General features: G+C 41.5%; 1 non-coding gene and 1 pseudogene across 1 annotated transcript; both read left to right on the top strand.

Annotated features, from left to right (window-relative positions):
• The first annotated feature begins 21,361 nt into the window (after positions 1-21,361).
• On the top strand, positions 21,362-21,561 carry LOC142871570 (U2 spliceosomal RNA). The gene has a single exon (XR_012919827.1). It is a non-coding gene; the product is annotated as a U2 spliceosomal RNA (small nuclear RNA).
• Positions 21,562-62,386: 40,825 nt separating this feature from the next.
• Positions 62,387-64,058, top strand: LOC142871468 (tubulin beta chain pseudogene; annotated as a pseudogene).
• The last annotated feature ends 8,031 nt before the right edge of the window (positions 64,059-72,089 follow it).

The raw sequence follows: 72,089 nt of genomic DNA, 5'->3' as shown, positions 1-72,089 counted from the left end.
CGTGAGCTGCGGCTTCACAAGCCGAGGGCAGCTTGGTTTCCTTGCATGAGGAGTGTAGAGTGTGCATGTGTGCGTATGTGTATGTGACCGTGTGTGTGTGTATGTATGTGAGAGAGAGAGAGAGAGAGAGAGAGAGAGAGAGAGAGAGAGAGAGATTGAGAAATATTGAGTGAAAATTGGCCTTCTCTAAGAGAAAGAACTAAAGGCATCTCTGTCTGTTCTGGGATAGCCCTTTCTTTGCTGTTATGAATAGCTCTAACTAATAGAAAGAATTAACAAGTACTCCATCTGTCATAAATCCCATTTAATATTCATGCCTGAAATAAACTGAGTTCTTGCCCTAAATCTGGCTTACTGAGTATTGCTTCTCAGCCCCAGGGAAAGGATCATTCCAATGGGATCTCTTCCAAATATTTAAAGAGGGGGGTGGAGGTAGAAAAATGAAAAGGCTGATTCTGCCTTCCAAGGAGTTTAATTAATACCACTGCCTTCTAGCCCCGAATGGTTTTGTGGCAAATGGCTCATCCGGGTTTTCTGAAGCATACCATCTCCTGGTAACAAAGGCCATTCAAGACCACCATGATTGGCTTCATTTCTGAAGTCTCTTCCTACCCTGCCTGGGCAAATCTCAACTTCTGTTCTGTTTCCTGATAAGGATGCCTTTTCTGCGTGGGATTCTGAAAGACTCTTCTATTTGATACTCAGTTTTATAGACTATTGCCAAGAAACAATTTACATTGTCCAGACACAGAACTGACGGTATTTTCTATTTTATATAGGGGCTCTTCCATAAAGGGTAGCAGAGAATTCACTTTTATGATTTGGCAAAAGCAAGCTGACATAGTAGATGCGTTACCAGTTCCCTTGGGCAGTGCAGGGCTTACAAAACTGTGTCCCAGGTGAGTCACCCTGTTCCCACCTCCAGGTTCACCTTAGTGCCAAGAATTCACTCTCTTAATTAGTAGAATTTTATAATAAATTTTGATTTATTATAGGGCAAATGCCTGCAGCTTGTTCTTCTTCTTTAAAATTGTTTCATATATTTCATATATTCCTTTCCTTTTTCATATTAATTTTAGAATCTGATTTTCAAATTCCAATCAAAATTATTTTAGGTTTGATTGCACTTTTACTGGATTTATAGATTAATTTGGAGAGTTGCTCTCCATAGAATATTGAGTCCTCACATTACATATTATATCTCTCTAGTTATTTGGTCTTCTTTCATATCTTTCCAGAAAGTTTAATAACTTTCTCCATTAATGTCTTGGCCATAACATTCCAGTCCATAATTCAGTGCCTGTTAGATAGTAGATACTCAATAAATTTCTATTGAATGATTATGTTTTGTTGCTAATGTGGATGGAATGAGTTCAACAAATTTTTGTATATTGATCTTTTATCTAGGAATCTTTCTGAAGCATCTTTTTCAATTCTAGTATATGATACATTTTCTTGGATTTTCTACGTATATAATAATATGGTCTGAAGAGCAGACATTTGTTTTTTCTTTCTAAACCTTATGCATTTAATTTTCTTTATTAATTTATTTTACTTTATATAATCTCCAGTACAATGTTGAATAGAAATGATAAGGATGTCATTTTTTTCTGAATTTAATGGAAATTTTAAATCTAATCATAATATGTCTGCTTTTAATAGATGCCTGTTATCAAATTAAGGAAGTTCCCTTCTATGCTTAGGTTTCTAAATGTTTTCTTATTCTTAAAATCATGAATAGGGGCTGGGTGCAGTGGCTCACGCCTATAATGCTAGCATTCTGGGAGGCTGAGGAGGGCGGATTGCTCAAGGTCAGGAGTTCGAAACCAGCCTGAGCAAGAGCGAGACCCCGTCTCTACTATAAATAGAAAGAAATTAATTGGCCAACTAATATATAGAGAAAAAATTAGCTGGCCATGGTGGCGCATGCCTGTAGTTCCAGCTACTCGGGAGGCTGAGGCAGCAGGATTGCTTGAGCCCAGGAGTTTGAGGTTGCTGTGAGCTAGGCTGATGCCACGACACTCACTCTAGCCTGGACAACAAAGCGAGACTCTGTCTCAAAAAAATAAAAAAATAAAAAAATAAATAAATAAAATAAAATAAAATCATGAATAGGGTTCAAATTTGATGAAATGCTTTTTAAAAAGTTTCCTTGATCAGATGTGCTAATATTTATTTAGTTTTTTTTTGGCATGTGTATTCATTTGGTGTTCTTTATTATTTGCGTATATGGTCACAGGTGCAAATATGGGAGAGAATATAGCATAATGGTAAAAAATGCAGGCTCTCAAGTGAGACTGTTCTAGGTTTGAATTCCACTTGTGACTACTAACTTGGGCAAGTTACTTACACTCTTTATGCCTCAGTTTCCTCATCTCCAAATGGAGTAAACAGTAACACCAACCACATAGTCTTTTATGGGGAAATTAAATGAAGTAATCTGAGCAAAATTCTTAGAACTATTCCCAGTGCTTTGTTTAATGCATATCAACTGCATTCATCTTCTTCCTAGTACTGTTATTTCTCAGACTCTCCTTGTTCAGTTTGGGGAACAGGGTACCTGAAGGGAGACTGAGAAATTTTTCTTTTCTTTTTCAATATAGCTTCTATAAAATTTATATTTTATATTCAGTGAAGTTCAGTCATACTGATTAATAAAAATAATCTGGCTCTGGGAATTTATATAGATTTTTTTGCTATTCTTTAAAAATTACAGATTTATTCATTTTTTTTATTATTGAGTCAATATTGGCAAGTTTATCTAAAAATTATAAATTTAGTTCTAAAACTTTAGGTTCATAGCATTCACTTAAGATTTTTTTTGATCTCCATTTCACCTGAAATGATGTTCTCTTTTCTATTCCTATCATTGTTTAATTTGTTCCATCACTCTTCCTTGACTGGTCTTATCAGAAAGTTGTCTATTTCATTTGCCATTTTAGATAAAAACTTATTTCTTAAAATTCCTTTCTATTGTTTCCTTGTTTCTTCCACTTGTATTTATTAAATATATCCATCTACTTTGAGTTCCATCTTTCCCTTTCTAACTTCTTGAATGTTCAGCTCACCTTGTTTTTAGTTCTCTCTCTCTGTCTCACTCTATTTTCTCTCTCTCTCTCTCTCTCTCTGCACACACACACACACACACACACACGCACGCAAATATAACTGAATATCGAAGGCTATACTTTTTTCTTTTAATACTGCTTTAGACATGGTCTATAAGTTTTGACATGTTTTACTAGTAATTTCTGTTATGAGTTCTTTATTAACTCACAAATTATTTGGAAATATGTTTTCTTTGTATAGTATCATGGAAATATATTTGGTATTTGTCCTTGTTTCCTGACAGAGCTCCTAAATCCCTTGTAATTGCCTGAGTGATAGGAGTGATAAAAGTATCTTTTGTTCTAATGAAGTGACTCTTGCTGGGCCCCTAGATAGCTTCAGGATGAGAGCTGGTCACCAGAAAGACCAACCCTTGATTAGGAACCTGAAACTTTCAGCCTTACTTACCATACTAAAATCTACCTCCATGATTTGTCCATTTTTTTCCTCATAATTTTGTAGCTTTTTGCTGTGTGTGTTTTGAGACCATATTGTTCAGCACAAAAGATTCTGTCTCTGAAAAAATTTCCCTTCTCCTTTAATATGTTTAATACTAATAATTCTATTTGCCTTAAATTTCATTTTGTATGACATTAATAAGTCTCTACTAGCTTTCTTGCAGTTACCATTTACCTACCATATCGTACTTTCATCTGTACATTATAAATATCATACAGTTGGAATTTCAAAATTTCTATTCTGAGACTGTTATTACCAGTGGTTTTAATTTTTTTATATTACTAATATGTTTGAACTTATTTCTTCCATCTAATTTTCTGTTTTTGTGCTACCCTGCTTTCTTTTTGATATTCTTTTTGTACTTTTTGTCCTTACTTTTACATTTTTTTATTTTCCCCCTTCCTACTTTTCTAGTTTTGGAGTTATCCTTTTTATTTCTACTAGTGATAATCTTTAAATTTTTGTCATGAATACTTGACTAAGTTTAAATTTAATGTTTTCCAGGCAATGAGAGGACTTCCACTTTGCCCCCTAGTATTGAGATAAATAGCTGACAAATATAAATCATGTATGTTTAATATATGCGATGTGATGATTTGATATATGTGTACATGGTGAAATGATTACTATAATCAAGTTAATTAACACATTCATCACCTCACATAGTTACTTTTTTGTGTATGTGGTAAGAACACTTAAGATTGGTTCTCTTAGCAATTTTTTTTTTTTTTTGGAGACACAGTGTCTCTCTGTTGCCCAGGCATGAGGGCAGTGACATAATAAGAGCAACCTCAAACTCCTGGGCTCAAGCAATCCTCCTGCCTCAAGTAGCTGGGGCTACAGGTGAGCACCACCATGCCTGGCTAATTTTTCTACTTTTTGCAGAGACGATATCTTGCTGTGTTGTTCGGGCTGGTCTTGAACTCCTGAGCTCAAGTGATCCTCTTGCCTCAGCCTCCCAAAGTGCTAGGATTATAGTCATAAGCCACTGAGTGCTGCCTCTCTTAGCAAATTTTAAGTATACCATACTATATTATTCACTATAGTTACCATGCTGTATATTAGATCCCCAGAATTTATTCATCATATAGCTGAAAGTTTGTACTTTTGATTTGACCATCTCATTTCCCCACCCCACCGTAGCCCTTGGCAACCACCATCTACCTTCTGCTAATATGAGTTAAACTTTTAAAAGATTCCATATATAAATGAGATCAGACAGTATTTGTCTTTCTGTATCTGGCTTAAAATGATGTCCTTCAAGTTCATCCATATTGTCACAAATGACAGAATTTCCTTCTTTTTTATGGCTGAATAATAATTCATTTATATATATATATGGATGGTGATTTTCCCCACACTATTTGACAGCTATGGAAAAGGGGAAAGAAAAGGAAGGGTTTCTGGGATTTGTTGATTGACAGTCCAACTGTAGGAGGTAGTTTGGGAGTGAGCAATTCTAAGATTCTGGCAAAAGTCCTATTTAAATCATTCCTAATGGAGTGTAGGCTAGGTAGGGGCAAAGGAAACCGTAAGGACACTGAATAAGGAGGAAACAAAAGAAGAATCTGGAAAATGGAGACTCAGTGAACGTGAGGACAGATGAGCAGGCATGAGAGAGCTGTAGGGTAAGAAATAGAGGAGGTTAGGTCAGGAAAAGGACTCTCCCAGCTTGCGGTCTTGGCGATAGAATAGTTCTCCATACTAAGCAATAATTAGTTGTGGCTCAGTTATTTTCTAGATACTTGCTGTGTGGAGGAAAAGTTAGTGGCCTTGAGCTGTAGCATGGTGGTGGTGGTGGTCTCTCAATTCTAATTTCCTCTTCTAAAAAGTGAGAATAACCAGCCTTGCAGAACTATTATCCTACATTTATTTTAAAGAGGTACATCTTAGGTGCTCAGCAATTTTAAAAAAACCTCTGTGGATTGTATCTAAAATCTTTATATTCTAAAGCTACAAGGGAACCCATCATGGCAAATATTTCTACATCACTTGAACCCTTTGAGCCCTGTTTCATCAAATGCTTGCCATAATCCCCGAACCTCTGCTTTCTGATTGAAGCCTTGTTTACAATGTGCAGCAGATAACACAGCCACTCCCCGGGAGCAGCCCAGCCTCCCCCAACCAGCCAGGACTTGCATTCTCTTCAGTGAGCTGGCTGCCGCCTCTGCAGCTGCCCTGGGAGTGGAGCACTCCTCCTCGGAGTGGTGACTGTCATTAGCAACGCTGCGGCTTGGCTGTTCTTGGTGCCAGCTGTGGTTGTATCTGCTCTCCGTTTCCACAAGACATGCTGGCTGGCTTGGTGCTTTACCAAATTGCAGTGGGCTTTGCGGGTCTCTGTCAGCATTTCTTTCCTTTTGCCTTCTCCGTCTCAGTTGTTTCTAGAAGGGAGCAGAACTTCGTTGCTGAGTCATCACTGGCTGTGATGTGGAGAGTCAGAGCAGTTCTTAACCTTTCCCTGTTAATTCGTGACCCCTCCTTTACCCTTTAGAATTCTGAGGGTGTCTTGAAGAAGATTCATAGGAAGGAGTTGGTTTAACAGGGATAATAAACTGGGATAATTTCTCCCAGTCCAGTCTTCCTGCCCACTTGGCGGTAGGAGGGGTCAGTTCCCTGTGCCATTTCCTTGGGACTTGCTTTGGCATTCACGTACCAAGATAAATACAGGAAATGCAATGATGGGATTGCATTAGCTCTCGAAAAAATGCTTATTTATGACTGACCTACTTAGAAAAATGAAGAGGAAAAAGAAGGTAAGTTTTAATGCAAAAAGAAAAACCAGGTAGTAGAAGGTAGAAACAGAGAATCATGGAGAAAGGCCAAGCAGATGGGCTGTATCAGATCTAATATGTCCCTGGACTGTGCTCTTCCTGTCTCTGCCCTGGATTTTCCATTTCTGCTGACATTTCCAAATCATATGTCAAGGGAACATATTCACAGAGCCTTATGCCTGAAATATGAGCATCCGAAAGACCCTCTGGGTGGAGTAGGACTGGCAGGTGCTGGAGGTGGGCAGGACGTGAGTTGAACAGCAGGGAGACATAGTGGGGAGGGTAGCCACTGCGTGTGGAGTCCAGAATTTCTCCTTTTGAAAAGAAACTTTGGGATTTTGGCCTGTAAAGGACAGCTCGATGAGTCATTTCTGCTGGGCTGGGGTGGAAAAATGCCATTTTTGCTCTTATAATTCGAAAAGTCTGTCGATGTGCAACCACAGGTCTTTTTTATTCCCTTTTACTTTACCTTTAAAAAAACTACAATTAACAAAATCTTCCCCACTCTGCCCCAGGTGGATCAAATCCTTTTTCTCTCATTTGACCCCACAATAATCTTGAGAACTGGCACTTTTCAGATGAGAAAGCTGTATCTTGCCCTAAATCCTGTCCCCATGACAAGTTTTTCCCAAATTTAGGACCAATCCCTGATAAACTGCTTTATATTTTCAGATCAGTCCTGGCTTCACTTATGTGCATGTTCTAACACTTAACATGGACACTTATCTTTAGAGCTTTCTTTCTGGAGCTCTTTAAAGACTATTCTTAGTTGCTTGGTGCCATCGTCTGTGGATTGTGACTATGAGGCAGGTATTGTTCTAATCTCCAGATGTCTATGATGTTGTTTAAATTTTACATCCCTGTGAAGTAGGTATTATTATTCTCATTTTATAGAGGAACAAAATGAGGTTCCCCTATAAGAGTTTTGTAAGGTGACCTGAAATCATGCAGTTGGTAAGAGGCTTAGCCAGAATTTGAACCCAGGCCTGTCCTACCCCAAAGGCTAAGTGCCTGATTCTCAAACTGGAGTGCATGCCTCTGTCACCCCTAAATTCTATGTGAACTTTTGTGTATGCGGGTTTTTCTGGGGAGAGGGATTGTGGTAGATACCAGGTTTTCAAAAGGCTGTTATCTCACAAAACAACACTGCACTAAACCATTATTGTTGGTGAATCAGTTAGGATGCTCTTGGTTGCAAACAAAACAAAACCTAACTCAAGAGTCCCGCTTTACCCTCCTCTGTGTGTCAGCTTTGTCCTCAGGCTTCCTTCATTGATAGCAAAATGCCTGCAACTTCCTGGTCCAGTGTCTGCTCATCACATGTCCAAAAGGAGAACATTACTTTTCTCTCCACTACCCAGCAAAACTTGTGGGCTTCACTCTGATTCGACCAACTAAGGTCATGTGTCCCTGTCCCGACCAGTCACAGGAGCTGACATATACCATGCACTGATTGGCTGCGGCTTGTGTTCCTTATACATTCCTAAACCAATCACAGTCTTAAAGAGGATAAGATCACACTGAGTGCCTGAGGCCAGTAAGGACCCACTACTGGGAGTGGGAGAAGGGTCATTTTTACCAAAATGACATGGCTGTTTGATAATGGTCAGTGGAGAGGTGAAGTGGATGATGGGAAAGCTTCCAGCAATACCCAATATAGTTAGTATTCTTCCCTTGGCATCTCAGAGATCTTAGAACAAACTCCCCTTCTTAATGGGACAAGATAAAAGCAAATTCAGCTTCTAGTAGGAAGCTTTTTTGACATTTCATTGTTCTCTTTGATTTGGAGAGTTTAATGTGCTGCCTTTTCCCCAGCCCCAATCAGAGTCTATTTAGTGAGGCAGGATGCCCCTACCTCTTACCAGCTAAGAGATATTTCCTTGAGATGCAGTTCTAATTAGAATTGCTGCTTTTGAGAAACACTTTCATGGCCTCAGTTTCAGACTCGTTTGGTATATTTTCCACTTCTTTAAGAATGTATAGGCTCAGACACCAAGTGTGGGTGGGAAGAGGAAGAGCATTTGAAAATGAGAATGTGAAGGAAGACAGAAGTCTTTTTATGAGAAACTCAGCAGAGTGATGACTGCATGTGTCTGAAAATATAATTATCTTCTTTTGTTTGCTTGATAGAGTTTTGATAGATAGAATCTTGACAGCTCTGTTATGAAATGTTAAAATGTAATTTAGGTTAAAAAATCTTAATTATCTTAAATTATAGTCTGAAGTCATGTTCTAGGCTTTGATCCTTTTATCGTGTGTGACACAGCAGGGGCTGCAGGTGCAGCCAATCCAGCTGCTGTGTTTGCATAAAAGAGTGAGAAAAATGGTTGATTGGCACACTGGACACCCGTGGGGGGATAGCTGTATGCACAGAGGGAAACCAGAGGGATTTGCCTTCTGCCCGGCAATCCCTGCATGATGTTCTTAACTTTAGAGCAGAGAAGCATTGTGGGTACTTATATTGATTAGAAAGTAAAGCCCAGACTCCTTCAGGCAACATCTAGACTCTTAAGGACACAATCTTAAACCACCTTCTCAGGCTCTGGGAGACACATGGTGCAGAGAAGAGAGTATGGGCTTCAGAGTAAGGTAATAGACTCTTACCTCCCCCACTGACTTGCTGAGCAATCCAGAATTTGCTCTTTAAAGATCTCTGAGCTTCAGTTTCTTCAGTTTACTATGAAAGTGAAGAAGACACACTGACCTTCCTTGTGGAGTCACATCACCCCATCATTCCTCTGTACTGTCCCAGATATCTGCTTCCTCTCCCTTCCTCCCTTCCTTTCTTATATTGTTATGTTTATTTCACATGGCCCCTCTCCTTCTCTCCCTCTCCGATCAAGGAGGCTGAATGTTCATTAGGGATGTGGCTGCGTGTCTTTCCCTCCTCTCCTTATCCCACAGTCCTGGTGGAGTGATTTGTCATCTGATTAGGTGCCAGATACAACTTGGCTAAAATGAGTGTTCACCAACACTTTTCATCATCCATTTGGCCTTTTTAGCAAATGTCAATAAAAAGAAACTAAACACTTAAGTGAGTCAGAAGGGGAGAGGGTTGGTTGAGGTGAGACATAGCATTGTAGGGCAGGACTGGAGTCAGAGCCTCTGGGATTAAGTCCTGGCTAAATGATGACCTTGAGCAAGTTACCATTCTGTGCCTCAGTTTCCTCTGTAAAATGGGGGTGATAATAGGACCCTCTTTAGAGGGTTATTGTGACAAAAATATGTGATAATATAAAATATACTCAGGAGAGTAAGTACTTAATTAACATTAACTATTAGTGTTTTCCAAGTAGATTAGTTCTGCCAGGTAAGAACTCTACTCATGAAATTTGATGCAAATCTTATTCTTTCATGAAATGAAAACTGAGCAAGAGCAGAGAAATCCTTTTCTGTCTTTCTTCTCACTTTGTCCAAGGTAGAGAACAAGATATGTAGAATTGTAGGATGTTTCCTGTAGACAGTCTGAGCATTACTTTTTTAGAGACAGGGTCTCTGCTCTGTTGCCCAGACTGGAGCGCAGTGGTGCAATCATAGCTCACTGCAACCTCAAACTCCCTAGGCTCAAGTGATTCTCCTCCCTCAGCTTCCAGAGATGCTGGAACTACAGGCAGCACCCCCACACCCAGCTAATTGTTTTTAATTTTTATTTTTTGTAGAGATGGGGTCTCATTATGTTCCCTAGGCTAGTCTCAAACTCCTGGCCTCCAGTGATCCTCCTTCCTCAGCCTCCCAAAGCACTAGGATTACAGGTGTGAGCCACCACGCTGGACAACCTGAGCATTACTGAAGGGCAGAGGGAGTGTGTGAACTTTGTGCCCCAGCTCGACCACATGGCATTTCACCATGTCAGGAGGCTGCCAGCCTCTGGGGCGTTGGCCCTTTTGATATCTTCAGAAACCACCACTTTGAGGACTACATTCTATATCCATTTTCTAGAAAATAGAGTTTAAAAATCAGCATTTATTAAGCACCTACTATGTACCTATTTTTACATAGATAGTATCATTTAATTTTTACAATGATCCCCCAAAATAGTTCCAACCTCACAGAGGAGGAAGCTGAAGCACAGAACAGTCAAGTGACTGTGGGGGCTCTGGTTAGAGTGGTGGAAACAGATTTGCAGCCACCACTGTCCCTGCCTCTCCACTCCTGATGTCTGCACCCCAGGGCTCCAGATGGACCCACGAGTCCTTGATGCCACATAGCTGCCCCTTCCCTCATGGGTATGCTCTCCTCTGACCCTCTAGTGAATGGTGACAACAGTTGATGAATTTTTGGACTTCGATGCATGTGGCTATTGTTTCAAGGGGGAATCATGATTTCAAAGACGCTTAGCAAAGTTGAATGAATTCATTTGTCAGAAAGATGACTCTCCTAAGATTTGGGGAGATTTCATGCCTGCAGGAATGCAGCATGAAGGCGAATGGAAGGCCTAGTGCAAAAATGGGCTGGGCATGCACTTCCTTCCTCCCATCAGATGGGGCGTCCTTCCTCCCAGTCTTTCCAGATGCTTCCCACTCTTCAACTCTGCTCCTGGCTCAGAAACCCTGCACACCTGCAGGAGAGCGAGAACCAGTTTTTCAGTAAACACATTGCACATGCTCATCGTGAACCCCAGGGTGGAATCAAGCTTCACAGGGGAGGAGGACACAGTGAATTTTATTATTCTTCAGAGCAGCAAGGACTCCATCTGCTCGTCTCAGAGAAAACACCAGTGGTGCTCTGGGCTATCTCTTGTGCCCAGGAAGCTCATGGGAGCATTCATTGCCTCAGTTCAGGGAAATCTCCAGAGTGTATTTCTCTCATTTCATTTGGGCCCTTCCTGAAGTAGAGATTCTAAATTATGCTCAGAGGATCATTTATACAAGGTTCTTTCTCTTTGGAGCCTGAATGTTTAATATCTGCTTTGGGGAAGGGTATATTTTTAAAACTTTACTCCTTATTAACAGTTGTTTACCATACAAGCTTCCCATATGCAAACAGGATGGGTGTTAATAGGACTTCAAAAGTTATTGTGGAAAACCATTTGGCCTCAGGCCTCTGTATACAACATGCTAAGACACACAGAAGAATTACTCAGCCTGGGTGCCAGCCAAGATGCCCTACCAGGCTCTGTCCTGCTTGCTTGGAAGGTTTCTCTGTTTCCTTACTTTCAATTTGTGGGGCTGTAAATTTGAGAGCTTACTGAGATGTCAGCCACGAGAAGGCAGATTCTGTGTGATGTCGCATATGTGGGCTTCCAGACTCAAAGCCTTTAAAATAATCAGACGTATAAGTACTTGAAAGGCTGAACAAGGAAAACCATGAGCTAGAGAAAGACCGAACAAGATGTGACAAGCCTCGTACAAATTATTCATAATTCTGTTCTGATTCATAGCAGGAGTTAAAATAGCCTGTAAGCCCAGCATCGCGGCTGGGTAAGTGGGAGCACAGGCATGTCTGTTCATTTCCTCCAGGGAGGGCAGGCTAAGTGGAGGCCTCTGGGAGGGAGATCCCTGCAGATAAAAATGACTCTTCAAGGCCAAATGGCCTTTTGGCTGAAGGTTTCAGAGATTGGGTAATCAGAGTTGGACTTTAACCAAGGAAGAGGCTGAGGAAAATCTGGATGGACTTTTCTGGGAGTGGTGGCCCCTTCTCTGCCTTTGCCACACCCTTTGTGCCTGTGTCTGGGAAATGAGGTTCCCATAGCCTAGTTTTTCCTCAGAGTGGGGTTGATGATCGATCTACTTCAAGATAACCTAGACCACTTATTAAAAATGCATATTTCAGGTTCCATCTCAGACACATGAAATCAGAAACTGTCAGTGCACCTGGGAAATCTGCTCTCCTAAAAAATGCCCCAGTTGACTCTTTGTATTAAACGCTTGAAAACTCCTGCTGAAGACTTACAGGCAGATACTTTCCTGGGCTCCAGCATAATCTAATCTTTTCTTTAATTCAGTGAGAGAAGGATCTGTTATGGTCCAGATTGGACATAGCTGGGCAGGAATTTGATGCATCTGGGTAGACTTGCTCAATGGCTCAAACAATGAATTAGCAAGTGTTCAAGTACTTCTGTCACAGAGGAGGAGCTCCATAATGTTTGCTGTGCTTTTTAATATTTGTTGTGATGTCACCAAGGAGAGACACTCAGACCACGTGACAGGTTCTTGCCCTTGGAGGACTTTCACTCTGTGAAATCCTGTGAATCCTGGGAAGTAACGTGTAATTAAGGGCTAAATGACCCTGTGGGAATGTTGAATGTTAGGTAAAAACTGAAGCCTGGCATAGTCAGGGGAAGTAAGCTGGAGTGTGGAAAATTGGTAGACTTGGGGCCTTAAAAAGGGGAAGAGGAAGTTCCTGGCAAGGGGAACGTGACATTCAGAGGCCTAAAGGTGGGAGTGGGCTTGGGGGCCAATGGTGCAGCTGCAAGAGCAGAGTGGCTAGAGTGGAAGGTGGGCGGGGTGGGCTGGATCGTCATGGGGCTTGGAAGCCAGGCAGAGGATAAGAATTCAGATAAGAAAAGGGAGCCAGAAGCTATGGAAGGCCATCGAGTGTCAGGGACATCACTGTTCCATGGTCCCCTTGGGCCAGGAGAGTGCCCAAAGCTAAGTGGGGTCAGTGGGGAGGAGTCAGAGACATCTGGGGAGACTGAGCTTAGAGCCTGCATCTGAGGTAGATGGCCGGGGGCAGGTGGGGCAACAGAGGGCAGGCAGTTCTGGGCTGCCAGGTCCTGGCTGGCAGGGAAAGGGGCAATAAATCAGTCCAAGGTGGCTGGAGCCAGACATGGAGTTGAGTCGAGGTCATGGACGAAGGAATCTACAGTGGAGAGGGCCAGAGCTTCACAAGCAGGGCTGGAGGCCAAAGCAGACATTGAAGCTAGCAAGGAAGGAAAGGCTTGGCACCACTGAGTCTGTGGAATTAGGCTGATTATCCATGGTGAAATGAGGCTCATGGGATATGTTCTTTGGAAATTCCAACAAAGAGTTACTGCCAGGTCTTAAAGGGCCATCCCCCATGCACGGACAAGGGCTGGAGCAATGCTCCACCAGCTGTATGATCAGGATGGGTTTCCCTGCACATGCGTGCTGAAAGGGCCATCCCCCAGTCTGCCCAGAGCTGCGGTGTGGACTGGCACTGGGCTGTAGGTGTTGCTGGTTTCCTAGAAGTCATGATGCCCCACTTCCCGGTGATGCATATCAATCAGCAAACCTGTATGTTGGGGAAATCCATGTCATAGAAGGAGAGGATGTTCAAATATTAAGGGGGATTTTTAGATTATAGCTCAGGGATGGCAAAGAGATTTTGTCTCCTGTGCCAACTCCGATTGTTTGGTGGTTGCCTGGAGTCCTGCGTCTGGTCTGGGTTCTGCAGGAAAGAATGTACAGATTGACTAGTCATGAGTGCCAGGGCTGTGCGTGGGGGGGGGGGTGAGTGATGGCACCAGCACTACCTGTTTGCTGTGCTTGATTTGGTCCCAACCTCCTGACCTCATATGTCAGGAAACTGAAATCCATAGATATTAAGTGTGTCACTGCAACCACAGAACTCAAGGGTAGACCTAGGATTGGGGCTGAGGTCTCCTGACTCCTGGTCTAGTATTTTTCTTTTGGATCATACAGCCTTCCTACCCTCCCACTTGCCATGGGGCTGTCACACTGACTTTATTTTCCCAGTCCCACCCTTGGCTTCTGTTGGATTTTGCATTAGGAACTTGGCCACAGCACTGCTTTGCACAATGGCTGAACTTGTTTCACATGTGATCAGGACTCTTGGGGAAGGATTCTAGGAAGAGGAATTGCAGATTGATCCAGAATTCCCAAGTGCTAGAAAATGCAATTAGGTAGGAGATAGCAAGAGTTGACTGAGAGGGAGGAGGAGGATTAATGAGGAAAAATATCACAAGGGAAACAGCAGTAGATTGTTACTACTTTTACAGAATTGAAGACACAAAAATTGAAGTTGGAGATTGTGAGCTGCTCAAAGTGGGGCATAGGCACATTGTAGGGAGGATAGCGCCTGATGTTTATTGAACAATGCTGGAAGAGGTAACATGGGGTCTTGGATAGCACTGGGCAGCAGAGTCACTCAAAGCCTGTATCTGCTGACACAAAGTATGCCTGCAACCATTGTTAGCCAAAAAAGCCAGCTGTGCTTTCAGCATTGCAGCCTTACAACCACCCAGGGAGTGGATATGATTAGCCCAATCTTTCCAGAAATAGGAAGTGAGTGGGGTCTCAGAACTGTTAACTAACTTATCCAGGTCTGCAAGTGGCTGATCATGTTACAGATTCCAAATCCCATTCTTTTTTCCCTGGTAGTGAGAATGTCTCCTTAGGGTAGCTACTATTTATAAGAAGGAAAGGGGTTTTCTCTTTCTGCTTATTACCTGTTCTTGAGTGAAAAACAGTCAGCTTCTAGTGTATGGGACATCAATCTAACTTCATCCCTAATTCCTAGAATAGAAGCCAGCTCTGTTTGTTGTTCTTCAGTTGTGTGCATGTTTTACTAAGGAATTAACTTCATAACAAAAGAGTATATTTGGAACTTTTATAACTGCATATCTCACTGGTGCTATAGAACCTTTTCTCCTCTCCCTCCCCTGTTTTTTGCTAAAAGAATCAGTGATACATTATTTGTTTGGAGAAATGTGTGACCTGCTGAGTCCCTCAATTGCTTTTGGGATTTTGAGACATAAAATGTTATTTGAATCTGTTTGAAGAAGCTGCTGGGCAGGGCCTCAGGGTGGGCAGAGCTCAGCTTGACTGCTGGCTCCGGCAGGGTAATCACACAGAACCGTGGCTCTATCTTACTACCAGCTTCAGATATTCAACCTACCCTTCTGGAGCCTGGCTGAAAACCACTGACTCTGCTGCCAAGCAGGAGCTCTGCCCTCAGGGACCATCTGCAGATGTAGTGTGGCCAATTATGGGCATTAAAAGCAAGCCAACTGGTTTAGGCATCTTTTACTGCTGGTGTTGGCTTCTGGAGGATGCTGGGGAAGAGTCACCTTCTCTTTAGTCTCACAGCTGCACTGCATCTAATTTAACGTAGCCCGATAGTCTGTCAACCACACTACGAGCTGTGGAGCATCCATCAATCTCACTTAACACATGAGAAAACCAGGACACCGACCTATTAAGTGACCTGTTCAAGTTTACATTGAATCCTTAATATTTTAAAATGGAAACCCAGCTTCTGCAGTTCTACAGGAATGATTACTTAAATGAATAGAAACAATCAGATCCTATTTTAATTACACTGCTTTCTGGGGAGAGATGATTACAACAAAAGTGAAAAAAAGAAAAAATATCTTAATATTTTCCTGTTTTCTTTTTTGGAGAGGAACAGAGCAAAATGATGCCAACCAAAAAAACTTAAAAACATGATGTTTTGACAGTTCTTCCTGTCTTGCTTTAAAGACTTTGCAAATGTTACATATTGTCAGTTTTAAAAGACTGAATCCAAAAGTCTTCACTATTATGACTTTTAAAAATTTATCTATATATTTATTGAAAAAATAATCTCATAGTGGAGAACATAGAAATTACTATGAAAGTAGAAAACAAATGCTATCCTAAAGTAAAAATTCAAAAATAACTATTTACATTCCTATACTTCTTCAGCTTTTTTTCTATGCCTACATATGTTTCTTTAAACAAAATTAGGATTTTGCTATATACAGTTTGAGACCAAATTTTTTCACTGAACATTACAGCATCCTATTTCTGAAATATTAGACTTTAAATGCATTATTTTTTAAATTGACAAATAAAATTATATATATATTATATATAGTATACAACATGATGTTTTGACATCGATATATCTTACAGAATAATTAAGAAAATTAGCATATCTATCATCTCATATATTCATCATTGTTTTTGTGATGAGAACATTTAAAATCTACTCTCTTAGCAATTTTCAACTATACAGTACATTATTATCGACTATAGTCACCATGCTATATCAAATACATTATTTTTAATGGCTGCATAATATTTCCTCATTCCCTTCTTGAAACATTTTCTTCACTTGGTTGCTGGGACATCTCTCTCTTAGCTTTCCTCCTTAGAATCTTCTCAGTCTCTTTTGTAGAACCCCTTCATCTCTCTAATCTCTGACAGTGGGGAAGTAGCCCAGAACTCATTCCTAAGGCCTCAGGCCTCTTCTTTTCCTTCTCCACCTGCATTCATCTGCCAGGAGAGCCTGTCAATTCCAAATTCTATCTCTAGCCTGCACTTTCCCCTGCATGCTGTCTATTTGACATCTCCATTTCAATGACTAATGGGCGTGCTAAACTTAACACATCTTAAGCTAAACTCCTAATGAACCTGCATCCCAGATTCCCTATCTCAGCAAACAGCAACTCCATCCTTGACCTGCTCAGGCCTCAAACCTCATTTGAGCTCTTCTCTGACTCTTTTCTCTTATATCAAACATCCAATCCTTCAGCAAATCCTACCAGTTCTGCCTTTCAAGTAGGTCCAGAATAGATAGAACTCCCCTCTCACCTCATCTTCACTGCAGCCACCCTGACCCAGGACATCTGTATCTCTTGGTTAGGTGATTTCAGGAGCCTTCTACTGAGTCTTCATCCTGATTCTGTCCTGGCCCCATGACAGCTTGTACTCAACAGAATAACCATGCAATGCTTTGGCTCTGCTCATACCCTCAGAAGAATTGCAGTCTCTCTGCTAGTGAGGGCCCCCATCTCCCACTGTTTCCTCTGCCCCCTCGCTGCCTCTGGTCCCTGTCCACTCTGCTCCAGCCACGCAGATGTCCAGCTTGCTCTCCTGCGGAGCTTTGCCTTGCTCTGTCCTAACCTGGTATATTCCCTCCCCAGATGGCTGCCCATCTTGTTCCCTCGTTGCTTCAGGTTTCTGTTCAGATAGAGTCTTGCCTGTGAGGCTTTTCCTACATAGTCTTTGTAAAGAGCAATGCCTCTACCCAATACTCCCTTGCCACACACTCATCTATTTTAATTTTTCTTCATATTACCTTTTCTATGTGGCATTTGTATTAGTCCTAGGGTTTCCATGACCAAATACCACAAACTAGGTGGCTGGAAACAACAGAATATTATTCTCTCCGTGTTCTGGAGGTTAGAAGTCCAGAATTGAAACATCAGCAGGTTTGGTTCCTTCTGAGCGCATGGAGGGGCAGTCTGTTCCATGCCTCTCTCCCAGCTTCTGCGATGGCTGGCCATCCTTGGCATTCCATGGCTTGTAGACCCACCACTCCCATCTCTGCCCCCATCTTCACGTGGCTGTTCGTCCTCTATGTCTCTGTCTTTTTCTTATAACAACACCAATCATATTGAATTAGCCCCCCCCCACCTCCATTATGACCTCAATTTAATGTAACTAAATCTGCATTGATCCTTTTTCAAGTAAGTTTACGTTCTGAGGTCCTGAGAGTTAGGCTTCAACTTATCTTTTATAGGGGACACAATTCAACCCCTAACAGCATACACAGCATTTACTTTTTTATTTGATTAGTCCTTGTCTTTACCCACCCAAACAGAAGCTATCTCTGTTCACTGATGTATCCTGCATGCCTAGAACAGTGGTTGGTACAGAGTAAGCACTCAATACATATTTTTTAAATAAATGAATAACTGTGGCAATCCATTTTCTAAACTTCTTGCTAATTTGAATACTGGTGTGATAAAAGTTTTTTTTGCATAATTATTTGTATCTTGGGTTGCTTCCATGGGATTTATTCTCAGAGAGGGATAAAACCCAATCTACTATCTCTTATCCTACTGCTGGTCTATACTGCATTGACAGGGAAATCCTATTCACTCAGATGCTTTGGGAATCTGTGATCAATTGAAGGGAAGAGTGACCTGGTTCACCTTTGCTAAATGTTTGCTAAGTAAATTAAGTCAAAGTTTTATTGAATAGTAACATCAAATCCTACGTTATATGATTGTATAACCTTTATTCCTATATAAGAATTAGTTTACCTTTTTTCCAAGTTTTTACATAGCTTCATAGTTATATTTAATGGCTATTGTTAGAAAATATTAACTTATTTCACTGGTTCTTTATTATTGGGCATTTAGGTTGTTTTTGATTTGGGGCCATTATAAACAATGCTATAATTTATACCTTCAAACATATATTTTTTTCTGTCATGCTGATGTTTTCTCTTTAGGGTAAATTCTCAATAATCAAAGCTCTCAAAATGTCCAAGAGATGAAATATTTTATTTTATTTTATTTTTGAAATATTTTATGATATTTGATATATACTTCCCTCATTTGAATCATATGGGTTGAAGGCGTATCCACACATATTTTAAAGACCTTTCATGTACAGATCCATCTTTTAAGAAAAATGAGCCCCCAACTTTTTGTCAGTGTTGTTGTAATCATTAAGTAGTTCATGTTCATGCTTTCTTAGGGAGTCCCAGGGCTTCCTATTAACCAGCTGTCACCTGCTGGACCTGGGCCAGGCTCAGAAGCTGAAGGCAACTCTGTGTGGGCTGGATATGAGGGAACCAATCAGCGTTGGGAGGTTAGGAGATTGTCCCCATTAAATCCTTCCATACCATGCAGTGATAAGTGACCCAGTCAAACCCTTCATTTAGAATATATAAATATGGCCGGGCATGGTGGCTCACACCTGTAATCCTAGCACTTGGGAGGCTGAGGCGGGAGGATTGCTCGAGGTTAGGAGTTCGAAACCAGCCTGAGCAAGAGCAAGACCCCATCTCTACTATAAATAGAAAGAAAATTAATTGGCCAACTAATATATATAGAAAAAATTAGCCGGTCATGGTGGCACATGCCTGTAGTCCCAGCTACTTGGGAGGCTGAGGCAGCAGGATTGCTTGAGCCCAGGAGTTTGAGGTTGCTGCGAGCTAGGCTGATGCCACAGCCCTCACTCTAGCCTGGGCAACAAAGCGAGACTCTGTCTCAAACACACACACAAAAATAGAATATATAAATATGAGGTGATCACTGAACTTGAGGCTGCTGTTTTGTCTTGAGCAATAGCAAACATCACTGGTTGCTTATGAGGCTGGCAGAGGGTCAGCTGAGGTCCCCGAATGTCTCTGCTGCTGATGGATAATGCCTCTTTTTGCTGAGAGGTTTCCCTTGGTTCTCTGAAATAAACTTTAATGTTAGTTAATAATTCGTGCACATAACCTCCTTGTAACCCTGAGGACTTTATTAGCACAGCCAGTACAATATTGCTTTACAGAAGAGATGTGCCCTTTGATGATCCCACCAGTGGTTATGACCACAAGCAATTAGGTCACAACTCCACCAGGCCTGGAGGTTGTCGCTAAAACCTCTTTTGGAGGCGTTAGGTTCAAAATGATATAGATTTATTTGATTACTAGTTAGAAAAATCCAGTACTTAAGTGGCCCTACCTTATTTTAAAACAAGTTCAGTAATAGAGAAACTGGCCTCTGGAAAATTCATCTTCAATGTTGAGTGATAAATAATAATCTTTGTTTAGTTGGAATTCATCTAAAATGGACCTCAAATTATTCAACAATGAAATCACAGACTTACTGTAGGCACAATAGTCCTCAGGCTCACAGAATTTGGGGACCCATATAGTCTACCTGAACCTATCATTTTGTTTCTATTGTTGCCAGATGTATAAGTATGGCTGACTTGAATGCCTTAGTGTTCTCATGTAGTATTGGTCCTGATGCAGAAGATAGTGGTCATCAGTTAAAGAAATAAACAGTTACAGAGCATTGGTTCCTATAGTAGGTACAATTTTAAGATAAACCCAGTGAGTCCTACCCTTTTATAATCCCCTCCCCTTGAGTGTTGGAGTCAGTGAGTTGTTTTTGACAAATAGAATATGGCAAAGATGATGGGATAGTCACCCCCATCATTATGTTATTGTTATGTAAGACTCTATTATAGCAGACTGGAGAAAGAGATTCTCCTTTGACCTTGAAGTAGTAAGATACCCCGTGGCAGGAACTGTGGGCAGCTTCTTGAGTCTGAGCATGACCCCTGACTTAGAGCCAGCAAGAAAATGGGGACCTCAGTCCTACAGCTGTAAGGAAGGGAATTCTTCGGAAACCACATACACACAGAAGAGTACCCCAATTTCCAGAAAGAACACAGCTGGGTCGACCCTAGATTACAGCCTTGTGAGACCTTGAGCAGAGGACCCAGTCAAGCCATGCTTCGATTCCGGACCTACAGAAACTGTGAGATAATAGATGAGTGTTATTTTAAGCCACTAAGTTGGTGGTAATATGTTTTGCAGCAATAGAAATGTAATACAGTTTCCTTATCGGGGTGGAATGTAAGAGGGTAGGTTTGAATCTCAGCTCTGCTACTTATTAGCTGTGCAATCATGGCATACTTACATTCTCTGAGCCCTTACCTTTGCTTTAAAATAGGAATAATAATAGTACCTATTTCAGGGTGAAGACTGAATAAAATAGTGCACGTAAGTCACTTAACATGGTACCTGTAAGTTCTCAATATATGTTTTTCATTAGCACCAGAGGTTGGACATTGTTAGCCCCATAATTCTAAACATTTTCATTATTTTTTTCCATGTACCCCATATTTTGAAGATTTTTGTTTATCCTATTGCCTGAATTGATTAAGTAATAATTCATTTTCCCATCTATTTTTAATTCATCAGCTAATTCATCATAGAGCTTCTGATCAGCTTGGGAGATACTTAATAGAATAATTATAATTACTGCAATTTGGCTAAAAGCAAAGACATTTGATGTCATAGTTAATACAATTGCCATTAGCTTTTGAAATATAAGAGATGAATTGTACTTTGTTAGACTACCAGATTTGGAAGCACAATATTAGTTGATTGATGGTAAATAGACATTGGGTGACTTTCTGTAATTAAGCAAGGTAATCATGATGTACCCTCCTGTGCCACCATATTTCCTCAGGTATTGCTGGATGGGTGAGAATGGCTGCAAAGAAAAATGTTGGTTCTAGGGAAAGAAAACAGTGCCAAGAAAGTAAAAGAAGGGCATTGGATACAATGCTAACATCATTTGAGTGCTTATAGGCTGGAAATTAACTTAAGAATTGCCCCCTTTGGCTAAGATCAAGTGTAGTATCTGTTCTTATCAGTTTAATATCTGATACGTCCTCTATCCAAGGACAATATATTAGATGGATTTTTGGAGCAGGGAGATGGAATAGGAGCTTGCTCCTTCCGTCCACTCCACGCATTGACCTGGTATTGCAGTACTTCCAGGAACGGTGCACCAAAAAAAAAAGAAAAAGAATTGCCAAAGTTTTAGGAATTGTTGTATAAAGTCAACATTTGAGTTATGTTAAAATAAATAAATATACTCCATTTCTGTTCTGAATTTATATTAAAATGTTCTATAATTTATTTTGTATATAGCACTAATATTTGAAGTATGACTGTTACTTTTTCATTAGTGCTTCATTTCCTCTTTGAATATTGTCTAAAAAACTGCATTTTGTTATATTATTTTTATCAAGGCCTAATGTATTCAGTTTCTAGCTGAACACTTTTTAAGTTGATTACAGACTGAATAGGGAATTGTATTTATGAAATAGAAGTTTCTTTTATGTAACCTTAGCTGAAATTCTGAGAAATAAGAAATAGTGACATTATAAGAAACTGTTTCATCTGGTCTAAAAGTATATTAATATTTTAAAATGCAAAAAAATATATATAGCTTAAGAAGTATATCTGAAAAGTTAGTTCAATAAATAAGATTTTCCAATTTGTACATTGTATGTACCTTGAAAAGTACCAGTTCCGCAATACAACACACACACAATATACACCCACACACAACAGATACAAACTCATGCAACACACACAATAGACACAACACCCACTGTGCACACACACAGATGGCACCCTATATAAACGTATTAATGGTTCTGAGAAGTCCTGTAATAGACATATTGAGCTTTGTTCAATTATGTGCTTCTTAAATTAATCTCAAAATCCTTCCCCCACAGCCCCCAGGTAACCCTGATTCCTGATGATTTAGTGTTTCCTGGAACATATTTTGGGAATGACTGTTCTATCAGATTTTCCCCAAAGAGTTAACTGTTACATAGGATAAGTATGAGGTCCCCTCAATATCTGTGGGTAAAAGATATATACCACCATTAAAATAATGCACAGTTGAAGCTCAGACTTGTTGGGGGGGCAAGGGCATTATACACAACTCTAAAATTTGTACCCCATAATATGCTGAAATAAAAAAAAATAATGCACACATCAGAAACAGCACCTCCAAATCATGTAAACAACATTGAGGAGGTACTGAGAATATTTGTTACTTCCCTCTAGAATTCAGGTTCTTTCTTTTGGTGTCACGTATTGATAAAGCCATGTGTAGGGGCAGGTGGTCACTGCACTGCCATTTTCCATTTATACAGGCAGAGAGATCCCCTTGGGCAGTAAAAGATGGCCATTTCCCTGCAAAATGAGTCAGTAACCTAAGCATGGAAACCGTGTCTCCCTCACTATTTTTACCGGCATCCTTTGACTTGACAGCACGATGTGGAGCATTATCTTACATTCATGACACAGAGGGCCAAAGGCCACTACTTATCAGCTTTTACCCCTTTCTCTGTTTATTTAATAAAGAATGAAAAAGGAATATATTTCAACCTTTTAAGAATGCACGGTAGGGCACTTGGAGGGTGCTTACTCTGAAGATTAAAAGAGTTTTATCTTTATAAGGAAACTTTGACATTTGCTGTCAGGATGCCAGACCACAATTCTGTGTAAGCTTTCCTTAAGGCTTAGCTGATGATTGCTCAGGCACAGGAAACTTCTGCTGCTGAAGTGAGAATGAATAGCCTGTACAGTTTAATGCATTAATATTTTATATTTTGAATAAAGCCATGATTTCCTACAGAGTGACTTCTACTCTACTAAAGTAATTGAGTATCTTGGCAACTATTGAGTAACAAACCAGGCTTCCTTACACATAGCTGAGTCTAGGGCCCTTGGCATTTTTCTCTCTAGCTAAAATTACATGTGGCACACTCCTAGCTTTATACAAGTTAAGAATCTATTCAGGATTTAAACAGTGAGCATATCTGAGTTCCAATACCATACAAGGTTAATCAATGAATAGTCTAAGACCCAAACAGCATTTTCCTGTACTTGCCCTGTTCAAGTCACATAGAGATGACCCTGTTCTATTACAGTGCCATTTTATACAATTTTGGTGCATTTCTGGACCCTATACTAGAGAGGACCTATAAAGCACTAATCCATGGACTCACCTGTGTAAACACAATAGTATATGTAAATGACCTAGCTCTGAATGTTGGTATTAATACTCATTATTATAATGCTCATGTTTACTGAGTGCTTACTATGTGCTAGGTACTGCTTTCTAGGTATTAAACCCTTTAATGCTCATACCAACCTTAAATGAGGTAGGTGCTATTACTATCCCCATTTTGTAGACAAGGACTCTGAACCGCACCCAATGGCACCATAAATAGCAAATGACCCTTGAGACTGTTCAGCTATACTTGTGGGGAGGCACTCCTGGTGCTCTGCTGCTGGCCTTGGGAATTGCCCCTTTTGCCTCCATCTGCAGATGCACATGGTATAACAGTCCCCTAAACCAGCAGTCCCCACCTTTTTGGCACCAGGAACCTGTTTCGTGGAAGACAGTTTTTCCACGGACAGTGCGGGGAGATAGGGAGGGCAGAGGCAGAGCTCAGGCCTGGATGTGAGTGCTGGGGAGCGACTGCAAATACAGACGAAGCTTCACTCACTCTCCCGCTGCTCACCTCCTGCTGTGTGGCCGGTTCCTAACAGGCTATGCACAGGTACCAGTCGGCGGCCCTAAACCTTCTTTTGAGGACATTACCCTGAGAAGCACAGCTGACAGCTCTTTGCTTCCTACTAGAGAGCGCAGCAGTTTGATCTTAAATTTTTCTGGTTGATTCTCTTTTCTGAGGTTGCTGTGACTTCTGTTCTAGTGTCTCATGTGTCATAATTCCCTTTTTACTTGCCCTTCCCCGACATGTGGCCCCTATTTTGCTAGCTTCTGTGCCCTGTCCCTTTTCCAGTGAGCCTCAGCAAATGTCCTGTTGGGCTCTGTGTGCTGGGGGCTGCCCCTCCACTGTCGGTAAGCTACTCTTGGTAAAGTCTCTCTCTCACTCTGTCGCCCAGGCTAGAACGCAGTGGCACCATTATAGCTCACTGCAACCCTGAACTCCAGAGCTTCAGCAATCCTCCTGCCTTGGCCTCCTAAAGTGCTGGGATTACAGGCGTGAGCCACTGTGCCCAGATACATACTCTGTTCTTTAACCAAGGTCCAAAAGGGCTCATTTCATTTAAGTATGACTTTGATGAATTTACTAACCTGTGAAGTTTTATGTTCTTAATGATTCTGTTTAAATTCTTTCTTAACTTTGAGAGGACAGTTGTCTCTTGCTGTAACACACTGAAGAAATCTTCCTACAGCTGAAGCAGCCCTTTCCACAGATCTTTGGAGCAGACTTTGACTTCCTCCTTAACATACTCCTTCCCTCTGAGTGGAGGCACAGTTCTCTCTGTGTCCTTATTGCCTTGTATGTGCCAGGATCCCATGGAGCCCATCTCACTAGGAACACATGGCATGATAGATAACTAGCTTAAAAAAGATAACCCTCCAAAAAAGGGTAGCTGCTACAACCCAGTGAATTAATTCCTGCTAGAATTGAAGGGTTACGTTCTGACGGACCTGGGCAGACTGGGCTACCACAGTCAGGAGGCAAGAGTAGTCAGGAAAGAGCTGACAGACCAGGAGATTTGATACCTGAGAATAGAGGCGTAGGGTCAGAATAGGGAAGTGGCTCCTTGTGGCCACTGGCACAGACACTGAGGAAGAAATGGCCAGATTGGAACCAGGAGAGGGACGGAGGCAGACGTGGAGAGCCAGGGAAAAGCTGGACATGGGTTCAAGCCCAGGCTGAGAAGACACAGAAGTATAAGGCTCGAGGACATCTGTGTTCAGAGAGCAATGGCTTTTTTGACACGACAGGTAGACCTCCATTCTCTGGGAATTAAAGTGTCCCATTGTCCTGGATCTGGGACATGGGAGCTCTTTATATCATGAGTGCTATTCCTGAAGGCACACTTATATTATTTTCTACAGACAGAATGTAGATGTTTCTGGAACACTGAATTCCTGGAACTACTTGGGCAAGGGTAGGGAGAGGGGGCAGGCAAGCAGTGAGCTGCAGTTGAGGTGAGGCAATCTCTCTCTAAAATGTGGATTTAAAAATTGAGGCAATTGTGTATCTGATGGTCTCCAATAATAACATTCCATTTAGGAAAGGGGGAGTATCTGTTTTATGAGTCAGATATTTTAGTTAAACCATCCCTCATTTGTTATTCCTCTCACAGCAGAGGAAAGCAAAGTGAATTGTATAAATGGAATAATTACATTTCCTATTCCTGGGTGACACATTTGCCAATTCTTTCTTAATATTAATAGCATTAGAACAGAGTCAGTGACAATCCCCTGTATAAGTGCAGAAGGTAGTAGCAGTCAGTGTAACGTAAAGCGTAGATCTCTGGGCACAGTGAAAATGAGGCCACGCCAGTCCACAGGTTAGCACCATACACACCTAGAGAAATGATTTTTTGGAGACTTCTTTAAAGATGTTATTCCAGCATAGTCTATAAACATAATTACAGCATTCCCCACTTATTTTGCAGGTATCTCATCATTCCGTCCCGTCCAGAGAAGACTCATCTCTTTGATAGTTTAACTCATTTGCTTCCAGTGTGGCTGGGATTCCCACCCAGAAACCTGCATAATTAGAGGCCCCCAGGAGATCCACATTCCTTGCCTTGGTTTGTCTCTCAAAAACTCTCGTTTGTTTTAGTCCCCCCGACACATCATGCATGTTCTTGCCTTTCCCTCATTCTGCTCAGGCCCCAGCATCCTGCTTCAGGACAGCACACTTTCTAAAACTTTCTTTGAGATGTAGCAGCTCTATGTAACACCCTGTGGCCTGAGTTCTGGCAAACAATGAAGGGCAGGTGTGGACTTGTGGGCACAAGAAGATTTTACCTTTGTGCTTTTACTCAGTGGGAAGCCCAGGAGGCTGGCTGTGTTTCAACCTCCAGATCTTTCTTTTTATGAAGATAATGATGATCACAGAGTCGTATTATCGGCCTCCCTGCAGGCACTCAGAGGCAGCCAGCCCCATGCTCTCATGTTCCTTCGCCTTCCATTTGAAAATGACATGTGGGGGCACATATCCTTGGTCAAGATCATGTTAAAAGAATCTTTGAATTTAATTAAATAATACTTAGTAATAATGCACTTAGTTAATTTGCACAGTGGATTGCAACATGTGAAGGATGGCCACATGTATCAGGCCATAGAGTGCTTGAAACATTGGACCTGTTTTCATGATTACACAAGTGTTAAAGCAAATGTTTCCCTCTGTTTCCATTAAAAAGATGACAGAAACTGAATATTTGCCATTGTCTCTTTTGCATCTTCCATCCTGTTTTCATGGCTTTCAACACAGGCAAAATCCTCCTCTAATTCTAATGTCCCTCCAAAGCCCCTTATACTTCTCCTTTTATAGCCTAGCATTTAAGCTAAAATTAGGATTCACTACCATATACTTGTTCATTCCCTTAGTAAGAAGATGCATTGTTGTCAATCTGTGCAGATAGTTCTTTAGTTTGGGCTCACAGCTGGCAAAGTCTTGGAGCGAGAGCAAAGTTCAGGCAGGCTGGCCTGCAGCACTCTGCTTCCTCTTCGTTTCAGCAACAGCGTGCACCTCAAACAGCCCCCCACGAGGGCCATTTGTTGAAGTTTTGGCATTTGGAATATATAAATAGATCTTTGCAAAATGGTATGGACAAGCAAAGATTTTTATGAACTCACTTATGAGAGAGAAGTAACAATGTTGAAAGGGGAACTGGACCCCTGAACTTGAACTGAAAAAGAATTGTCTTCTTTTTCCCTTAAGCCTTCAAGGTACCGAGGGTGGCTGCATGCCAGTAACTCTCAGTGGGCTATGCCAAGGGAATCTTGGCTAGCAAAGTGAGGGACAAAATGTATCATTTTAACAAAAATACCTTTTTACCTAATAAGACATACATACAAAAAGGTATGTTGTGTGTGTATCTTGTGGGCATGTGTGTGCATACACACGTGTGTTTGTGTATGTGTACATATTTCCTAGCTCTGTTCACAAAAAAGGCATAGAAACGATGACCAACCAGTAACAATGGGCGCCCATAGTGCCCAGATGTGGTCTTAAAATACCATTTCCCACTGAAGGAAACTACAGGAATGGCTGTTTTTAGGTTTGAGGTAGGCAGTGTGTAAGATGTGTCTATAATATCTTATCATATCAGATAGTGAGGAAACTATGAAAGACCACCCAGGGCAAAAACACTCCATGGTCAACTTGGAGAGGCTTTCATTGGTCAAAGAGGGGAAATTTGAGCTTCAAAAGGGATCATTGTAATTATTATGAAACCCATCTAATAAGTTGAAATCCATGACTTTATAATATTTTAAAAATTGATCTCCTTCAGAGGATGATAGGGAACAAATTCATTTTTGTGAAAATTGGTAGATGAAGAGAAAGGATCAAACATTTATTCTACCTTTCCTATGTGAAGGTGCCACTGAGTGATCAAGTAGTAGATGAGGGAAAACATATTTTTATAAAAGTGTTCCAGTGGGTGAATTATAATACTAAATGGAAATGAAATGACAGAACTAGAATATTACTGTTTGGCAGCCCCCTTTGAATGAATAGATCTTGCCAGCAAGCATCAACAGCTGCTATCATCACAAAAAGAGAGACAACCACACATTACATGGCTTGTGATGAAGGAACAAATCACCATCTAGAATCTTGCCAAAAGATCAAACCTGAGACTGACCAAGCCTCTGGATCCAGCTCCCACTTGCAGGAAACAGAGAAGACAGAGGAACATGGTGTACTGCAGCACGGACATGCAATCAGCAAAGGCCAGATGGTAGGAGGTCTACAGGTCGAGTACCCAGGTAAGTTGTAAAGAAAGGAAGGGATGGAGGAGGGAACCTGTAGACGATAAGAGACTTAAAAGACACGCCAAATTTACAAACAGGTAAGGCTACACTGCAGTGTTTAGGGATTCACACTTAGGTGATAAGACTGCAAAGAAACACAAGAGATGGTTACATTAAAAGTCAGGGTAGTGGTTCGTTTTGTGAGGAGTAAGGCACATTGGCCAGCATGAGACACAGCAGAGGATTCTGGGGTTGGCTGGTAGAGTTCTATTTCTTGACCTGGATGGTAGTTGCTAAGGTGTGCACCTTATAACAACTCATTGAGCTATGCATTCACTTCGTGTGGCTTTCTGAATCTGTGCTTTATTTTATAATAGAAGGGTTAAAAGAGAAGAAGAAAATAAGAATAGCAATTTTTAAAGTTTATGTTTTATGAATGCCATAAAGGGCTTAAATAGTCAAGAGCAGTTTGTGTCAAGCCACAACATAATGGAATGATAAAGAGCATGAGCTCTGAAGCCGCCCAGCAGGGTCTGGATCCCAGCTTGGCCACTTACCAGCAGTGTAACCCTGGGCCAGTCACTCGGCCTGTCTGTGTCTCAGTTTTCTCATCTGTAGAATGGATGTCATCATAGTTCCTAGCTCAGTGTCTTTATGAGGTTTCCACAAGAGGGCACCTGTGAATGTTTATAACACTGCCAAGCTTGCAGTAAGGGCTCAGCGCATGTTAGCTATATTGTTTCATCTTACTTCCTGCTTTTCTCTCCTATTAGTTTCTCTCCAACACTGTAGCACTGTCAATTTCTTTAAAATCTTGGGGTGAGGAATCATCCCCTCATCCTAATCTGTGTCTCTCGTCATATCTTCTGCTCCCCATTCTGTATCTAAAGACCTCAAAGAAGGAATCTGACAAGGCGAGGAAGAAAAGATCCCAACTGGGCAGGTGAGAATCTGTTGAGTGGTTAGAGAGGAGGAAAGGGGGCTTTTCTTATCACCACTGGATCCCCGGTGCTGAGAACAGTGCCTGAGACAGAGCAAGTGAGAATAGGCATTTATTGAAAGGATGAATGAAAGAACTCACAGAACATAATTTAGAAAGCACCGCCCCAGTGTTTCTCTTTTGCATGAAAGGTTTGAAGTGGCCACTGGTTTCATTTTTGCCTCCCTCCTGCCTAGCTATGTTTCTTCCCTGCTGCCCCATTTTGGTGGTCATGTCTTTGTGTGAGTCACATAACCTAAATGTAGTATCTCTTGGCAAAATGGATGCATTGCACTTGTTCTTTATTCAGAAAGCTAGACACCGCCCCCAACCTTGTGCCTGCCAACATCTTGTCACTGCCTCGGGGCTCCTTCCTGCCCAGTAGATTTGTCCTTCACATCCCCTCTTCTTCTGATGTTCTTCCCGTCACTGTTCCTGTGCCTGGCTCCTCCCCATCCTGTGGTCCCCGCATAGGTGAGTCCATGGCGGCAAAGCCTTTCTGGACCAGCCTCCCACAGGTAAATTTCCTATCCACTGCTTGCTGCACCCTCCTCTTTTTCCTCAAAGCACTTACCATGTAGCTACCTGTGAATGAATATTCGTTGGCTCTGTGGAGGGGTACATGGCCATTTTGACAAATGACTAGACACAGACCACAGAATGGAAGCATGAATGTGACCTGGCTTGTTTGTTGTCTCAGCCTCAACTTTCATGAACGTGCCACGACTATTGAGTTACTAGTTTCTAGTTTTTTGTGAGTGCTCAATAAATACTTCATGAGTGAATGAATGAACAAATAGATAAAATGTGAAGCCTCAGGCTTGGGGCTGAGGTGGGTGATTCTACAAGATGAAGAATCACGTGGAGAGGCAGAGGAGCTGGCAGATCCAAGGCAGGGGCGCTCACACCCTCCCTCGAGGAAACAAGCAGTTTCACCTGCAACATCTGCCTGCAGGGAGGCAGCCAGCCCATGACTTTAGGAAGAGATGCACAGGAAGGCAGGACTTAGGAACAGGGACTGAGCCTGTAGCCAAGGGCTAGGGCCTGCCGGGTGCTAAGCAGGATCGCAGGGCCTGCTGGGTGCCTAGTGGACAGTCCTTGAGATGCTGATTCCAACCAGCATTTCAGAGGCTTCTGAGAGTGACAGATGACTCAGTTCCACCAGAGGACTCAGCGAAGCCTGCCCCTGCCGGGGTGCTTTGGGGCTTTGGACAGCCTGTACCTGCAGACAGAGTATAGCTTAGAAAGGCTTGCATCTGAACCTTACTGATGCAGAAAATGTCAGGCGCCGGGGACGTGCGTGGCCACTTGCCGCCTCCCCACCGCTCTGCATCCCCACTGGGCCGGTGCTGTGTGGGGTCTGCTGGAGGCTGTGGCAAGTGCACGCTACTGAGGCTGGGCCCCCCGCGGGAGAGCCACCCAGGGACCCCGTGTGCCGCTGGGGTCCCCATCTGCTGGAATGGCCGAGGCCGACGTGCGGCGTCTGGGCCCTGCGCGCTGACATCTGCTGTCCAACCCGGCCTGTGCTTGGTGCTTGGCCGCCTTCTGTCATCCGGAGAGATGTTAAAACTTGTTGCCCATTGGATGTTAAAGCTTATTGCCGATTGGGTGTTAAAGCTTGTTGCTGATTGGATGTTAAAGCTTGTAGTTGATTGGACGCTTTTTGAGCCCTACCAAGGGTATAAACGCAGCAGGAGAACAAGGAAGCAGGGGAGAAGATCAGAAGACAGGAGGAGAGCTGTAACACTAGGTGTGCTGAGCCTGCTGTGGAATAAAGACTGTTCTCTGACTCTTCGTGTGCGGCTGGGCTCTTTCGCCAGTCAAGAGCTGTAACACTAGCTGTACACGTTGCCACAACATTACTTTTGTCACTTTTTTTTTTTTTTTTGAGACAGAGTCTCACTTTGTTGCCCAGGCTAGAGTGAGTGCCATGGTGTCAGCCTAGCTCACAGCAACCTCAAACTCCTGGGCTCAAGCAATCCTCCTGCCTCAGCCTCCCCAAGTAGCTGGGACTACAGGCATGCGCCACCATGCCCGGCTAATTTTTTCTATATATATTAGTTGGCCAATTAATTTCTTTGTATTTATAATAGAGACGGGGTCTTGCTCTTGCTCAGGCTGGTTTCGAACTCCTGACCTCGAGCAATCCGCCCGCCTCAGCCTCCCAGAGAGCTAGGATTACAGGCGTGTGAGCCACTGCGCCTGGCTACTTTTGTCACTTTTTAAATGTGTGACCTTGGGCATGTTCTTGACTTCGCTGAGACTTGGTTTCATAATCTATAAAATGAAGATCAAAATACCTCCCTTCGGTGGCTGTTTTGAAGATTAAATGAGATCTTTTCATGATCAGGATCATGATCTTTTCACTGAGATCAAGTGTTGCTCGAACCTGGCTGCACATGAGAATGGTCTATGGAGAATTTAAACGGCACACACCTGAGCCCAACTGCTGGGGATTCCGACTTGGTAGATCTGGGTGGGTTCTGATCATCTGTGGTTTAACAAGCGTAGAGATGACCATAGTGCTCAGGCTGAGCGGAGCAGTGTCAGATTGGCAGCAAATGGTAGCTTTTCCATCCACCTCCTCTTCCACTGCCCCTGCCTCATCTTCTTTCTGATCCTTTTCTCCTTTGTTCTTAGTTGTGGGCATAAGTGGACTCAGTCACATGATGCTTGGGGAAGCAGAGGCATGGAAAGCAGGTACGGGAAGACAGTGTCCATGTTGGACATTGATTCCAAGCAAATTGCTGGGTGAGGGCGGCAAGAACTGAGGCGTTGGTGCGAATTAGCCAGCAATTGTGAAGGTACGAAAGACGGCACTGTCAGTATTTCATTTGCATGAAATGACCCTTACATGCCTTTCCAGTTTTTCTATATTTTAAATATGACTTTCTGTTAAAGAGCTCTCGACATTCTCAAAGCATAACCATTTTAAGTGAAAGGTTGTAGAGTGGTTTAAGTTTTTTGTGTAATTAAAATTTATGGATTATCTTTTGAGTACACAGCATTGAGTTAAAGACCATCAAGGCATGGTCTCATTCATTCATTTATTCAATATGTGTTTATTGAGTACGGCTGTAGGTGTTGGGATGTAACAGTGAACAAAAGAACCAGATAAAAAAATCCATACCCTCTTGGAGCTGCAAGAGACAGGCCATAAAAAATTAAACATAGTAAGTAAATCCTAAAATGTTGGAATGTGATAAAATGCTACTTAAGGGTATTTTAAATAAGATGGTTTAGGAGGTTCAATAAGCAGGTGCTTGAAGAAGGAGCAGGAGTTTTACTATGTGGATGTCTTGGGGAAGCGCATTCCAGGCAGAGGGGCCAGCCAGAGCAAAGGCCCTGCGGCATACAGGGGGTGTCATAGAAATAACAAAGGGGTCAGGGTGGCCTCAGTGAAGTGAAGCTGAGTAATAGGGGCTGGAGTCAAAGAGGAAATGGCCTTGTAGGTCATTCTGGGACTTTGGCTTTGATATTGAGTGAGACAGAAAGCAGTGGGTGGGTGGGGGCTCAGGAGAGAGGAGGGATAGGACTTGTATTATGACAGGAACCTCCAATTGTAGCATGGAAAATAGATTGCAGGAGGGCAGGGGTGCAGGGGAGGAGACAAGTGAGGAGGTGCCTGCAGGAATCCAGGGAGGGTCCTGGTGGCCTGAATGAAGATGGTGGCAGTGGAGGTGGTGAGAGGGGCATATATTTTGGAGAAAACTTCAGTGGGATTTCCTGACTGGTTGAAGTTGGATGTAAGAAAAAGAGTGGAATTACTGGCTCCAAGGTTTTTATTTTGTTGGTTTGGTTTGGTTTGGGTTTTTTGTTTGCAATTTTTCATTTTTGCCTGAGCAACTGAAAGGATAGAGTTGCTTTCAAGATGGGAAGACTGTGGGTGGAGCCAGTTTGGGGAGGAATATTAAAGTTTTCTTTTGATCATTTGAGTGTGACCCCCAAGTGGAGACACCCAGGAGGCACCGGGCATTAGGTCTGGAGTTAGGTGAGGCGTCTGGGCTGGCGGGGCACACGTGGGACCAGCAGGGCACGGATGGTGTTAAAAGCCAGACTGCGTGAAATCATCAGGGACGGGGGTTGCAGTGGAGTACAGCAAATGTGCAAAGACCAAGCTCTGCAACTCCCCAAGAGGTCGGGGGGCGAGGAGGAACCAGCAAAGGACAGTGGTGAGGAACAACTGGTGAGATGAAAGGGAAATCAAGGGAATGTGGTGTCCAGGAAGCCAAGGTGAGGAAGGCGAGGAAGAGGGTGAGAGGTCTGGTGCCAAATGGTGCTGATGGGCCAAGGTAGAGGAGGACTGAGAAGTGACCATTGGATTTAGTAATGAGGAGGCCATTTGTTACCCTGACAAGAGCAGAGCAGTTAAAGCCAGCTTGGATGGGTTTAAGAGAGAGGGGAAGGGAGGAAGTGGAGACAGAGTAGAGGAACAGGAAGTACTTTGTAGGGAACTGGATCAAGAGTTTTTTCATGGGAATGATAATACCATTTTTGTATGATGATGAGAATAATTCAAAGAGAGAAGCGATGTTTGATGCCAGAGAGAGGAGAGTTGCTAGAGCAATGCCCTCGAGTAGGTGGGAGGAAATGGGATCTCTGTGTGTGTGTGGGGGGTGGCATTAGCTGGGCCCGTGGACAGGTCAGCTATAGTGTCAGGTGGGCGGTAGCACATGTGGGTGCTGATGCCGGTGGGGGTGGTGGTGTGTGCCTGTGGCTTTTTCCTTGGTGGCTTTAATTTTCCCTGTGAAATAGGAAAGTAAGAGTCAAGAAAAAGATATCAGTGGCCTAAGGAGGTTGGATAAGGTATTATGTGGATGCCTTGGAGAGGAGAGTCCATGGACCAGGGGAATGGACACGGTTGCCTGGCAGCAGTAAGAGCTCACTGATGTTCATCGTGAACATAACGTGGGATCAGCGAGTGGAGCTGGGAGTTTTTCCCATCCATGCTGGCTGTTTAGGTGCAGGTACAGTTTGCTTGATTTAACCAGGGTTGAGGGGCTGCCAAGTGATAAAGCTAGAGAAGAGCAAGGCAATTGAGATTAGATGCAAGGGGGCCTTCATCATAATTGCCCAGGTAATTTAAGCAGACTGAAAAGGGAAGAGGACGAGGGACAGTAAAAGGTGGTGGGATCAGTGGATGGGTCTCCCGTGGGTAGAAGGTAGAGAGATCAGTGGATGGGTGCTCCCAGTGGGAGGAAGCTGGTGGGAACAGTGGTTGGGTGCTGCCAGTGTGTTGAGTGTGGTAGGATCAGTGGATGGGTCCCTCAGTGAGTTGAAGGTTTGCTGCAGTTGGGGCACTGGGTAGAGTGGGCTAGAGAGTCAGGAAGTAAGTGGTCAGACGCTGGGATGGGTGAAAATGAAGATATGGATGTTGTAGTGTGTTCACCACCAACATGGCTGGACTAGATTTTTTATTCCTCCTCACAATTAGATATGGCTCATGACTAGTTCTGGAGAAGGGAATGTGGGTGGAGGTGATATGCCCAGTTTCCAGGCCTGGCCCATTAAATAATCCTCTCATGCAATCCCACACGCTCCCTCTTTCTGCCAGCTGAGCGCAGAGAACACGGCCAAGGACTGTGAGGTCCCGGGGAGTGGCCGTACCTTGGGTCAGAGGAGCCTGGGTCCCTGAATCTCCACGTGGAAGGCTCTCCACCCAACCCAGCACTGCAATGTGCCACAAGCAAGAAATAAGTTTGGAATGTTCTTATTGTGTTAGATTTTGTGATATTTAAAAAAAAAAATTGATCACACTCTGACTCAATCAGAGATGTTAGAATTATTGGTCTGGGAGGGTATGTCCGTGGAGTGCGTGGTTGAGGTGAAATTTTAAAAGGTTTGCTGGAGGAGAGGAGTTCAAGTGACTAGAGGGCAGGTTGTTGGATGCCCTATCTGTATGTGTCGAAACTACCAAGAATAGGGAAAGAAGTGGTATAGGAGACAGCGACAGTGAGCCTGGAGCTAAAATAATCAAACTGAGCAGGGAGCAACCCAGAAGCGGAGAAGAGCATCGAGGAGAGGGAGGGAGTGAGAGACACAGCGAGGGCTTTAGCAGGGGGTCGGGAGGATGGTGTGGAAGCAGGAGCCTGGGGCTAGGAGGACACCGCTCCATCTCCGAGCCCACTGGTGGGGAATGAGGGAAAAGCATCACCGGGGCAGAAGAGGCTGCAGGGAAAGCAGCATCCATGGGAGGGTCCCCAGGTGAGAGGGACATTCAGGGAAGAGGCTGAGGATAACAGACGCTTTTCTACAGAAGGGCCGTGAACCCAGAGGGCACCCTGGTGGGGTACTGAGATTGGAGGATCGGGGCAGAATGATGATGTGTGTGGTCTTCTGGGGAGCAGAGGATGGGAGAAGTGGGGTGACGAGGGAGCCTGGGCTGTGTGTAGCCACAGACACAGGCCGGGATAGAAGGGCAGCTGCAGTTAGTGCTGGGGACCCCGAGGTAGGTGCGGTGATGAGGGTCAGGGAGCAGTGGGTGGTTGAGACTCAGTCTTGACTCCTGTTAGTGGAGGCAGAAAGGTCTGGGGACACACGGGATTAATCCCAGTCTAAGACCCGCCTCTGAGCCCACAGGCTCCTTCTTACCCCCTGTAGTTGGAAGGAAGAAGGCCTATGGGGCTTAGGGCTAACAGATGTGATGAAGACACTGTCCCACCCTCAAGAATCTCACTTTTATATAGAGAAAATATGTTACCTTGTAACTAAGCTTCAATGGGCAAATCAGAGAAAACTTCACTAAAGAGGTTACTCCATGTTCATTGCAGAAAACAGTCCATGTGCTGTTGACATTCTGCGCATGACTGGGCAGCTATGCACACGCTCACCTCCATGCTTTACCCTAAGGTGAGTCTTAGCTAATTCCCTGAGCCCTGACGCCTTGCTTCTCACAGAGTGGTCCAAGGGCCAGCAGCGGGGCATCACCTGGATGCTCTTTAGAAACGCAGGATCTCTGCAACACCCAGACCCACTGAATCAGCAGCTGCATTCAGCCAGATCCCCAGGTGATTCACAGGTACACGAAAGTCTGAGAAGCACTAGGATGCATTCCTTGTGATTAGTTGGAACAAAGGCAGGTGCCTCTGAGAAGAAAAGGGCAAGTGTAAGAAGCAGCCCCAGGAAAGATTATGTGTTACTCATCAACCTTCAAATCCCAAGTTCAATGCATTTTTTTCCAGCCCTGGCAATGTTTTGGATTCATGTGAACTTCATTAAAAAATAAAACAAACAAAAGTTTAACTTGCATGACTCTGAAAACATTTCATTGTTTCTTTAGGGAGAAATAGATGAGAACAGACAAAGTTGATTATACAGAATAAGGAAAAAACAACTCTGAACTTTTAACCTGCATGAGTTGTCATGAGAGTCTTAGAATCATAGAATTCCTGAGTTCGGAGCCTCAATTCTCCATGTTGACTGCACATCAGAGTCACCTGGAGAACTTCCAAAAAAGTAAAAATACTGACAGAGCCCCAACCCCAGATATTCTGATTTGAGTGGCCTAGGGTAAGAGTCTGGCATTGTGTGGTTTTCAAAAGCTCTCTGAGTGATTCTAACATGCAGCAAGTGCTGAGATTCACTGGTAGAAATAAGATGCAAGGCATATATGTAATTTTAAATTATCTAGGAGTCAAATTAAAAAGGTAGAAACAAGTGAAATTAATTTAATTTAATTTTATTTTTTATTATTATTTTTTATTTTAGCATATTATGGGGGTACAAGTGTTAAGGTTACTTATATTGCCCATGCCCCCCTCCCCCCTCGAGTAAGAGCTTCAAGCATGTCCATCCCCCAAACGTTGCACATCTTACTTGTTGTGGTTGTATACACCATTTTACTTAACCCAGTATATCCAAAATATTATCATTTGAACATGTATCCAATATAAAAACTAATAATGAGCTACTTTATATTCTTTTATTTCTTAGTAAGACTGGAATCCAGTGGATATTTTACACTTACAGAACATCTCGATTCAGATTAGCCACATTTCAAGAGTTTGATCACCACACGTGGCTAATGGCTACCATAGTGGAGAGTGCGGCTTCAAGAGCAGTAGTGCTAGTCTATGAAAGTTAGGCTTCCACCTCTGCAAAACAAAATGATTACCCACTTAAAGTAGGAGAGATGGTTCAGAAGATAATGATGTGTAACCCAGAGTTTCCTGTTTGCAAACAGCCTCTTTTTTTTCTTTTTTTTTTTGAGACAGAGTCTCACTTTGTTACCCAGGCTAGAGTGAGTGCCGTGGCATCAGCGTAGCTCACAGCAACCTCAATCTCCTGGGCTCAAGCAATCCTCCTGCCTCAGCCTCCTGAGTAGCTGAGACTACAGGCATGAGCCACCATGCCCGGTTACTTTTTTGTGTATATATTTTTGGTTGGTCAATTAATTTCTTTCTATTTTTACTAGAGACGGGGTCTTGCTCAGGCTGGCTTCGAACTCTTGACCTCGAGCAATCCACCTGCCTCGGCCTCCCAGAGTGCTAGGATTACAGGCGTGAGCCACCACGCCCAGCCTGCAAACAGCCTCTTAAAGATCACTGTGGAAATTGAACAAAGAGGTAGGATTTATAACACTTGCAAGATTTCTTCTAAAAGGAGAAACATCCGGTTTTAAGTGATATAGGCAAATCCTTCCATGGACTATTATATATCAAGGTACACAAAAGAATACCGTGCTGGGTGTCTCAACATCCTGTGGCATTTGGAAGGACTGAGCTTCTGATTTTGATCTAGGAAAAGAGAATATAGTCATTGGCTATATTCTATAATATTCTATTTAGAATATTTAGAATAGAATATTTAGAATATTCTATTCTAAAAAGTTTTCTTTTTCTCTCTCGGAATCAAGCAGTATGAAGAGCAAGTATCTTTAGGGATTTTGACATCTGCATAGCTGAGTCAGTATTGGAATCAGGGTTGCGAGAGAAGGATAACATTCTGCAGCTTGGCATTCCTGGCTCAATCCTCCTTCTCTTAGAAAAGAAGTATTACTCTGACATTCTCCCAAACCAGCTGTTGAGCATAATAAAGATCTTCTTACTATTAACATTAGATTGGATTCCTACGATCTAGTTTTTACTGTGGGATTTTTTTTCCTACAGAAATTAGAGGAATCACTTAGCCATTGGCATGTGTTAAACTAACCAGGTCATGTAGCTCTTCTGAGCCTGAGGCAAACAGGCAGAAAGTCTCAGTGACATGTGCTGAGAACTAGGTTAAACAAATTTCTCAGGATGGATTGTGGAATAGTTTGGTAGTGCTGGCAGGGAAGTGTAGAGGCACTTAGGAGGGATGATTTCTCCTCTCCCCTGCAACTTCCTCAACCTGTCCAATAGCCCATACTTATGCTAAGGCTCCTTTTCACCAAAATGTCTTTGCTTCCATCAAAGCTACCTCCTTCCTAAAGTTGATTGTGGCTTAAAAAAAAGGAAACATCGAGATGGACAAAATTTATCTTTGGTTCATCTTGCCTGTCCATTTTGTGCTCTTTATACACCTTTGCCAGTAATATCTTTTCTCTTCTGAAAGCCCTGGAATGTCTCTGTCTGTCAAAATCCCTCTCAGCAAAGATTGTGAACTTATTCACACCAAAGAGTAACCCATTTACATCAAGGTGCAAATGGCACATAGAATTGTGGCTCTCCTAATGCTTTTGTGATAAAAAAAAAAAATGAAGAACTATCATAAGAATGTCAGGCATCAGCTAAGTGGTGGGGGACATAAAATGAGAACAAATAGAAGTCTGAAATAGCACCATGTAGGCAATAGCGACCGTCTAGAACTGAGGACAGACTGAAGCTAGAGAATCCCCAGGGAGTATGAACCTGCAATTATGATAGGTTGCCACCAGGGGGCACTTCAGTGCCTTTGTTGTGTGGCCAAATTATCCGGTTTACCATAATAAGAGAAAAAAAGTGATTTTTGTTTCTTTAAAAATGTAGCGTTGAAATAATATCACCAAAATTAGGTTTAAAGATGACTCATAAGTTCTTAAGCAAATCAAATCCTAGGAAAAAAAACTTGCTACCTGCCTTGCTACTTCCCTGTTCTCATCATTCAGGGTAACCTTGTTTACAGCCCTGGATGTAATAATAATGTTACTTCTGACTCACTGATTTCTTATTTGGGAACCATACTCTTTCATTAGGTCAAGGGAGAACTTTTAAGGGGAATTTTAAATTTCAATAGCCTCCATCTCTTTCCCTTTTCTACTGCTACAAACATGGAATGGAGGAAGCTGCTCACTGTGTTAAAATGTAGGGGAGGGGGGATTATTCTTTAAATTTGAAGCATAGTTACATGAATGACATTTTTAAAAATGAAGTAATCTTAGCTGATATCTGCAAGACATAAGAGCTTCTCAGGTCAAATGACTCAGAAGTTGCTCATAAGAGAAGTCTGACACATAAAATGTGTGTGATTTAATCTGTCTGAAACTCTACATTATTCCCTTTTGTTTAAAGATTAAGTATAAATCATTCCGTCCAATATGAATGAGTGTAGGACACATAGTGGATTAATGTCAAAAGGTTAGGTGAAGACATAGTATAAATAAATCTTACGGGTTGGCTCAGGAGCATATAATACGGTGGGTAGTAGGGAGCCATTGAAGGTTATTGAGTATGTAAGAGAAATGACATTCTTGGAGTGGTGCATTAGTGTCAGGGGAAATGAAAAGGAAGAAAAAAGCTTAAAAGCTTGCATAAGTGGGATCTATAAAACCAGGCAGCAGATCACATGTAGAGACTAAAGAAAGAAGAAAGAGGAGCTAAAGATGACTCCGATTTTGAGCATGGGAGGATGATAGCATCCTGAAAGAACAGGGAGGCCAAAAGTTGGGTGGAAATAGACTAAACTTCATCTCCAACATGTAGAGTTGAGGCTTGAATAAAAATATGTATGTGAAGTACTTTGAATAGTACAGCACTATGCTCATGTAATAAAATAATGATATTAATATTATTTTATAAACACATGGCAAGTATTTTACATGTACCATCTCATATACAAGCTGAGTCTTCATTGTCCAAAAAAAATGATCCTTAAGTCCAGGAGAAAGAACCTGTGGGCAGAAGGGGACTAGGTCCTGGGCTTATTTATCAATTGGGGAGGACGAGAGGAGGTAGTGAAAAAGTAGCAGAGGGCACACAAGTGAAAGAACCGGAGGTCACTCTAAGTAGCACAACAGCTTGGAAATGATGAGCTTTGATATAGTGAAAAAGAGAATGGACTTCATGTAAGACTGGCTAGGTTCAAATTTAGACTATACAACTTAGCTAGTGGGGTAATCTTGGGCAACTTAACCTCTTTGTGCTTCAATTTCCCCATCTGTAAAATGTGGCTGTTAAAAATAATATATACTCACTAACTGATGGGCACTTAGGTTGATTCCACATCTTTTCAATTGTGATAACAAAATGTGTTATATATACACCATGGAGTACTACTCAGCCATAAAAGGAATGAAATAATGTCTTTTGCAGCAGCTTGGATGGAACTGGAGACCATCCTATGTGAAGAATCTTAGGAATGGAAAAGCAGACACCACATGTGCTCTCTAATTACTGGGAACTAATCGATGGGCACAGAGAGATGTAAAGGTCATTGGAAATCAAGAAGGGGGTTAGGGGAAGGAGCGAGGAGTAAAAACCTATAGTACCTATAGTACAATGAACACTATTTGCGTGATGGGCACATGAAAAGCCCAGACTTGAGCATTATAAAAGGTATCTATGTATCAAATACATTTGTAACCCCTTAATATTTTGAAATTTTAAAAAAGTATCTGTTCATAAGGGCTATTGTGAGGATTAAGTGAGATCATGCTTGAAAGTGCTAAGAACAACGCCTGGAACACAGCAACAACTCAAAAACTGTTGTTAGCTGTCAGCAGTAGCAGTATCATGCAATTTAAGTCAGAGAAAATTTCAAGGAGATGGTCAGTGATGCCAGAGTTTTCTTAGCGTCGTGGTGGGGGAGGCGAAGTTGTCTTTAGAATGTTAAACTTCAGTTATACTGTTGGAGTCATTGTAATAGCAGTAACCATAGCAGCAATCACTCAGGTTTCTTTGCTTCAAAGTGTCCTTCTGATGGCATTTATTATACATTGGGGAATTGTTTTCAGTCTTCCTCATGCACATGAACAAAGTCTGATAAAAAAGTAACAAGATGTAAAAGAGATGTTTAATATTTATAACACTAAGTAGTATGTTGGCTTTCTCTTAGAAGAAAATTTAATAGTATAATCTGCCTTAAAAGGAGGTCATGTAATTGTCATGTCCACCCTGAATAGCATATTATCATCCCTAGGAATTACCTTGGGGAACATTTAAAAATGTTTTCTCAATGCACAACTTCTAAAACACTGTGTACTCTGCTATGATATACCCTGCTATAATACTTTCTGTAGAACTTGTACTAGATATAGATCAGAGATTTAATTACTTTTTAAAAAACAGGTGCTTTTTCTTAAGGATCCTCTTGATCCTTTGAATTCTAGTTGCCTATATGTTGTTTAATATTAAAATATATTTGCATAGAATACAAATAGAATATTTACTGTTAGTTTACTAGACCTGCTTCATTTAGAGAATGTAAAATTAGAAAGTAAAACAATCACATTCAAAAACACAGAAAAGTAATTACACTATTATAAGCAATTCACTGTAAACAATTTGTTGGATTTCTTTTAGGCTTGTTTCCATATGTTTCTTTTCACATAGTTGTAATTATTGATATTCTATCCATGCAATGTTAGACTGGCTCTCTAATATAAAATTATTAGTAATTTTTAGTTTCCTGCATAGTTTCCACAACCATGGCTTTAACTATTAGATAACAATTCATCAAGTAGATATATTATGATTTACCTCTTTATTCCCTTCTAACTGGACATAGTTTGTTTCTATTTTTTGCTGTTGAAAAATAGTATATAACTTATTTAGGGATGTAACTTTTTCATATTTTGTATTTTTCCTTATTGTTGGAAGTAGACCCAAAGATTAAAGGGCATGGGCATTTTTTATATCATTTGGTATATAATGCCAAATCACTCCCCAAAAGGACACACACACATACGTGTATATGAACATGTATACGTATGTGTATGTGTATGAATGTATAACTTGGCTAATAGGAAGAGATGTCTGTTTTATTAGTTTGTATTTCTCTGATTGCTTGTATGTTTGAATACTTTCCCAATTGCTCCCTCTAATGTTATTTGCTTGTTCAGCTCTTTTATGTTGGCCTATTTCTTTGGTTTAAAGTTAATTTAAGATGAATGGTTACAATAAAGTTAAATTATTTCTTACTTTCTCACACTCCTCCACCCACACCAAAATATGGACTTCATTCTAGAGCGATGCTTTAGAAATGCAACCAGCATATCAATGAGCCTTAAAAGAGCTCAACAATGTTTGTACTTAAACAGAATAAAACACCTGAAATACTTCTCTTAGAAAAAAACCTGCAGAGGTCCTTAAGAAGGGAGAGATCTTCAAGAAGTAAAGGTTGGTATAATATATGAATAGCTCAAAGCACTTACAAAAAACAGTGGTGCAATTTGAAAACATTAAAAATCATCAGGTTTTCATAGACTGATGAGAATCTAAATGCAAGATTTTTTAGCATCTTGTGCCTACAGAATCAGTTTCTTTTCTTTCCATGAAAACTGCACTTTCTTTCAATTGAGCACAGAGGGAGGAAACAGAAAGCCCAGGGAATGGGAAATGACCCGTGCGTGTCTCACTAGTTCTAATGTTTGCTCCCTGCCGTCTTTGACTCATCCATTATATATCCCTCTTGCCCTGGTATATTTGTCTGTTTTTTTTTTTTTTAACTTTTTCTATTTATTTAAATTGATGTCAACATATTTTAACTACCTTATTTATATATTAGTTCAGTTTCTGAAAAATTATTTCCAAATAAAATTTCAGTAAATTATATTACCTTAAACATGTGAGAAAAATAAGTTATTTGAAGGCATACGATTCTTAACAGCTCTACAAAGTAAATAATCACCCCTATTGTTTTTCCATTTTTGTGATTTCTTTTATTTATTTATTTATTCAGCAAATTATGGAGGTACAAATTTTAAGGTTTCAAATAATGCCCTTACCCCTCCTCCCTCCACAAGTCTGAGTTTCCAGCGTGACCATCCCCCAGATGGTGCACATCTCACTCATTATGTATGTATACACCCGTCTCCCTCCCCCTCCCACCCGCCCAGTATCCAATTACTATAGTTCCTATGTGTCCACTTAGGTGCTGCTCAGTTAATACCAGTTTGCTGGTGAGTATATGTGGTGCTTGTTTTTCCATTCTTGGGATACTTCACTTAGTAGTATGGGTTCCAGCTCTAACCAGGAAAATACAAGAGGTGCTATATCATCGTTGTTTCTTAGAGCTCAATAGTACTCCATGGTATACATATACCACATTTTATTAATCCACTCTTGGATTGATGGGCATTTGGGCTGTTTCCACAGCCTTGCAATTATGAATTGTGCTGCTATAAACATTCAAGTGCAGGTGTCTTTTTTGTAGAGTGTCATTGGATCTTTGGGGTAGATGCCCACTAATGGGATTTCTGGATCAAATGGTAGATCCACTTGTATCGCTTTAAAGTATCTCCATATTGCTTTCCAAAGAGGTTGAACTAGTTTGCAGTCTCACCAGCAGTGTAGGAGTGTTCCTCTCTCTCTGCATCCACGCCAGCATTTATTTGTCTGTTTGTAAGGAGCAGAAACTCATTCTAGCAAAAAAGCAGGGAAAAGAGAAAAGGGAGAAGATTTATTGGCAGGAGATTTATTGGTTATGGAGATATGGCAGGAGGAGAATTGGAAGAGGCCCTTCGGGAATGCCTCCTTTTGCTCAACCTCTGTCCCCACTTCTCTCTCACTGCCAGCTTTGTTCTTATACTTATGGTCTTTCACTTGTGGATTAAAATTTCTAGGGAAGGAACTATTTGGTCCAGCTTAGTAGAGGAAGCCACTCCTGTACCAATCGACTATAGCTGTACAGGCAGGCGTTCCAAAGCACAGAGACATGGCATTTCCTACTACACCTATTTGAGTGGTGCAGGAGTTGGTAGAGGCAGTTCCTAGAACAGGGGAGCTAGGCAAAAAATTACATACCATGCCTACGACACTTGCTACCTTATTCTCCTTTGTGCCTGCTGGCTGCAGCCTCAGGTCTGCAAGACTCTCCGCGTACCCTAAATTGTCCATTCTTTCAATGGGCTACATAGTGACACTTCAAAAAATATGTATGTAATGTGTATTTTTTATGCCTCCAACCACATCAAGTTTTTATATTCTTTTTGTACAATGTATTATAAACATCTAAGGGCTTATCTTGTGGGTGTGTCAATAGAAAGATAGAAGTATTTCATCAATTGTGTTTGTGAGAAATGTCTAGGGAAAAAGGTAATGTCCTCTGGTCAAATAAGTCCTAGAAGCGCTGAGCTAAACAAAGACGTACAAAGTCTTTATTGCATGACTTCTCAGGTTCAGTGTGCTAATGTGTACTACATATCTATGAGAGAGAGACCACATGCATTAGTGTTTCCTAAACTTATTGAAATATATATATTTATGTGTATATATATACTTTTTAAATTTGGGAAATATCTGTAAATAACTGTAAACATTCTATTGTCTAGAATGCATTATAGGACATGCTGGCTTGGGTTTGAAGATGAATCTAAATTTCCCTTTGAAAAAGGGAGAAAAAAGGAGGTTGTGAGCAAAAGAGATGATAATTTGTTATTATAAAAGACTAGAGGAAAAGGCAATCAGAGGAAATAAGCAACTTTGGGAAATAGTTAGCCAGAGGGAGGTATGGTTTCTAGACCTTTCATTATCCATTGACTTGTAAAGATGGTCAAGCTATGGATTCTGCTTCCTCTAGTGTAAAGCATTAGATTAAAATGTTGCTTTCTGCAGCACTGGCTGTATTGCTTATAGTGTTTCTATTGATTTATGAAATACTATGCCACAGAATTTAGCACTCTTTGGAGTATGTTTCTATGTAAGTTTGAAGATCTAGATATTGTTCAGAGGTAGCAATAAGTCTAGCCACACTCTTCAATTAAAATTATTGTATCGCTATGACTGATAATTAGATCCTTCAACCTTTTAATTTCTTTCTTTCCTCCCTACTCTTCCTAGTATCAAATTCTTTCCTTCTACATCAAGAGGAGTATTTTTTTAAAAAAATTGAAGCTATTGTTTTTAACATCCCATGAGGCCAGTCGATGATGGATATATAGAACTTTAAATACTATATCACACCTTAAAAGAGTTAGTCTAGCCTCACTAAACAATCATCTATCCACCCACCATTTATCACGCACTTGTGATAGGCCTGTTCCAGGTGCTGGGCTGTGGCAGTGAGCAAGACAGACAAAGCCTCACCCTCATGGAGCTTCCATTGATTAGTGTGTGAGGATGCATGGGTGTGTGTGTGTGTGTGTGTGTGTACATCATCTGAGTACAATAAACACATATACAACATAATGTCAAATAGGTAGGTGCTAAGATGAAAAATAAAGCAGGCTAACAGGATAAAGAGTGACTAACGTGCTATGGTGGAGAGGTGATCAGGGAAGGTCTCTTTATTCAGGAAATAACTGAGCAGACACCTGGACTGAGGGAGGAAGTCACGAGGCTGCGTAAGGGAAGCGGGGTCCAGGCATCTGGAAAAGCAAGTGCTAAGACCCTGAGGTGTTCATGTGCTGGGTGTGTTTCAGGATTAATAAGGAGCCACAGTGGCTGGAGCCAAGTGAGTAAGGGGGAGAGAGACAGGAGAGGAGTCGGAGCCGTAGCGGGGCCAAAGGTGTGAGCACTCATGGGGAAAGGGGTCAGATCACAAAGGGCCCTGTAGGCTATGGGAATAATGTTTATTTTATTCTAAGTGTTTCAGGATAAAATAACCAGAATACAAAGCATCAGGAACAATATCACATTCTTTTATTACTCTTTCTTCTCACAACCACTGCAGCCAAAAACTTCTTGCATGAAAGGAACACAAACCCTTGTAGGACCTGGCAGGCACTCTGGGAGAAGGGCCACAGGATGGAGCAGTGCGGCCTGTGTGAGAGCCGGCCTGAATAGGCCCTTTCTAAATGGGAGGGGCACAGCTGCTGCTTTTGGGTTCAATCTGTTGTCTATAAATATCACTGTTAAGACAACCCATTAACTCGGTGACTGGGTGAGGAGAGGCAAGTAGGACCAGGTTGGAACTGCCTAACAGTGAGTCAGAATTGCTAGTTCCTACCTGCATGCCTTAAGTGAATGGAAAGCTATTTGTAGGTAAAGGCATGCTGGCACAAGCTGAGCAGAAGCATACATCAAGGGACATTCAACTTTCTGGTGTCAGGAGCAGAGAGAGCTTTTACTGTACCCCCAGAAATCCACTTAAGATATAAAGAGATTATATCTGAGGAAGTAAACAGCCCTTTATCTTCCTTGTAACACACCTATTACAGTGGATTTCAGGCAGGTTGCTCAGGCCTGACTCCTGGGAACATCTTTTTAATGGCACTTAGAAATGGTAACAGATTCCAGGTGCCAGGGCCTGACGACGCGGCTCACCAGTTGCTCTGAATTGGAAGTTTGAAATCCTCACCCTGGCTTTGCCCCTGAGGACTCTACATAGGAGTGACTGTTATTATTTCTCTCTTCCCTTTCACCATCTCAGGTGTTAGAACTAGAAAGAACCAATTCTAGCTCCACAACTTGGTCACCATATGTCCTAATTAGCAAAGACACAATCTGCCTCGGTTTCCTCATTTATAAAATAAGGACAATATGTAGGGGCATTTATGAAATAGGGACATGTATCTGTTTTGTAAGGATATGAAGTGCCCAGCAAAGAACCTGGCATTCAGGAAGCACTTGAGAAATGAAGTAGACCTTGGAATGCAACAAATGGGAATCTGAACCTCCTGAAACTATCAGCTGATGATTGGTTGACTTGGAGGTAATTTTTACACGTTGTTGGCTTTCAAAAAATTAAAATTTAGCTATAAAATGTAGGGAGTCCCTATTTATACTTCAACTAGACACTCCTCGCCCTCTTCCCATTCCTATAGTCATGCCCAGTCACAGGAAGGGAGGAGAACCAAGACTTGTTACACACCTAACTGCAGATGAGACGTTTTATGTACTTGTTTATTTTAATCTTCACAATATTTTTTAAAGTACATTAAGTACATCTTTATCCAATGACTGAGAGAACAGCTCTGAAAAACTAAGATTAAGAATTTAGTAACTGATAAAGGGGCAGAGATGGAGTGTTGACCTAGGTCTGCTTGAATCCCAAAACTGAATTCCTTCCAGGACCCTGAGTGATCTAATGAGAGCACATTAGTCTCAGAAAATACTCAATGTAGCCCTAGAAGACTCTCCTAAAAACAAAACAAGGGGATATGGAGCCAGGTGGATTTTACTCTTCTGGCCTAGTCTCTGAATCTCATTGGACTCTGTGAATAATTAATGTCCCAGAAATGGGGCCAGTCCTGTTGGTGGTGGTTGAGTATAAATCTATCCTTAGGAAACACTAGACCAAGAAGAGACTTCTAGGTCATTTTTACTTATTTTTTTTTTAATATTTTTTTCTAGCTCTTTTTTTTTTTTTTTTGAGACAGAGTCTCACTTGTTGCCCAGGCTAGAGTGAGTGCCGTGGCGTCAGCCTAGCTCACAGCAACCTCAAACTCCTGGGCTCAAGCAATCCTTCTGCCTCAGCCTCCCGAGTAGCTGGGACTATAGGCATGTGCCACCATGCCCGGCTAATTTTATATATATATATTAGTTGGCCAATTAATTTCTTTCTATTTATAGTAGAGACAGGGTCTTGCTCTTGCTCAGGCTGGTTTTGAACTCCTGACCTCGAGCAATCCGCCCGCCTCTGCCTCCCAGAGTGCTAGGATTACAGGCGTGAGCCACCGCGCCTGGCCTCTAGCTCATTTTTAAAATCAACTCCCCTCCTTGGCAATTTGTTCTAGGGTGTTCTAGGCCTTACAGAAGTCCACATTTTGAGCCTCAGTCCCATGGTGGGGGGCCACCATCACTCCTACAATAGCACTACCTAGATGGGAAGGCAGATCTTAAATCCTACCTTAGGCTTCTCTTTAATGGAAGGATGAACTATGGTTCTTTTACCTTTTTCACATGGCCTATTTCCTTGGCCTTTTAATAATTTCACAACTCTTTTCTAGATATTTTCCAAACTTTGCACTACTTGCCAAAGTTACTGAGTCAAAAATTGGACATTTAATTCTCATAGAGCTCTGAGAAAAACCGGACCTGGAGGACTGTCCCCCATAGCTGTTGCTCATATGCCCCAGGGGTGTGCTATGTGTTTATGCTGCAACGGTAAAGTATTGAGGCATTTTCCTCCCTGTGAAAAATGCCAACTTTGGAAAAAAATAATAAATTGGGAAGCCAGGGCTTTTAATAGTACCCAGCAGAGCGACTGCTACTAGTGTTGTCATGGACAATCCAGCCTTCTCAGTTCTAAGAAGGAATATATATAAAAATGAGAATTTTTTCCCACTAGCATCAAGAACTCACAAAGGATGCCAAACAAATGGATCAGCTAAATGCACACTATTAATATGCCTAGCCCAAGAAGAGCAAAATCCTTAGTTAATAAACAATAGGGGAGGTGTCAGTAGAAAGCAAGCAAATAAGCTAAGATAAAGACTTCATAGCACAAATTGTTTAGACGTTTTTAAAGAACTGAGATTTGGTCTTGATTTATAACTTTTGGTGAATTTAAAAGGGATTACTTAGAATAAAGAAAGAAGCAGATTATTACTTTTAAAAATACCCTCTCACATATATCTAGCCACAGGAAAACATGTTCATAGCTTTATATTTGAAGGTGCAGTATTTGATTTGGTTAATTATTTTCAGAGTTATCATCATTTCACTAAACTTTTCTCAATTCAGTTTGGGGATTAGAAAAGCTTTCAAAATTCTTATATGTGATGTTTTTATTGCATCTTTGATCAGCATTTTTTTTCCCTTTGGGACTATGTATTCTAGTTTTATAGAGTCAATGAAAAAAATGAATGATTCAGTTTACAGAAATTTCTTATCTAACAAATTGATCAAAACAGACATATGTAGCTACAAACCATGTCTCCTACACTGCTGAGCAGCGTGACCTTGAGAAAATGATTTAACTTTCTGTGGCTTAAGTTTTCTCTGAAGATTAATATACATACGTTAATATACAGCTATTAATTCTCTCTTCTTAAGATGGGCTTGGAACATGGTAATAGCTCAAAAAACATTAGTGTCCCTTACATCTTTGTCAACATCTATTTGTTCAGTTAATCTGAATTCTATTCCAGTCCTTCAAAGCGATAGTCATCTCATCATTTTAACAGTCTTATCATTGATAAAAACATAAAATATCCATTAAATTAATAAGTCTTTTGGAAGTCCAGTTGAAATGGTACTTAAAATATCAAACTATTTTCTTGCTTTTGTTTTTCTGACTTTACCTGAAGAAGTCTTTCTTATTTCTTCACGAACCTTATTCATTTGCAACGTGTCCACTCCCTATAACATTTGGGTGTGCTCTATGTTTATAGATGTTTTCTGTCAACCAGCACCCCATGGTTTTCATCCAATCACACGTGTACCCCTTGCTTCCCTGTGGTTCCAGGATGATTATTGCTGTTTTTGTGGATTTTAAAATAAGGACTTCTATTTTCCTGATTTTATTTACCCATAACATTTTTTTCTTTCATAGAGATTTTTTTCTCACTACAATTCTTTTTAAGCCAACTGAAAACTTAGGAAACATTGGTATTAAGTTTCTGGCTAATAAAAAAAAGTAAGAGTGGGTAAATAATATCAATTCTCAGTTTTTCTCTACTAATGGAGACAAATTCTCACACTCTGTGGTAAACTGTTAGTTTGGCGTCCCTAGGGAAATACAGCTACTTGTATAGTCCCCTCCCACACTGATGCTAGGCTTGGTCACAGAAGCATCTTCGGCCAATGGGACATTGGCAAAGCTCAGTACAAGGGAAAGCTTGATAAGTGATTTCATTCTGGGGCTTGTTTTCTTGGAATATTGCTCTTGGGACCTACATCCCATATTGGGAGAAAGCGCAAGAAGCCACATGCACAAGCCTGTGTGGACAAGGACCTAGGTGCCTGGCCAACAGCCCTAGTTGAGGTCCCTGCTGACTGCCAGCAAACTGTCCCTGCTGAACCCTGACCAAATTGCAGAATTGTGAGCAAATGATTGCTCTTGTTTTAAGACACTCTGTTTTGGAATGGTTTGTATTGTAGCAGTAGACAACTGAAACACACAATCACTCTCATTCCTGACCTTATGTGCAAGATCCAGAGAAACTGGCAGCAAATTGACTCAATGCTGTGTTGATGCTAGATGAATGCGGATCTCTCCCACCAAAGGCACAGTTAGATGTTAAGAACAGGAGGGGTCTGAGGCTCAGACGAGCATCATATGACACTTTCCTACTGGCAGCAATAGTTTCATCTGTCTTCTTCCTTCTCTTCTTCCTCCTTCTTTGGCACATGTTCATGGAGCACTTGTAGTTAACAAGACGAACAGCAAGCTCTGATGGAGCATGTTTATCCTCCTACCACTTTAATTCTTTACCATATGTCATAACCTTTGATAATGTGAAGTCTCATTTACTTTCTTATCCATTACACAACGCTAAGTTGTTGAAAAATGACCAAAAGACGGTTGGCTAAGGAGGAGGTAAAACTGGGACGTTAGCTCATCTTCAAAGAGAATGACTGACACAGATGAAAGAAAAGATGAGATCTTGTATGTTCAACATTCATACTTACCTGATTAATTCTTCTATGCACCTATTATCTGAGGGTGGAAAAGCTCTGCACGTTTCCTTCCTCAGTGCGTGGTTTGTCTCTCAACGGGTCTGGAGACTCCAGAATTCACTGTGAAATGTTTCCTGGCATGTCCTTGCTGGAGGGCATGGTTCTCTTCAGCACTCATTGCTTTGGTATTGCCTCTCCAGATACCGTGCCTTGGTGTGTGGGAGAGTAGGTAGATTTTCATGGCTAGGGGGAGGCTGGAGGGCCAAGGCAGCTCTTGGCTTCTAGCTAAAGAGAAAATAAAATGGGTGGTAGTTTCTCTTATGCTGTGTAGTTGACAAGAGAACGAGCTTTGGAAATCCTGAAAAGGAAGGAAAAAGTGGAAGTTTGTTGCACCGTACTGTAGTTTGCACTGTACTCCGCGTACTCCAAAGCAGAGGAATTGCTGGTCATTTAATCAGACAATTGAATAGTAAGACGTTTCAATGTCTCTTCAATCTGTAGACTGTGCGATGTGATAGTTGTAAGAATAGACTCTGGGGTCAGACTGCTTGGGTTCTCAGTGATCTTCTAACCTCACTTAGTCAAGTCAGTTAGTATCACTAAACCTCAACTGCCCAAATTTATAAAATAGGGAAAATAATAGTACCAACTTCATGAGTTGTTGAGAAGAGCAAATGTGCATAGTAAATGCTCAATAAATATTACCGATTAGTATCAGCTATTAATTCTCTCCTCAAAAACTTACCATTTTCCTTTCATTGATTAAACATATTCTTAGCTCTGTAAAGCAGGAGGAATCATTTCAACTATTCTACAGACAAACTTTTGTTGGATGTGTTCTATTTTGATTTTCTCGTGAGAAACTTGGGTGCAAATTTGAAACCTTATAGCTTCAGAAAACTTTTACTTAATCTAAAAAACATTATAAGTCCATATCTTAGGAGCCTTTTTATTTGTAACCATTTAAATGATCTATGTAGTCAAGATTTTTAAAGTAATCCATATCCCTCACAACTCATTACAGCATATAAGTAAGATTTGCGAGGCAGCTTTGAGTCATCTTTGCCCGTGGAAAGTTTTTGATCATGTATTCTTTTTGAAAAAGACCATTCACTAGGGAGAACTAAGATCACTATTATATGGTAAAACTTCAAAGAAGTTCTATGTTAGGATTTTTACTGTCAGACCAGCCAAGTTCATCTATATGCACACGCATCAGTTTATCAACGGAGCTTGACAAATACTGCATTTCCCTTTTCTTTGCTTTCCTTTTAAACAAAATTGTAGTAAGAACATTTAACATGAGATCCAGCCTGCTAAAAACGTTTTAAGTCTACAATACAGTATTGTTTACTACAGGCATGATGTTGTGCAGATCTCGCAGATCTCTAGAATTTATTCATCTTGCATAACTGAAACTTTATGGCCGTTGAACAGCAACGCCCCATTTCCTCCTCCATCCGGTCCCTGGCAACCACCATTCTACTCTCTGCTTTTATGAGTTTGGCTATTGTCTTAATCTGTTTTCTGTTGCTTATAAAAGAATACCTGAAACTGGGTCATTTATAAAGAAAAGGAATTTATTTCTTACAGGTATGGAGGCTGAGAAATCCAAGGTCAAGGGGCCACATCTGCTGAGGGCCTTCATGCTGGTGGGGACTTTGTGGCATTCCATAGCAAGAGGGCTGAGCATGGTTGCTCAGGTCTCTCTTTCTCTTCTTACAGAGCCACCAGAGCCACTCCCATGATAACCTAGTAATCCATAAATCCATGAATGGATGAATCAATCCATGAGGCTGATGTCCCATCACCTCTGAAAGACCCCATCTCTCAATGTTGCCACATTGGGGATTCAGTTTCAACATGAGTTTTGAAGGGGACAAATATTCAAACCATAAAAGCTATTTTACATACCTCATATAAGTGAAATCATACAGTATTTGTCTTTCTCCGGATGACGTATTTCACTTAGCATGAAGTCCTCCAGGTCATCCACATTGTCACATATTGCAGGATTTTCCTCTATTTTTTAAGGTTGAATAATTTCCATTGTTTGTATATACCACATTTTCTTTATCCATTCATCTATCCATGGACACTCGGGTTACTTCCACATTTTGGCTATGGTGAATAGTGCTATGATGAATAAGGGAGTGCAAATATCCTTTTGAGATCCTGCTTTCAATTCTTTTGGGTATATACCCAGAAGTGGGATTGCTGGATCATACAGTAGTTCTATTTTCAAATTTTTGTGGAGCTTTCATGTTGCTTTCCATAGTGGTTTCACCATTTTACACCCCTACCAGCAGTGCACAGGAGTTCCAATTTCTTTACATCCTTGCCAACAACATATACCCTTTTTTTCCCCTAATGGCCATCCTAACACATGTAAGATGATATCTCATAGTGATTTTGATTTGCGTTGCCCTGATTATTAGTGATGTTGAGCATATTTTTATATACTTGAGCATTTGTATGTCTTCTTTGGAGAATGTCCATTCAAGTCTTTTGCCTATTTTTTAAATAGGGTTATTTGATATTTTGCTCTTGAGTTGAGAAGTCCCTTATATATTTTGGATATTACAGTAATCTTTATTAGATATATGGTTTACAAATATTTTCTCTCATTGTGTAGGTTGCTTTTTCACTCTGTTAACTGTTTCCTTTGCTATACAGAAGCTTTCTTCTTTCTTCCTTTCTTTTCCTTTCTAATTCCCTCCCTCCCTTCCTCCCTCCCTCCCTCCTCCTCCTCCTCCTCTTCCTCTTCTTTCTCTTCTTCTTTTCTCTCTCTCTCTCTCTCTTTCTCTCTCTCTCTCTCTCTCTCTCATTGAGACTTAAATCATTTTCCTCCTGATATACTTGGAGCTGCTGTGGGTTTTTTTGGTGGCCATAGAACAAGTGGCAATGAAAGTCATCCATGTAATCTTTAAACTTTATCCTGTGATGAGAACTTACCACCTTCCACAATTGAGGTTATGGCACATCTCTGAGCTGATTTACTTAGTTAACTTAGTCAATCATAAAACTATTGACCTCAGACCTATTAGGATGGCTATCCTAAAAACAGAAAATAAGAAGTGTTGGTCAGGATGTGAAAAAATGGAATCCTTGTGCATTGTGGGTGGAATTGTAAAATGGTGCATCTGCTATGGAAAACAGTATGACAGTTCCTCAAAAAATTAAAAATAGAATTGTCATGTGATACAGCAATTCTACTTCTGGGTATATACCCCAAATAATTGGAAGTAGGCTCTGAAGAGATATTTGTACACCCGTATTCATAGCAGCATTATTCATGATAGCCAAAATGTGGAAGCAATGTCCATTGATGAATGAATGGATAAACAAAATGCAGTTTTGTTTTATATGTATATTATATATATAAATATATATTATTATATATTTGTATATTAAATATATATAATGGAATGTTATTCTATATTTATATCTATAAATATATATTGTTTTATATATTTTTATATAAATATATGTTAAATATATATTATATATTTATATATATAATGAAATATTATTCAACCTCAAAAAGGAAGGAGATTCTGACACATGCTATAACATGGATGAAGCTTAAAGACATTATGCCCAGTGCAATAAGCCCAATCACACAAGGACTCATTATGTGATTCTACTAATATGAGGTATCTAGAGCAGTCAAATTTATAAAGATAGAAAATAGAATGGTGGTTTCCAGGGGCTGGAGGAAGGGGAGATTGGAGAGTTATTGTTTAATAGGGACAGAGTTTCAGTTTGGGAAGATGAAAACTTCCCAAAGTTTGGGAGATGGATGGTAGTGGTGGCCATATAACGATATGGACATACTTAATACTTTTGAACTGTATACTTAAAAATGGTTAAGATGGTAAATTTTATGTTATGTATATTTTACCAGAATTAAAAATTTTTTAAAAGATAAAAAAATAGAACTGTTTAAAAGGCTTATTTTATTCTGTTTTTATCACTGGTTGGAAAAATCTTTGTTATAATCATTGTACCCAAGTTTTGTAATATTCCTTTAAGCCTAGCTATTAAAATTGTTTTTCTTAAGCATTCTTGAGAGGGACACAAGGTATGGCAGAAAGGACTAGGCCCACTTGATTTAGGAAGAAGAGGAAGTGTCTTTACTTCTAGAGACCTATAAAGCATTAGAATGAGTTGGCCCTAAGTTCAGCTTTGTTGTGTCTCATTTCTTTCTTGGAGATATTAAAAATGAATCCAGAAAACAAACAACACCAGATGTTTTCCCCCATAGATTGATGTTAAACACCATAGATTTACACAGAATCTGGGCTCATTCTGAGAGCTGAGAGCGGAATGTGAAGCATGCCTTAGAAGTGTATACACACACACACACACACACACACTCACACGAGACCCATGGACTCTGAAATTAGAATACTGTGTTCCCATTTGTTAACCACTCTTCATCAGTTACTTCCACGTCCAATACGCTCTCAGTGGAGATTTGCCTGTTATGTCCCCAATCTTGATATTTTCCAGCCCTAATATTAGTACCTTTCTAGGAATGGGCCTTGCGTGGGTGCCAGATAATAGCAGAATCAGAACTTTAAATACCAGAGATGCCTGAAGGGCACAAATCCTGTTTCTTCATAGGTCTGCTCCGAGGGCTATGCCCAAGCAGTCAACGTGGGACCTGGATCTTTCTTACTTCCCAAATGTGAGAGGTGTCCCATTACTAGCAAGGAACCTGAGTCCTAAGGTCAGAAAAAGCACTATATGCCAGGGGTCCTCAAACTTTTTAAACAGGGGGCCAGTCCACTGTCCCTCAGACCGTCGCAGGGCTGAACTATATTTTTAAAAAAACTATGAACAAATTTCTATGCACACTGCACATATCTTATTTTAAAGTAAAAAAAACAAACGGGCAAAAACTCCTTCATGTGGCCTGCGGGCCATAGTTTGAGGACAACTACTGTATGCCTTCAGTGAACAGGTGAGAAATGGCTGTGCAAGGTGAAGAAATTTCCATGATGGCTTATATCAGTATTTAATTGCAATGTGCCATGGGTCATTTGATATGAAGTGCATGGTAAACTGATGGACTCTTTTTACTACCTAGTAGTCTATGAATTTCTCCCCAGGAAAGAACAGTGTCTCATTCCTCCTCGTGTCCGCCCAGCACTTTGCACAGTGTCTTAGCAGTCAGTAGGCACAGAGCTGACTGCTTGAATAAATGTATGCTCTGTCCAAAGCCTCATCAAATATCATCTAATAAGTGCAACCATTTTTGTAATGAAAACTCTCAAGTTCTGATGTTGGCAGAGAGTGCATTTCCAGTGTAAATCTCTGGATATTCCTTCAGAGTAGCATAAGATCCAACCCACATATGCTGTTCTGCTCTCCTAGGGTTCAGTGGAATGTTCCGCTGGAGTGTGGAAATCTAGGTTTCCTGGATATGGGGAAGTTTGGAGGGGAGGCTCCAAGAAAGATCACTGGAGAAGTGTGGAAGGGACACTTCAGACTTCCGAGATCATGGCAAAGGTTGTCCTGGAAAACACCCCTCTTATCAATTATGATACCTGCTACAGGGATGGATATTTGATGGAAGAAAAAGAGAGGGAAGAAACTTGTGCTTATATCTCTGTATGACTCTGAAGTTGATCCATAATTGACAACTGTGGAAAAGAAAAGCAGAGAACCTCCTTCTTTCAGGACCAACTTGAGAAAGGAAATGGTGTTTAGCTCTGCCTCCCTCTTTTCTTTTGTAGATAGTCTAGCCTTCTCACTGTGTAGGTGAGGAAACAAAACATCAGGAGGGCAAAGTGACTTCTCAAAGTTATGTAATCAGTACAGGGCTAGCACTGAAGTCCAGGGCTCTCCATTCCACCGGCTCTCATTGTTGCTATAAATGTTAGCTTCCCACTCTCTCTTCCCCTTTCTCAGAGCCCTCTCCTAGCCCCTCCCCTTTATCATGATTCCAGTTCATGGGGCACTGACTATGTCCCAGGCACTGTGCACTTTCCATGTTTTTATTTAATCCTAGCTGCTGTACGAAGTCAATGCCATTGTACTGCCCACATCATGGATGATCCGCTGAGGTTACGTAGCTTACCGGGGTAGCCAGGGCTGATTCCAAAGTCTACACCCCTAGACCCTCTGGCCCAGCATCCCCGCAAAAGATTTGATTTGTTCATGGTCTCCAATCCTCAGGACCATGACAGTTGTGGGACTTTGTTTTTCCTACTGTCAGTAATCCATGTTTAAATGTAAACAGTCTGGGTATTAGTTTGCTAGGGCTGCCATAACACAGTACCACAGACTAGATGGTTTGAATGACAGAAATTTATTTTCTGATAATTCTGGAAGCTAGAAATCTGAGATCAAGGTGTCCCCATGGCCAGTCTCTTCTGAAACCTCTGTCCTTGCCTCGTAGAGGGCTGTTGTCTTCCATTGTTGTCACATAGCTCTCCCTGTGTACACATCTATGTCCTAATTTCCCCTCTCATAAGGACACCAGTCATATTGCATTAGGACCCACCCTACTGACCTCATTTCAACTTAATTACCTCTTTGAAGACCCGATCTCCAAATAGTCACACTCTGAGGTACTGGGGGTTAGGACTTCAACATATGAATTTTAGGGAGAAATAATTCAGCCTGATATGTTGCCTCTTCCAAGGGCATTTTTACTTTAAAAGAAGTTTCTTAGGTACAAAAATGCTTAAGCCTAAAGGAATAACCTATGGATGGCGTTTCAAGCACTTAGACCAATGTAGTACGTACTCTGTTTAAGGGGAGGTGGAAAGAATATAGGTTTTCACTTCACTTCCCATAGTAATTGGCCAATCCTGATTCTCAGCTCATTTGTATGAATTCTCAGGTCATTTTAAGAGACTTGAATTATAGGAAAAAACAATTCAAACTGGTTGTGCCTGTTCATGGGAACTTCAATTGACACCTCACATTTCTAATGATCATCCCTTCTGGAAGAATATGTAACTCTCACAATTTAATGTGATTAACAGCAATTTTCAAATTCCAGAGGTGCCTCGGGTGAATTCCCAGGGTCAACAAATGACACGGCTCCAGACCCATTTGCTGTCAGCTTGGGAGCTATTTGCTGGGTGTGCAAATAATTCCCCGGCTCCTGAAGAGAGGCCAATTCTTCTTTCTCAGGAAGGCCCTTAAGTTCTGTTTATAAATCCGCTTTTGTCGTAAAATCCAGACACAGAGAGCCTCCCGTTGCACTCTGGCTACTTCCTGTAATGAAGTCAAGTCAAGGGCAGGACGTAGGGACAGTTAATATAACTGGACTTCAGGCACTGCCCACCTGGCGCCCTCCCCTCCCAGTTGGGACTCAACAGAGAAATGGGGAAGAGGCGCCGCAGGGCACAAGCGTGGGGCCTCCTGGATTCTCCTTCCTGGGTGATGTGGGGTTTGCACAGTGGCTCTATTGTTCAAAAAAGAATGAGGTACCAGACTCCTGTCCTGAAAAGGAGTAGAAATGTCTCCCCCCCTTTCTTCCGGTGTCCCTTGTTCACCAGTTTTCTGGCCCCGTTGGCATTTGAACTTGTTGTTCAGGTCCAGCAAGTTGGTGCAGATGGCATATTATTTTATTTGTCATGTCCAACCTGTGTCAAAAATGTGTCTGTTTCGTGACATAAATGCTTGCTCGATGTTTCTCTTCCCTCACCCCTAGCTCCTACCAGCCCCAAAGCCCCAGCTTTATTTTCTCTTGAAGGATAGGTGGGTTAAAATGATCACCTCTAATTTAAACCAATCCATTAAACATAAATCCCCATCCTTGTGTCTAATGCCAGCCCTTCTGCCAATTCAGCATGACCCGTGTGAGCAGCCTGACTTTGCTGGGCCTTAACATTCCTCCTTCTGTAAAATCACCTCTGAGTTCCCTCCTGGCTCTGCCGGTGACTCTCATAAGAAACAGACACAACAGTGCACTGCTGGTCCCCACGCTGGGGCTCGTGAGCCAGCCAGGTGTCGTCGGTGCCGAGAGGGACTGCTGGGTAGGTTCGTTCTGCCTCTCAGGCCGGCTGAGGAGGCACGGGTGCCCCATGCTATGTGCTGGCAGTCTCCTTCCCAGAGAACGCCCCGTGGGACAAGTCCGGGCTTCACCCTGAGTGCGACTGAAAGCAGGTCAGAGCCTGAGAGCGCGGGCGGGCGCATGGGAGGGGAGGCCGCACACATTTGTTTTTGAGCCTCAGAACACGCCAGATGGACTTGGGATAACTTGGGATCTGTAAGTGAACATTCTTGTCAGGAGGCCAAAGAGGACAGCGCCAGAACCTTCTGTGCTAGATTGTGCCTGAGGGTGACACTTCCCCTCCGAGGCTGGGGAGGCGAGGGCCTGCTCTTTGCTCCGAGGGCAGGCAGATGTGGTGCAGAAAGCCACGGTATTTCCTACTTTTGTTCATGGCTCTTAGGCACCTTGGCCAGCAAAGACTCCAGCCAACCCTCCCTCCCCCTTTCCCTTCCTTCCTTTTCTCTTTCTCTCTTCCAAAAAAGCATTCGTTCTCTCCTTTCAAAGCCGTAACAAAAATATTTATTGTTGTTCCTAAATAAGAGGGTGAAACCACCGTGGAAAAGTTTAGCTCCTGCTTCATCCAACATCCTTTCTCCAGAACAGTGATCTGTCCCCAGTAACCTTTGTTGGGTCATCAGTTACTGTTTAATGCACATTATTCAGAAAACCTGGGAAGATAAAGATCTTAATGTTATCTATTTTTTTTCCATACTTGAGAAGGCATTCTACAGCCTAGAAATTTCTTATACATGTACATGCAGTCACAAATGGACTACTAGTTTGTAAATAGCATGAAATATTTGTTCATGGAGGTGGAAGGGGTTTTTCACATGATTCATAACCATCTGGTTTTATAGCAGGAAATGAGGTATTTGGCAAATTTCTTTCTTTTTTCATTTTTTTTGCCAATGGATTCTTTTATTTTCCCAAAGAAATTAAACATGTGCACCATGGCCTACGACCTGCAAGAGGCCTTGTACTATTTATCACTATAATCTGCAGGCGTGCGGTGCGTGTGCTGCCGTGGAGCTGGGTGGCTGCTGAACACAGCTGCCCGCAGGTGACGATTCAGGAGTCGCCATCTGTGCTGGGTCTGTCTCTTTGGCATGCACCACGCAGACACGTCCAGAGGAGGAGGCAGTGATAACTCTCACAAATTAACATCCCTGCCCGTGAGAGCAAACTTCCCAGTAGAAGGCCCAGGCTTCTAAATATTAAAACTTCAAGTGAGTCATTAGAATCTCATGTTTGGGGGGTCCAAAGGCCAAGTGAGTCAGCCAGACAACGCGGCAAGTTGGACACTAAGACATGTAACGTGGCAAGCCACAAGGGCCTTGCTAATCAGTTAGCTTGAACAACCTTTTTTATACGCAGATCTGATTTTCTAGCTATAGTTATGAAGAAGGGGCCATCGTGTGCCCCAGTAGTTAGGGTTAAGCATTAAGGCACATCACAGGAGGCGCAGGGAAGATTTCTGCTTTGCTGTGACTTTTCTTAACGCACCCTGTGTGAATTCCCTCCTAGAAGGGGTTGGGGGTTGGGTTCGTTCTGCCACTCAGGCCGGCCGAGGAGGCAGGGGTGCCCCATGCTATGTGCTTGCAGTCTCCCTCCCTTGCAGTTGGGGTGGGGGTCTGGACAGGGAAGATCTGGCCCTTGGGGGTTGGTCAGTGATGGGCAGAGAAGGATGTGAGAGTTAGTACCATATCTGCAAGAGGAGACTCAAATATAGATCCAGGCAGGCTGCTCGGTGAGTTGTCATTCTGAAGGATTTGGGCAGAGAGGCAGATTCTACATGTATAGATGAGGAAGGAAACTAAATTAGAGAAAGAGTTCTAGGCAGAGTGTGGGGTGTATGCGCTTAGTCGGGAGAGAGTCCCCGTCACAGGGCACAGCTGCATGTCATTTTTTATAGAGCATCTGTGGCTTATGTCATAGGTGGCGAAGGAAATGTCAGACGCTTTCCCTCTGAGCCCACAATTTGACAGGCAGGTACCACACCTAGAGTTGGAGACAAGAGATACGACATTTTCAGAAATTTGGACATACTTACAAAGTATATGTTGTGAGTGACAAAGATGATTTATGGGGGAGAAAAACAACTTTCACTTAGTTGTCTTTTTTGATTTTCATCAAAAGTTATGGGCATAAAGTGTTGTACTTTGTCCTTGCTTTGTTAATAAATTGGATATGTTTGTTATATGGATTGAGCATCCCTAAACCAAAAATTCAAAAATCCAAAATCTGAAACTTTTTGAGCACTGTCATGATGTCACAAATGGAACAGGTGATGGATCGCAGTCAAAATTTTGTTTCATGCACAAATTTATTAAAAATATTGTCTAAAATAACCTTCAGGCTATGTTTATAAGGTATATATGAAACAAATGAATTTTGTGTTTAGACTTAGGTCCTGTCCCCAAGATACCTCATTATGTTTATGCAAATATTCCAAAATCAAAAAAAACTCAAAATCTGCAATGCTTCTGGTCCCAAGCATTTCAGCTAAGGGATACTCAAATTGTATTTAAAAGTGTGAAGAAAGTTTAGAAACAATAAGGCATAGTATTTTTTTCTAGGATAAAAAAAGGGAAATATCCTTAGGAAAAAGCTATAATACATTTATACTTGGATATACAATAAGAATTCTAAAAATGAAAATTTTTCCCTACGTTTAGAACTGATTAGGTGCATATCTTGAAACTAGTCATTTAAAGCTTTGGTCTGTTTCCTTGCTTATGACATGGAGATGTGGTTTAAGTTATCATGGCTGTACTGCCACTAACTGAGCCTCTTCACCCACAATCTTCTCCCATGAACACCTGGAGGAGGCTAATATTTCTTTCAGTGCGCATGTCCCCAAGGTAGAAGTCATGGCCTTCATACAAGGCAGAGTTAAGTTTCTTTAGTTCTATTCTTGGTGATGAAATTCTCTTAAGAACTTAATCAAGAATGATAGATATGCATTAATAAATAATTTTTCAAAGGACATTCTCTCATCAACTATATAAGAAAAACACATTAATGTCACAATGTCAGTTAAAATGGCCAATATTTCTGAGCTGAGCAAATTGTATTCTTTTTTTTTTTTTTTGCATACTTCTCTGTCTTACTAGAGATTCTTAGATTATGAAAGGGGCACCAAAAGATCTCTAACAACCAGTCTTTTGGAGCAAAGAAATAATGATAAACCTAGTTTTTTTATTTTTCTAGATTCAAAAAATTGTACCCTGGAGAGCCTTCCTGCCGCCGCGCGCGGACCTCGCTGCTCCAGCCTCCGGGGCGCGTCCCTTCCTTTCAGCCTGCCATCAGCAGAGAAGAAAAAAACTACATATATATTTTTTTGCTCCGTACATACTTTGAGGCCAGCAAAAAAAAATTAAAATAAATTTTAACCATGAGGGAAATCGTGCACATCCAGGCCGGGCAGTGTGGCAACCAGATCGGTGCCAAGTTCTGGGAGGTGATCAGTGATGAGCACGGCATCGACCCCACCGGTACCTACCACGGGGACAGCGACCTGCAGCTGGACCGCATCTCCGTGTACTACAACGAAGCCACAGGTGGCAAGTATGTTCCTCGTGCTATCCTGGTGGATCTCGAACCTGGGACCATGGACTCTGTTCGCTCGGGTCCTTTTGGCCAGATCTTCAGACCAGACAACTTTGTTTTTGGTCAGTCAGGGGCAGGCAACAACTGGGCCAAGGGCCACTACACAGAAGGGGCGGAGCTGGTGGACTCGGTCCTGGACGTGGTGCGGAAGGAGGCGGAGAGCTGCGACTGCCTGCAGGGCTTCCAGCTGACCCACTCTCTGGGCGGGGGCACAGGCTCTGGAATGGGCACCCTGCTCATCAGCAAGATCCGAGAAGAGTATCCTGACCGCATCATGAATACCTTCAGTGTGGTGCCCTCCCCCAAAGTGTCTGACACCGTGGTGGAGCCCTACAACGCCACCCTCTCCGTCCATCAGTTGGTAGAGAACACTGATGAGACCTACTGCATTGACAACGAGGCCCTTTACGACATCTGCTTCCGCACCCTCAAGCTGACCACGCCGACTTATGGGGACCTGAACCATCTTGTCTCAGCTACCATGAGTGGTGTCACCACCTGCCTCCGCTTCCCTGGCCAGCTCAATGCTGACCTCCGAAAGCTGGCAGTCAACATGGTGCCCTTCCCACGGCTCCACTTCTTCATGCCTGGCTTTGCCCCTCTCACTAGCCGTGGAAGCCAGCAGTATCGGGCTCTCACTGTGCCCGAACTCAATCAGCAGGTCTTCGATGCCAAGAACATGATGGCTGCCTGTGACCCCCGCCATGGCCGGTACCTCACTGTGGCTGCTGTCTTCCGTGGACGGATGTCCATGAAGGAGGTGGACGAGCAGATGCTCAACGTGCAGAACAAGAACAGCAGCTACTTCGTGGAGTGGATCCCCAACAATGTCAAGACGGCTGTCTGTGACATCCCGCCGCGTGGCCTCAAGATGGCAGTCACCTTCATTGGCAACAGCACGGCCATTCAGGAGCTGTTCAAGCGCATCTCAGAGCAGTTCACAGCCATGTTCCGCCGGAAGGCCTTCCTGCACTGGTACACGGGCGAGGGCATGGATGAGATGGAGTTCACCGAGGCCGAGAGCAACATGAACGACCTCGTCTCTGAGTATCAGCAGTACCAGGATGCCACCGCGGAAGAGGAGGAGGATTTCGGTGAGGAGGCTGAAGAGGAGGCCTAAGGCCCAGCCTCCATCACCTCAGGCTTCCAGCCCCCTTAGCTTTCTTCCTCAACTACCCCTGTCCTCTCCCTCGGAATTGGTGTTTGCTGCCTCTTTTTTTCTTCTTTGGGGGGGGGGTCTAGAACAGTGCCTGGCACATGGTAGGCGCTCAATAAATACTTGTTTGTTGAATGTCTCCTCTCTCTTTCCACTCTGGGAAACCTATATATCTGCCTTTCTGGGTAACCCTGTATTTCCTTCTGGTGCCCTATCCTACCATCTGTCCAGTTAATATGTCCCTTTGTTTTTAAAATAATTCTAAGAAGCTGGGTCTCATCCAGTTGCCATTTAGAATCAACTGGGTGCTGAAAACCCAGATGACGACCACCCTAAGCTCAAGTAGTAAGGTGGGGTGGGGTGGGGGCAGAGGTCACTATGAGGAAGGGATGGGATTTTCCATTCTAGAACAGTTTTGGAGAGGGAAATCTAGGCTTTAGGTCAACTTCTAGGTATTTGCATATTGTATCTCTCAGCTTCAAGGGAGGTGTTAGCAGTGTTATCTCCATTTTCAATATCTCTCCAAGCTCTGCCCTTTGGCGGGTTCTGCCCCACCTTGTGGGGTAGAGGTGCTCCCCTCTCCACCTCACTCATACATTGGGTTCCTTCCCTTCCCTTGAGAAAGGGGATCAGGAGGGGAGAGAGACCAGCCTTGGTCCCTAAACCTCTAGAAATGCCCTCCCTATCCCTACCTTTTCTTACCAACAAAAAAGTAGTAACATCCCTGGCTTGTGTGGAAAGGTGTATAATGAGTCATTCCCCAGAGAGGGTACAGGACACCCTCTTTTTTGAAATTTCATCTCTTTGCTCTTGCTTTTTTCTCTCTCTACCCTTGGTTTTGTCATATCCTACACTTCAGATTTCTATTTTGTGTTGAACTTGCTACTTTTTTTCATATTGAAAAGATGACAATGCCCCAAGAGCCAAAAATAAATGGGAATTGAAAAAAAAAATTGTACCCTGATATGCTAATAATCCTCTCTGAAGACAGCAGGTGCACTAGAAAATTGGGAATAAGCATCTCCACCAGGGACAATAGAGCCCATAACTTTCTCACTAATCTCGGGATTATCCAGACTCCAAACCATCCCACCCACTGCTGCTGAAGACAGTGCTCCAAACCTAGGACTGCTTACTCCTTGGCTCAAAAAAAAAATCAATGGATCCACACTGCTCATAGAATAATGCCCAAGCTCCCTAGAACATGGCTTCTAAGTCTCCCCATGATCTGGCCCCAGCATGAGTCTCCAGTTCTGTTTCTCACACTTGTCCCCACCTGGAACAGACATACCCTAGACTCAGCAAGCTGCTCGTGCTCCTGGGCCACACCCTTTTCCTGTGTGTCTACCATTGCTCATGTGCTTTCTTCTGCTGATGCCCTGGCCCCAGCTCTGCTCTTGGAAATCCTACCCTTTCTTCATTCCTTGAGTCAGAATTAACCACTCCCTCTTCTGCCTGCCTTAAACATTACATACAACAAGTCTTCCTTCTCCTTTGTGTGAGCTCTGTGTATCTTTATGCATTTCTTATTCTAGTCTGCCAGGCCACTGCATCAAGAGACTATTGGTAGTTAATCATTCATCCTTTATGGTTGCTTGAAAATATTAAGTGCTCAATAAATATTAAATCTACTACTTTCCCCTGCACTAGACATTAGCCACCATCTGAATGTGCTAAATCTTTCAGTAGGTACATGAATGCCTAGTAAAATGTAACTAATCTAGATTAAATTTGAGATACTAGTCTGAGTTACAAAAATAAATATCTGATCATTATAATATTGTTTCCAAAATATTGTTTCATTTCTCTTGAGTACCTACAGTTACTAGAGTTAGGCTGTAAAATGCTGTTCCTCATTTAATTGATCCTGATGAAGGATTGAAATTATTATATCACAATAGCCACCTCTGTGCTTCAAATGTAGTCGAATTATTGACACATAAGTAGATGATTCCAAAGTGTTTGTCTAGAGTGCTGTTTTCTTAGTATTTTTATTCCAATTATAGTTATATTATTGATTGATTCTCATAGAATAAACTTTAGCCCAACTCTTGTCACAATTAGTGAGATTGTAGAATTGACTTAAGTAGACATCAGAGGTTTTCTTGGATAAGGCAAAATACAGAGGAATAAGAAAATTTAAAAAATTGAATTTATTCTTTTTATGCATCGATGTGCAGGGAATATTGGTTTGTTTATTTAGCAACTATTTCTTTTTTTTAAATTTTATTTTTAGTTGACAAATAATAATTGTATATATTTTTGGTGTAACATTTTAAAACATATACACATTGTGAAATGTTTAAATCAGGCTAATTAACATATCCATCACCTCAAATATTTATTGTTTCTTTGTGGTGAAAACATTTAAAATCCTCTCTTTTAGCTATTTTGAAATATAAAATACATTATTATTAACTGTAGTTACCATACTGTGCAATAGACCATCAGAACTTACTCCTCCTAACTGAAACTTTGTACCCTTTGGTCAACGTCTCTCCTTTCCTCCTCTGCCTCTACTCCCCCACCATTGGAGCCACCATTCTACTCTCCCCTTCTGTGAGTTCCACTGTTTTAGATGGCACATATAAATGAGTTCATACTGTATTTCTCTCTCTGTTCTTGTCTTATTTCACTTAATATAACGTCTTCTCGGTTCATCTATGTTGTCACAAATGACAGAACTTCCTGCTTTTTTAAGGCTGAATAGTATTTCGTTGTGTATATATAACACATTTCTAATCCATTCATCCATTGATGGGCACCTTGATTATTTCCATGTCTTGGCTGCTGTGAATAATGCTGCAACGAACATGGAGTGCAGGTTATCTCTTTGATATACCGATTTCGATTTCCTTTGGATATATTCCCAGAAGTGGATCTTAGGTAATTCTATTTTGAGTTTTTTGAAGAACCTCCACCATTGCCCAAAATGGCTATTCTAATTTACAACACTACCAATAGTGTATAAAGGTTCACTTCTCTTCACATCCTCATCAACACTTCTTATATTTCATCTTTTTGGTAATAGCCTATCTAATAGGTATGAAATGATATCTCATTGTGGTTTTAATTTGCATTTCTCTGATGAGTAGAAATGTTGAACATTTTTTCATATATCTGTTGGCCATTTGTATGTCTTTTTTTGAGAAATGTCTACTCAAATCCTTTGCCAATTTTTAAAAATAGGGTTATTTGTTTTCTTATTATTGAGTAATTTGAGTTTCTTGTTTATTTTGGATGTTAGCACCTTGTCTGATATATGATTTATAGATATTTTCTCCAAGTCTGTGGGTTGTCTGTTCACTCTCTTGTTCCCTTTGCTGTGCAGAAGCTTTTTAGTTTGATGCAATACAATTTGTCTGTTTTTGCTTTTGTTGCCTATTTTTTGAGGTTATATCCAAGAAATCATTGCCCAGACCAATGACCAAGTTGTAGAGCTTTTCCCATATATTTTCTTCTAGAAATTTTACAGTCTCAGGTCTTAACATTTAAGTCTTTTTTTTTGAGTTGATTCTTATATAAGGGGTGAGATAAGTGTCCATTTTCATTCTTCTACATATGGATATCCAGTTTTCCCAATACCATTTATTAAAGAGACTGTCCTTTCTCCATTGCATGTTCTTGGTACCTTTGTCGAAAATCAATTGACTATAGATATTTGGGTTTATGTCTGGGCTCTCATTCCTATTCCATTGGTTGATGTGTCTGTTTTTATACTACAACCATGCTGTTTTGATTACTATAGCTTTGTAATATATTTGGAAATTTGGTAATGTGATGCCTCCAAGCTTTGTTCTGTTTGGTCAAGATTTCGTTGGCTATTCAGGATCTTTTGTGGTTTCATATGAATTTTAGGCTTCTTCGATTTCTGTGAAGAATGTCATTGGTATTTTGATAGGTACTACATTGAATCTATAGATTGCTTTGAGTAGTATGGACATTTTAACAAATATTCTTCCAATTCATGAGCACAAATTTCTCTCCACTTATTTGTGTCTTCTTCAATTTCTTTCACATGTTTTATAGTTTTCAGTATACAGATCTTTCACTTCTTTGGTTAAAATTAGTCCTAAGTATTTTTTATGCTATTGTAAATGGAATTGTTTTCTTGATTTCCTTTTCAGATAGTTAGTTGTTAGTATATAGAACACCACTGATTTTTGTAAGTTGATTTTATATCCTGCAACTTTACTGAATTTATCAGTTCTAAGTTTTTTGGTGGAGACTTTAAAATTTTCTATGTACAAGATCATGTTGTCAGCAAACAGAAGCAATATCACTTCTTCCTTTCCTATTTGAATGCCTTTTATTTCTTTTTCTTGCTTACTTGCTCTGGCTAGGACTTCTAGTGCTATGTTAAGTAGAAGTGGTGAGAGTGGGCATCCTTGTCTTATTCCTGATCTTAAATGAAAAGCCTTCAACTTCTCACAGTTGAGCATGATGTTAGCTGTGGGCTTGTCATACATGGCCTTTATTGTGTTAAGGAACATTACTTCTACACCTAACTTGTTGAAAGTGTTTACCATGAAAGGATATTGAATTTGGCCAAATGTTTTTTCTGCATCTATTGAGATGATCATATGGTTTTTCTCATTCGTTCTGTTACGATGGTGAATCACATTTATTGACTGTATACACTGATCTATCCTTGCATCACAGGGATAAATCCCACTTGATTATAGTGAATGGTCTTTTTAATATATTGCTGCATTCAGTTTGCTAGTATTTGTTGAGAATTTTTGCATCTATGTTTATCAGTAATATTGGCTTGTAGTTTTCTTTTCTTGTAGTGTCTTTGTCTGGCTTTGGTATCAGGGTAATGCTGGTGGCCTTGTAAAATAACTTTGGAAAGATTTCCTCAACTTCAACTTTTGGAAGAGTTTGACAAGGATGAGTATTAGTTCTTCAAATGTTTGGTAGAATTTAGCTATGAAGTTATATGGTCCTGGGCGTTTCTTTGATAGGAGATTTTAACTTATTGATTCAATCTTCTTACTCATTATTGATGTTTTCAGATCTTTGATTCCTTCGTGATTCAGTTTTGGTAGGTTATATGTTTCTACGAATTTATCCATTTCTTCTAGGTTGTCCAATTTGTTGGCCTATAATTATTCACAGTAGTCTCTTATAATCCTTTGTGTTTCTGTGCTATCAGTTGTAATGTCTCCTCTTTAATTTTTGATTTTCTTTTCTTTTTTTTTCTTAGTCTAGTAAAGGGTTTGTCAATTTTGTTTAGCTTTTCCAAAAACCAACTCTTAATTTCATTGATCTTTTCTCTTGTTTTTCTAGTCTTTATTTTATTTATTTCTGCTCTGATCCTTATCATTTCCTTCCTTCTGCTAACTTTGGGCTTAGTTTGTTCTTCTTTTTTTAGTTCCTCGATGTATAATGTTAGGTTGTTTATTTGAGATCTTTATCTTTTTTATGTAGGTGTTTATTGCTATAAACATCCCTCCTAGAACTACTTTTGCTGCATCCCATAAGTTTTTGTGTATTTTTCCATTTTTGTTTTCCTCAAGATATTTTTTAGTTTCCTTTTTAATTTCTTCTTGACCCAAAAGTTATTCAGGAAGCAATTATTCCTTTATTACAGACCATTAGTAAATTGAACAGATTTCACAAAGGTTTGCAACATGGAAACATTTTATACTAGTTTCAGATAATAATGATATATCTAACAAGTGCTTTATTTTGATAAAATAAATAACATTTTAGAATAAAGGCATAAATGAACATCTATTTTATTATTTATCTTTTTTACCACTGTAATCAGTAACCAGAGTTTAGTCATCTGCAGAAGCCAGCTTATATGAAATATACAAAACAGATGTCTCTGTATTTTATGTGCTAGTACAGATATCACTAATAGTAACAAGCATTTAATGAATGCTTATCATGTGCCAGGCACTATTCTAAGTATTTTATATTCTTAACTCATTTAGTTGTGTGACATAGTTTAATTCCTATAGATCAAGATACATAGAATTATTATTTAATTTGTAAAGTAACAGGCACAGAAAGGTTGAGCAACCTGCCTGAGGTCACACAGCAGGTAAATGGTAGAGCCAAGATACTAAGGCAATGTTGTCCCACAGGTAGGGGCTGAGTGAAGCACCACGGGAGATAAAACAGAAAACTCAATCCTTGCTTCAGTGATGCCATGGTCTAAATAGAGAAATGAGACATACACACAAAATTCCAAGAGGTAAAAGAGACAGATGACAATAAAGGGCTTTAAATAAAAGGCTGATGGAGGTCAGCAGAGGGAGCCATCATTGCTGGCCAAGGAGCTGAGGAAGACTGCCTGGAGGAGGTGGCACTTTAGCTGGGTTGTCCAGAAAGAAAGGACTTGGTCATGTAGAGATGGTGGGTATGAGGAAGAGAACAGAGAAAGCTGTGACCCCAAGTCAGGAGGGTCTGTTGCGAGCGCAGGGCGGCGTGGCTGAAACTCTGGGTGCATGGGCCAGAGTAACGTTGAGATCAAACTTAGAAGGGCCTTTGGGCCCACATTGTGGAGAGCCTTTAATGCCCACATGAGAAACGTCCACTGTCCTGGAGAGGAAACACAGGCTATTGGGGTGTTGGCGCAGGGAAACCACGTGATAAAGCGGTCCTTTAAAAAGACAACTCTGGCTGCTGCGATCAGGGTGGATGAAAACAGAAAGGCCAAGAGCTGGTGCAGGTGGTGGAATATGGACAGTGACACGGGGGCCTGAGAGAAGTTAGAGATGGGAGGGTGGTAGCAGAGTAGGAAAACCGTGGGGGCAGCTTCTTCACTTCTCTGAGGTAAAAATGGGGATAATGGCGCTTACCTCAGGGAACTGTTGTGAGGGAAGGTACGTGAAGCCCCGAGCCCTACTTGTGCACAGAGCAGGTGCTCAACATAGCCTCGGAGGAGGATTGTTGCTATTCCTGTTGTTATTATTGTTGTTATTGATACTTGATTGAAGGGAGAGGAAGCCCTTGAAGCTAGCTATAAGGTCTCAAATCTCTCTGATGAATAAAATGGGAGTACCTTTAATAGAAATAAGAAACAGGCAGGTTCAATGGCTCACACCTGTAATCCTAGCACTCTGGGGGGGGGCAAGGTGGGAGGATTGCTTGAGCTCAGGAATTTGAGACCAGCCTGAGCAAGAGTGAGACCCTGTCTATACAAAAAATAGAAAAATTAGCCAGGCGTGATGGCGCATGCCTGTAGTCCCAGCTACTTGGGAGGCTGAGGCATGAGGATTTCTTGAGCCCAAGAGTTTGAGGTTGCCGTGAGTTATGATCATGCAACTGCCCTCTACTTGGGCAACGAAGCAAGACTCTGTTTCAAAAAAAAAGGAAAAAAGAAAGAAGAAACACAGGGTTTAGTATAAGCTTGAGGAAGCAAGGATGAGGTCAGTTTTGCACAAACAGATTGTTCTTTTAGGTAGACATGGAGCTCTGGGGAAAGATTGGGCTATAGCCTGGGATTAGGGTCACCTACAAAGGGGCAATGTTTAACCCCCATTAAGAGAGCAAGTTGGGGGGCATTCTCCTGCTAAGAACACAGCTCTGCAGGCCCACGTACAAGGTCTGTGTACCCAGGTGTGCCACAACTTTTATTAGCCCTAATTAGTATTTTGTGGACAGAGTTGGAATCCCACCTCTCTCTGCATAAAACAACATGTGTGGAGGGAGCTAACTGGATGAAGTAACATAAGGAGCCTTTTCCCTACATAGTTGTTTCAAGAGGCTTAGAAGATAACCCAGGCTGGTGAATGTCGCAAATTCCTCTCTACATCTCAGGGAAGAAACACATCGAGAAGCCCCCTCCTTGGACATTGTTCACCCCAGAGAACAAAAGAAGTTCTGAAACAAAACCTCCAATCCTGGAAGGCCCTAGAAAAAGTCTGGTGTTCCCAGAAATAGGCTTTTGATGGTGCGGTAGGAAGGGCCCTCTGCAGGATGTAAGGACAAAGTTTTGGGATTTCTGCTCCACCCCTAGTGGGAGGGGTGGCCTTGGACTGGTCATTTGTTTCTCTAGATATCAATTTCTTCCCCTTACACTATCAAAGTTGGACTGGAATCATACCTGGAGAATAAATCAGAGCAGCCCTCCGCCCCCATCGTAATGGCTCACCAAGGAAGTGGTTTCCAAACAAGGACGTACATACAGGGTGGGAGGGGCTTGAACTT

Source organism: Microcebus murinus, chromosome 6 (assembly GCF_040939455.1).
Source record: "Microcebus murinus isolate Inina chromosome 6, M.murinus_Inina_mat1.0, whole genome shotgun sequence".
In the NCBI taxonomy this organism is placed as follows: Eukaryota; Metazoa; Chordata; class Mammalia; order Primates; family Cheirogaleidae; genus Microcebus; species Microcebus murinus.
Note: the sequence above shows the minus strand (reverse complement) of the source record. Positions and strands in the feature narration are given on the sequence as shown.